This window comes from Quercus suber, unplaced genomic scaffold, assembly GCF_002906115.3.
Source record: "Quercus suber isolate HL8 unplaced genomic scaffold, Cork oak 2.0 scaffold_18, whole genome shotgun sequence".
Lineage (NCBI taxonomy): Eukaryota > Viridiplantae > Streptophyta > Magnoliopsida > Fagales > Fagaceae > Quercus > Quercus suber.
Genome location: NW_027069483.1, coordinates 2,022,548 through 2,094,636, shown reverse-complemented (window position 1 = coordinate 2,094,636; position 72,089 = coordinate 2,022,548). Strand labels below are relative to the sequence as shown.

General features: G+C 35.1%; 3 protein-coding genes and 1 pseudogene across 3 annotated transcripts; 3 read left to right on the top strand and 1 right to left on the bottom strand.

Annotated features, from left to right (window-relative positions):
• The first annotated feature begins 3,564 nt into the window (after positions 1-3,564).
• On the top strand, positions 3,565-14,863 carry LOC112020845 (oxysterol-binding protein-related protein 1D). The gene is made up of 8 exons (XM_065760964.1): positions 3,565-4,542; positions 5,878-6,234; positions 8,419-8,506; positions 9,321-9,787; positions 11,555-11,710; positions 11,909-12,217; positions 13,674-14,018; positions 14,452-14,863. The coding sequence occupies exons 1-8, from the start codon at positions 3,988-3,990 to the stop codon at positions 14,623-14,625; spliced, it is 2,451 nt and encodes an 816-aa protein (XP_065617036.1). The 5' UTR covers positions 3,565-3,987; the 3' UTR covers positions 14,626-14,863.
• Positions 14,864-24,057: 9,194 nt separating this feature from the next.
• LOC136062181 (eukaryotic peptide chain release factor subunit 1-3-like) lies at positions 24,058-34,250 on the bottom strand (annotated as a pseudogene).
• A 323-nt stretch (positions 34,251-34,573) lies between these two features.
• On the top strand, positions 34,574-44,812 carry LOC112020892 (D-cysteine desulfhydrase 2, mitochondrial). Its single transcript, XM_024053465.2, has 7 exons — positions 34,574-34,708; positions 35,587-35,913; positions 36,563-36,605; positions 36,737-37,081; positions 37,524-37,653; positions 41,157-41,333; positions 44,265-44,812. The coding sequence occupies exons 1-7, from the start codon at positions 34,613-34,615 to the stop codon at positions 44,506-44,508; spliced, it is 1,362 nt and encodes a 453-aa protein (XP_023909233.2). The 5' UTR covers positions 34,574-34,612; the 3' UTR covers positions 44,509-44,812.
• Positions 44,813-66,832: 22,020 nt separating this feature from the next.
• Positions 66,833-70,038, top strand: LOC112020885 (protein terminal ear1). The gene is made up of 5 exons (XM_024053452.2): positions 66,833-67,808; positions 67,889-68,621; positions 68,773-68,892; positions 69,022-69,163; positions 69,281-70,038. The coding sequence occupies exons 1-5, from the start codon at positions 67,058-67,060 to the stop codon at positions 69,701-69,703; spliced, it is 2,169 nt and encodes a 722-aa protein (XP_023909220.2). The 5' UTR covers positions 66,833-67,057; the 3' UTR covers positions 69,704-70,038.
• Positions 70,039-72,089: the final 2,051 nt, after the last annotated feature.

Below are 72,089 nucleotides of genomic sequence, written 5' to 3'. Positions count from 1 at the left end.
TTAGAAACTTTGTCTTCACAAATTGCAAAGATGGGTCACCTGTGTGACAATGCCTACTGCCTTTGCCTAACTGCCTCCATCTTTAGATCTTCCCTTCAAGACTCATCACAAACAATCTCCCCATGCCTTCAATCATGTATTTCTCTAAAAATTTATGAAAATATAAAGAGCATGTGAATATTTAGGTGTAGATAGTTGAGAAAAAAAAAAAAAAAGATATTAAAAAGAGATGAATGTCTAATGCTTAAGAAAGAGAAGAAAACTCACCAGTCACCAAGTAGTCACCAAGTTTCAAAACTAAAACTGATGAAGAAAGAAAAAATTGGTCAAATTTTTTTTTTTCAAACTGTGAGTACAAAGGACTGGAGTTTTAGGGGCTGGTAGGCAGGCAACAGTACCAGTGCAAATGAAAGTGTATCAAAGAAGACAAAACAAAAGAATAAGAAGTAAAGAAAGGGATTCCGTGGGTCAGTGGGTGGATTTTTTGAGATGAAGAGAAAGTGAAGTTTTGTTTTTAGTGTTTGAACTTGAGTAGACTAGCTTGTTTTATTTGGAGTATATAAGGTGATAAAGCCTAAAACTAAAACTGGGATTGGAAGAATATTTGAGCTGAACTTGGGAGAATAGTTGAGAATTGGGCATGGGAGCCGGCTATCCAATATTTGGAGGGCTCAATTTTTTTTTTTCCTATCTACTCTAATGAAATTTTTTTTTTGCAAGGGTCGGGGCCCCCTAAGCCACTATGTGGCTTTGTCCCTGCGAACTGACCTTTGGTGCCCAGTTCAACCAATTACACCGGCCAGTCTGGTCTAGTTCAGTTTCCAAAACCATGATTTCTATGCATAAATAACCTAAATTTAAATGTGTACTTTTTGTACTAAATGCTTCATACGTCCGCTCCCCAAACTGAGTTAATTGGTTTACACCTCAGCAGCGAGGGTGACAGGACAGCAAGCCGAGTCATGAAGTCAACTAATCAACGGTGAGATGGAACCGATCAATAACCAAATCCAATTAATCAGAGTCCCAAATGGCCGAACCTCCACTGTCAATGATGAAGTTACAGCACACACTAGACATCCCCACACACCTGGTACCCCTTCCAGAACCTTCACCGCCAATTGATCTCCATTTCCCATCTAAAACAAAAATATCCACGCAAATCTTTTTGTTCGCTAAAAAATCCAATTCCACTTTCAAGTTTCATCACCATCTACGTTCAAATCCCGGACGAAATGGCTAAATAACCATAAAATCCTAACAATATAATTAGTTGTCAACGTTTTCAAACTATTTTTTTTTTTAGCACCTCGAGTCTCTGAAAATCGAGTTATGCGCTCATACCTCGAGTCTTTGATGCTCGATTTTTATAGTTTGACCTGGCCTAGTTCCACGTGGCATCCCACGTGGAACTCGAGTCTCAGAGACTCGAGGTCTAAGATAATATTTAAAACCACACCCACCCAGAAATAAATCACAGCATGAAGAAAAAAAAAACCCGCAGAAGAAGAAACAAGCCGAAAGCCAGAAGAAAAAAAAAAAAAAAAAAAAAACCCAGAAACAGGCGCGACCCAGGGGTCGCACGGCCTGCGCGGCCCTGGGTCGCGCGACCTGCGCGGCCCTGGGTCGCGCGACTGCGCGGCCCTGGGTCGCGCGACCTGCGCGGCCCTGGGTCGCGCGACCTGCGCGGCCCTGGGTCGCGCGACCTGCGCGGCCTGGGTCGCGCGACCTGCGCGCCCTGGGTCGCGCGACCTGCGCGGCCCTGGGTCGCGCGACCTGCGCGGCCCTGGGTCGCGCGACCTGCGCGGCCCTGGGTCGCGCGACCTGCGCGGCCCTGGGTCGCGCGACCTGCGCGGCCCTGGGTCGCGCAGGCCGTGCGACCCCTGGGTCGCGCGACCTGCGCGACTCGGGCCGCGCAGCCCTGGGTCGCGCGCGACCCTGGCCGCACTGCGGCGCCGGTCGCGCCGGCCTGGGACTTGCCGGCCTGGAGCTTTTTTTTTGGGTTTCTCTTTTTTTTTTTTTTTCCTTCTGATGAACACATATATATGGTATTTGAGCATCTTTTTCTAGACTCTTTCTCTCCCTCTGTGATCTGATTTGTTTTTTTTTTTTTTTGGTATTTTGGTTTGTAGACGAGAGAGTTGCATACTTAAAATATTTTCAAATTTTTTTGATTTGGACCTCGAGTCTCAGAGACTCGAGTTCCACGTGGGATGCCACGTGGAACTAGGCCAGGTCAAACTATAAAAATCGAGCATCAAAGACTCGAGGTATGAGCGCATAACTCGATTTTCTGAGACTCGAGGTGCTAAAAAAAAAAATAATTTGAAAACGTTGACAACTAATTATATTGTTAGGATTTTATGGTTATTTAGCCATTTCGTCCTCAAATCCCCAAAACTCCCTCAAGTCAAACGCCCACAAGCAATGGTATCAAAGTATCGACATGAAATGGCAAAAGTGTCATTTCAAAATATCCCAAACACTAAACCCCCTGGGAATGGCCCAAAGAAAAAGAGATTTCCCCTCACCCAACGAACACATTTGCACCCGCAACCAATCACTCCCCAATTGCCCACGTTAGCTGTCTCCTTCTCTCCCCCCACTAAATATCCTATACCTATCTATTACCTTTATTACTAATTTACTATACTTAATACCTTTTTTTTTTTTTTTTTGGTAACAAGTACTTAATACCTTTTTCTATTCCTATTTTCCAATCCATCCCTTCCCAATCCCCAGTATTTTAGTATTAAAAAAACACTAATAAACTCTCTAAAAAAAAAAACTAAAAAAAGAAAAATGCTATTTTCCAATCCCTCCCTTCGCAAACCCCAATATTTTAGTACTAAAAATTCACAAGTAAACTCTCTTTAAAAAAAAAAAAACTAAAATAAAAAATGCTGAAGCTAAAAACTATTTTATAATATTTGTTTACAAATAATTGACGTGATTAATATATGAAAAAAAAAATAATATCAATAATGAGCTCAAATGAGAATTAATAAAAGTTTGCAATATTTCATTAATTGGATAATAAAGTTTACTGCTTTAATGATAATTTTGGATAATCTCAACTTGACAGATAAGTGGATGCGAGGTTTGTAAAAATATATACCATTGAAACTAACTTTTTCTTAACAAATTTCTCATCGATAATTCGGTTGATTGAAAGTAAATGAAGAAAATTACTCACATTCCACCATATTTTTTTTGAGAGAGTTTTTAATTTATGATATTTGTTTTTAATAATAACTCTTTATCATTAGATTAAGACACTAATCAATTTTTGATGTAGACTAAAATTAAGTTTTAAAATTTTTATTCAATAATAAAATTTTTTACTAATTGAACTACTGTAAGTGACTACACTAACTTGACTTAGCAAGAGAGCTTCATAACTTAACTCACCAATTTTTCAACTAAAAAACAAAACCTGAGCACCAAACCCATGCATTGTTTTGTTAACAGTTGAAACTTGAAAGTTGAAACACAACTACTAGTCCTTTTTTTTTTAATCTATAAATTAATGCAACAAAATAATTAAATGCACCAAGGCAGAGGCCACGCTTCACTCTGTGCCCAGTACTAAATTTACTGAACCACTGCCTTAAATGGGATCTGTGTGCTGTGCTGTGCTCCCCTCACCTCTCTCACTCTCACTTCAAATCTCCTTTATAACTACCCATAATCTCTCTCCTCCACTTTTCCTCTCTCACTTCTCAACTCCCGTTTCGTCCTTTTCAGACACACACACTCTCTCTCTCTCTCTCTCTTTATGTCATTTCCGATACGTTTCGTTTTTCTCTCTCTCTCTCTCTCTGTTTCTAGCTCCGATCGGGTCCCACATTACCCGACCCTCCTCAAATCGGAGCATTCCGTTTCGCTTTGCACTCATCATCACTGTCTATGATCACTGATCGATGATATATATGCAGTGGAATTTGCGGTAGCGTTTTTCTTTGTTTTTTGAGCGATTGAGTTGAGATGAATCCGCTGTGCTGCATTGCTCCGGTTTCGATCGAGAAGGACCGAGCCACGCCTTTGGCGGCGAAATCGGGCGGTCAGTATCAGTTAGGGCTTGATTCGTCGGTGAAGGCCGTGAAACCGTGCCCCTCGGCGCAGGTCTCGTCGGCCGGTACCGAATCGGACAGAGTATCGGCTTCGGCTGCTTCCGCCGCGGCGGCATCGGCGAACCACGACGGCGAAGACGCGATCGCGGATTCGGTGGTGTATAGCGCCGGCGGCAGCAGCAATGGTGGCTGCTGCGGCGGCAGTGTGGCTGGGATTGTGTACAAGTGGGTGAACTATGGGAAAGGATGGAGAGGGAGGTGGTTCGTGCTCGAAGACGGCGTGCTTTCGTACTACAAGATTCACGGTCCGGACAAGATCTTGACGAGTCCGGCGAGAGAGAAAGGAGTCAGAGTGATCGGCGAGGACTCGATCAGGTATATGAGGAAAGCCAATTGGAGTAGCAATAGCAGCAACCGCTTCGGTAGCTCCGTTAAGCAATGCAAGCCTTTCGGCGAAGTGCATTTGAAGGTTTGCTTTTTATTTTTTATTTTTAATAAAATTATTTAAATATGATGATACGGTTTGTTTTTTTGGAGCAAACGTAAAGTATGTGTCTAACTGGTCCGTACTTTTTTTTTTTTGGTATTTTTGTATTTTTGGTTTTGTGTATATTTGGCCGTTTGTTTTGATGGGTGCGGAGCTTGGTATCTTGTTACTGTTTTAGTTTGACCAGCTTGTTCGTATGCATAATTTAGAGGGTTTGGAAATGAATAAACTTGAAAGTTCGTTCAATTGTTAACCTTAATGCAATTTTATTCAGCATAGGTATTGCAGCAGAAGCCCAAAATTTGCAGTGATCAAATTGTTTGTAAAGAAATTGGCAGAGAAAGTTAACCCGCTACATGCACACACAAAAGCAGCTTATTTCTAGAAACTGTTAAAGCAAGTGGAAAGCTGGAAAAAAAAAATTAATATAAATTTGGGAAAAACCCTCGAGTGGAGAAAGAGCATTCTTTTGATTACAATGAAGCGTATTAACTGCAGTGAAGATAGCCTACTATAGTGAGTAGTGACTACAATGCATGCACATTGATGCACAAGTGACTAGCTTTCCTTTCTCTGTATTCAAATTATTACTCTTAAGGGTGCATTCTAGTGGTGGGAGACTTCGGACGAGTTATAGACTCAGACATCCTAGGTTCAAATCCCCACTATGAGTTCCTGTGGATTACGTAATACCTGGTTCTGGTGGGTAATACCTGGTTCTGGTGGGTGGGGTCGTGTATCTGTGGTTTACTCCCTAGGGTTGGGTACAAAGGGCCCTGCCTTGGTGAGGGTCCGTGTCATCATAAAAAATTGTTTGTTTTTGAAATTGAAATGCATTTCCAAACATGTGCAATTCTGATTAAGAAACCCTACGTAGGGAAAATGTTTTGGTGGTATATTCAACCCCTTTAAGAGCTTATACATGCATCCTAGCTATTGCAAACAGTAAATCTAGTTTATATGGATGTCTGAAATGTGGTATGGGGAAAGAAGCTATGCCGAAGGAAAAGATATCTCAGTAGTGCACTTTCTACTTCCTTGATCAAATAAATGTGATCTATGAAAGTTTGGTTTGATTATGGTGTCTTGCCTAAGGCCCTCCTATAGACAAGCTCTGCGTATAGACCCAATCTGTATTTTAGAATTAAAGTTGGATGTTTTCACCCATATGCTCATGATACAGATACGTTTTCATACTTCCTCACCTTTTTGTTTTGGGTGTGAATATGTACATTTAAGTGTATGCTTGTGATCTCTATCTCCTGTAGTTTCCTTTGTTTTAGTGGTTGCTGAAATTTCCAGATGTATGCCTTACAGGTTTCTTCGATTCGTGCAAGCAAATCAGACGATAAAAGGCTCTCCATATTTACAGGGACAAAAACTCTCCACTTACGCTGTGTATCTAGGGAGGACAGATCTGCCTGGATTGAGTCACTGCTGGCTGCTAAAGAGCTATTCCCTAGAGTGTTGAGTAGCAATGATTTTGCACCTGCTGAAGATGTAGTTGTTTCGACAGAGAAGCTTCGATTACGGTTATTACAGGAAGGCATTGGTGAGGCAGCCATCAAAGACTGCGAATCAGTCATGCTCTTAGAAGTCTCTGAGTTGCAAAACAAGTTGAAGACTCTTCATTACAAACATGCTATGTTGTTGGAAACATTGAGACAATTGGAGGTATTTGTCTTGCTTCCATTCTCCTTCTTGGTGCATTATACCCTGCTAAAACAATCTTTAAAATCATACTGTGGTTGCTTGAGAATTGAGCTGGGTGGCTCCTGTTTATTTTTTGAACTTTGTCATGGTAATCTATCTTATTTTTGGCTTAAGACGATATATGTCTTAATTTTTATTGGTGACTTGTTTGGCAATCACACTAAAGCAGGTTTTGGTGTTTGATGTAAATATAAGGTAATTGATGCAGCAACTTCAAAACCCCAAGAATCTTATCCACAAGCTTTTTAGCTCTCTTTGTTTTTATTACATTGGGGCTTTTAATGATTTAAAATTCAACTACTAATAATTTAATCAGAGCTAGTATTGGCATTTGCAAGTTTCTTATATTGTGACTACCAAATATTTGCAGCTGTCTATGAGTAAATCATATCACATGGTATATAATAAAAGTTGTCCTATAGCTGTGTTGCTCCAAGTGGGTGGCCTCTCCTTATGCCATGGTGCATTATAAATACATTAAAATTATTAATATTGTTTGCTGTAAGTGAAACTCTAATCCCAAATTTTTGGAAATCTCAAAATAGTACTTTGATTAAAATTATATTACCAAAAGTTTTTAGAAATTTAAAAGAATATTTATAATTTTTTTTTATATCATTTTAATAATCTACCATGATTTTTTGTTTCAATAATAAAAGTTGGGTCTTATGGTTCAGCATAAGTACTATGCATCATACAATGTGCTTTTGCCATTATGAAGTACTGTAAGTACATAAAAAATTATTAACATAGTTTTCTCTTCACAAAACTCTATCACCAAGGTGTTAAGAAATTTTAAATACTGTTCTGATTAAAATTCAATTACCAAAAGTTTAAAAAAAATTCAAAATGGGTTTCATTATCTATTTAAATTATTTTAATAATCTGTTGTAATTTTAATAATCTATTGTAATTTTAGCTACAAAATTAGTTATAGCATAAGACTATAGTTTTACTCAATAAAATAAACATTATTACATATTTTGAAAATTTAATTGTTGAATTGCATGTTCTTTACATTCTTAATATACATGATAAATTTTGCGTCAATCGGATGTTATTTACTATATATCTATAAGCTTATATTTTATGCATAATTTTAAATGACAAAAACTTGCAATTTAAACAATTTATCGATGAAATAGCTATTGATCTTTAATTTTTTAAAATTGTTTGCAAGTATGGGGGATATAAGAAGATGTAATCTAACAATGGATTTGTCAAAATTCAAATCCAATAAAAATATGTTAAGTAAGGTTGTAGCTTAAGTCTACAACCAATTTTGTAGCTAAATTTTGTCTATTTTTACTTTAATAAAAACTTGATCCTGTACTCTGTTTTCCCCCACATAACTTAAAATAATTTTTTGTTCCTTTTTTATTACTATTTTTCTTTTATTTTATTGTTTCGATTTAAATTATATCATTGAAATGTTTTCTTTGATATTAATTATGATTTTTTTTTTTTTGATAAGTGATGTTAATTATGAAAATTTTGATAGATGCATAGATTGTAAAATTTTGATGTTAATTATGAAAATTTTACAATCTATGCATCCTACATGCATAATTCTAGTACTATATACTTATCCCCTAAAAAAAAAAAATAGTACCATATGATAGAAGTTGTATCCTACACATTGTGATTGCACCAAGTGGCTCAAAGTAAGTCTTGAATATCATATTGCTTCAGCCATGTGATTCACCAATTATTAAGATAATTTACTCTATCTGAAATTCTTATCAAAGTTTAAATAAATTTAAAATACTACTCCAATGAAAAATCTATAACTAAAAGTTTCAAGAATTTAAAATTAGTTTTTTTTTTAATAAAAAAAATCATAATAATTATTTATTTTAAATCATACTATAATGTTTTTGTTCTATAAAATCTTAGTTTGTCACTTGGTTTATAATATTTTATTTTCATTTTACTATCTCTTTTATTGTCAATTTCAGTGGTCTTAGTAAAAATTTTTCTCTAATCACGAAATCCCTGCTCTGCCCCTGACCGCACAGTTACTTTCTTCAGTGGATATTTTCTGTTTCAACTTTTCATGTTATGTTAATTATACTATTGTATGAATAGATTCTGACAAAAATTCCTAGTTCAAGGAATAATTTCTCTTCAAAATTTGTTTTGCAGACTGAGAAAATAGAGCTGGAAACCACTGTAGTGGATGAAACAAAAGAACGTGAATCATATTGTGGACAAGGGAACAGAAGATTTAGTGGTTAGTTATGCTTTCTATGGTCATAGCATTTTGATAAATTCATATTTCTTAAACCTGGTCTGACCTAATATGAAAAAAAGTTCGTTAAGCAGTCTATCTCTCATAGAATATGAATGCATTGACATTCCGGGTATTACATGCAGAACAAGTCAAGTTACTGATCATTTACATTAATCTGCATCTGAAGTGCTTCAAGTAAACTACATGATGCTGTTATTTTTATTATTGCTAACTGGCACATGCATCCACTGGGTCTTGAACCCAAGACCCATTATTGTGGAAAGAGGAAATGCCATTTGAGATAGAGCTTATTGGTTTAACTACATGATGCTCTTAGATCTTAGAAATCTTTCTTAATAGTCACTTAACATAAATCATTGAACTGGAGCACGATATGTTCAAATTGTCCAATGAAACATCAGAGAGCTCGGTTTACATAAACTGCTGTCCTAGCTTTTAAACATGCCTGGTACATTTTTTCTATACTCTAGGCTCTTTTTTCTTTGACAAGTATATACTCTGGCCACTCTTCTCTTCTATACCCCATATCTCTCCATCCAAATATAGGGTTAAAAGTGTTACCTTATGTATTTCATTTTCTTAAGGTTGGGATTCATTGGTATGTTCTTAGGCCATCAAACCAGTCTTTTATGTTTCCTTTTCTACAAGAAGGGAACTCAGTGAGATTATTCAAAAATTTTCATTCCCATAGTTTCACATATGCACGTATGTATATACAGTTTTACAATCTACTCCTTCTCTTCTTTTGGTAAGTAATATACAATCTACTCATTTTCTGATCTTCATGTTACAGATTTCTATTCTGTCATGTCAGAGGGCAGCGCATCAGACTCTTGTGCAGATAATGAGAGTCAAGATGGAGCAGACGTTGAGACAGATGAAGATGATGGAACATATTTTGATACAAATGATTTTTTGTCTTCAGATTTCTTACGAAGTGCTTCACATCGTAGTAGGGATTCTCTGGGAAATGGAATATATGATAGAGATTCTTTCTTGTCTGATCATTTGCGTGGATTTGAGAAGGAGATAAGGGCTGTTGAATATCCATATGTCAAAAGAAGGGATAATTTGCCAGAACCAAAGGAGAAAGAGAAGCCCGTTGGCTTGTGGTCGATTATCAAGGATAATATTGGAAAGGACCTCTCTGGAGTTTGTCTTCCGGTTTATTTTAATGAACCACTGTCTTCTTTGCAAAAGTGCTTTGAAGATCTGGAGTATTCATACTTGGTTGATCGAGCACTGGAATGGGGAAAGCAGGTCAGGTCTTCAGCTGTGCTTTCTTTTGTCGCAAAGCAGATTTAAAGCATGATGTCCTAGTTACATTTATATTCCAGGTAGTTGAGATGCTGGCCTTAGTTTATTTATTTCTTACTTAGGAATCTTGAGTAGAGTTTGCCCACTGTAAAAATTTCCAGATGCACTTTTTTGTTTCGGGGAGGGAGGGGGGGCGTTGGGAAGGTTGAGATTAGTGTTTTAAGCTAAGCCTTGGCTCATAGGTCACAATCTCTTTTTACCCGTAGTTGCTGCTGTGGGGATCCAAGGACTTGAACCCCTTCACTTCCTACTGGGGAGAGGTACAGCCTTTCCTACTAGCCAGAAGGTCTGTTCTCCATGTTTAAATTAGGAAAAGGAATTAGTACAAAGTTTTTAATTTAGCCTAAACTGCACTTCCTGATTGGGCTGATTAGGCTCAAACATTATTTCTATTTCTATATGGGCTTTGGTGCTACTTATGGTTCATCTAGTTGGAGAGTTCTGGTTCAAGATGATATGGTAGGTATAGATGCCTACATCTTTTGTTATAAAATTGATGTGACTAGCTTAATGTAATTTATAAGATATGATATAGACAAACATTACAATAAATTTCAACATTATAAGAGAAGATATAGTAAAGGAGGGCAGCACATAGTGCAAAGGCTGCTGACAGCTCATAGTAAGACACGGCAGAGAGTTTTCTCTGAAGGCAATACATTCTCCCCTCACCAACCTAAGCCTTTTGGGGTTTTCCAAGTTTGTGAATTGTTTCAAGAAAGTTGGATTTAATGAAGAATGTAATGTCAAAATTAAAAATAGAAAATGAAATCTAAAAAGACAAGAGTTGAGATTTACTGTTTTTTTTTTTTATTTTTTATTTTTATACTATTTATTTGTTTGTGTTGATTGCTGTTTTCAACCCTTTGGTATGAAAGGAAACAGGAAGGAAGCGTGTGTGGAGGGTGTGTTTTCCACCTTGGCCCACAACTTCTTACCTGTCTAACATGAAGAGAAAAATAGGAATGAGAATGGGGTGACAAAAAATTACTATTTTCCCAAAATTCATGGGTTTACCTTATACCGATTTATCTGGAAGAGTACCCTTACATTGACCTTATCACATCACATGACAACTTTTTTATATCATGGTTTTATTAAATATGAAAATAAAACCATATTTTAACTCTATTAGTATTATTTATGAATATATCATTGTAGTGCTCTATAAGTGAAATTCAAGTGTTAATTTCAAGCAATGGAACAAACATTACATCTGTTATAATAAGGTTATAACACTATATTGGTACAAATTACAACATCTTTCCCTTCTTCTCAACCTTATGTTCCATGTTCCAGTTTTTCCACCCCTTCTAGCCAATGAGCTCTAGCTCAACTAGCACCTCCTCCCCTTATAAGTTCTAGGGAGAGGGTAAGGTCATGGGTTCAAGACCCATTAGGCATGCATGTAACTTCCCAATAAAAAATAATTCCTTCCCTTCTACCAAACACACATGATGGGAAATTGATATCTTTTCTCATTTGTTATCATTCATACTCTTTAATCCTCGTAGAGCATTAATTGTGAGCTGAAGCTGCTGGGAAACTTTCTTTTTCATGTTTCCATTCTTATCATAAATTATCTTCTTCTAGATTTGTTCATGAGTGGTTTCTCAATAATTTATAATGGTTCTTGTGTTCCTTATTTCATAACTGGTTTGATATAATTGTGAGACTCATGACTTAAGTTATGAATTTTTTGTGTTGCAGGGAAATGACTTGATGAGAATCTTAAACATTGCAGCTTTTGCTGTATCTGGTTATTCATCTACACAAGGTCGGCAGTGCAAGCCCTTCAATCCTCTCCTAGGGGAGACATATGAGGCAGATTATCCAGATAAAGGAGTCCGTTTTTTCTCTGAAAAAGTAATGTTTCTCTCTTCTTTCTAACTTGTTTTTCTTTAAAGTTTTTGACCATTAATAGTCTTAATTACCTATGAACCATGGAGAACATTGGAAAGATTAGTTTGAAATCATGTCTGCCTTGCCTCATTTTCAGTGTTACAGTGGATGCACATGTTTTGTAAAACACTAATTGTTGTCTAACAAGCAGCTTCCACTCAGGTGAGTCACCACCCAATGATTGTTGCTTGTCACTGTGAAGGAAGGGGCTGGAAATTCTGGGCTGATTCCAATCTTAAAGGGAAGTTTTGGGGACGTTCTATTCAGCTGGATCCTGTAGGTGTCCTTACTCTGCAGTTTGAGGATGGAGAGACATTTCAGTGGAGCAAGGTTACCACTTCTATATACAATATCATCCTAGGTAAAATCTATTGTGACCATTATGGCACCATGCGCATCAAGGGCAGTGGCAATTACTCATGCAAGCTCAAGTTCAAGGAGCAGTCTATCATAGACCGAAATCCACATCAGGTAAAAGACATAATATCAGGCACCCTTTACTCTTTCCATTTTATAGACACGTTATAAGAGATCTGTTTTTCAAGCATGTTGGAACAATTACACAATTCAAAGCTTAAAAACTACCTTAGAGCATTCGCAGCAGTGCATCTAAAATTTTAGCTATTTAGCTACACAAAAAGTTACTTTATCTATTTTACCAACATACATGCTATAACAGTGGATCTATTTTAGCTTTTAACACAATAAAATAATATAAACACTATAATAAAATAATATTTCATTCAACCACCAACACACAACAACAACCACTATCAAACTCATAAAAATCACTGCACAACCACAACTCTGCCATGCCCATCAAAACCATTGAAGAAGAAAAAAAAAGAAAGCAGAAAAATCACAGCCGGAAACACAAACCCAGCCCGAAACACAAATCCGAAACACAAGCACAGCCCGAAACACAAGCACAACCTGAAACACAAGCACAGCCCGAAACACAAAACCGAAACGCCAAAAATAGAGGAGAGGCCGAAATGGGTCAGGTCGGCGGCCGAACGTGGGTCGACAGCGATGGGTCTGTGGCGGCTGGGCTCGTGCAGATCGGCGATGGGTCTCTGAGAAAGAAGGGTCTGTGGAGGAATGGTGAGAGTGACTGAGATACCGGAGTGAGTTGAGAGAGATACCGGAGCTGAGAGAGTGAGATTGAGAGAGATGAAGTTCAGAGATGTGAGAGAGAGAGAGAGAGAGAGAGAGAGAGGCACAGTGAGAGTGAATGAGAGAGCAAGTGGAATTTTTTTAATAAAAAGACGGAATAAAATAATGTATTTATTTTTAGCTCTCATGAACAGGGCACATCTATAAATAGATGTGCACGGTAGCAATGGAGCTAAAATTTTTAGATTTAGCTCCACTGCTGCAGAGGTGTTTTTTGTGTTTGTGGAGCAAAATTTTAGCAATATAGCTTTATTGCTACACTGCTGCGAATGCTCTTACAAGCAGTACTGGTAAACAACATTTGTTCCCATTGTTTCTTCACAGTACTTTGTTTTTGATCCTTTCAGAGTTTTTATCTTTGTAATGGGTGTTCTACTTCTGTGTATCACATAAAAGGGAAATGGAGGAGATTGGTGATTTTACCCTAATTGCTTTAATCCATAAAGTATCATTATAGGCAAGTCATATGAAAACTTTTATATCACTGAAGGCCAAGGGAGAAAAATTGTACATGCTTGCACCTTCATAACATGACAGGAAATTTAGTGCTACCCTTCCACACAACACCCCCTGCACTCTTCTTGCTGGAAGGAAAAAGGCTAAGTTGTCATTCAGAAAACTGTCCTGTATGCATGAACTGTGCTTACCAAATTTCATAGTCATAAAAAGGGAAAAGTATAATTGACTTTTCATTTACTTTTCTCTGCTAATTACTGGTGAGCATCAATCAATTTCTTTTATAAAATTTCAGGTCCATGGATTTGTGCAAGACAACAGTACTGGAGAGAAGGTAGCTATGTTGGTCGGGAAGTGGGACGAGGCAATGTATTATGTGCTGGGAGACCCAACTACAAAGCCTAAGGGGTATGATCCAATGACAGAAGCTGTGCTGCTGTGGGAAAGGGATAAATATGTTACCAAGACAAGATACAATCTCTCTCCTTTTGCAATAACCTTAAATGAACTGACACCTGGCTTATCAGAGAAATTGCCTCCAACTGACTCAAGGCTGAGGCCAGATCAAAGACATCTAGAGAATGGAGAATATGAATTGGGAAATGCGGAGAAATTAAGACTCGAGCAGTTGCAGAGACAGGTATTCACCTTTACATCCTCTGCTGTATGTGTCGGGGGGTATGTGTATTTACTAGTTGTGGATTTCTTCCCGTCCCTCAATACTTACAGATATTTTCAAAATTCTTTAGCCAATCATAATTTTTATAATAATTGGCTACTAGAGTGAACTTGTAATATTTTGATGTTCTTTGATCATTAGTTATGATAATGTGTTCTGCAGTAGCCTAAATAACGTAAGAAAAATAAGCATTTGAACCTAAAGTGTGGACTTTGGGTGTCCACTGTTTGACTGCATTTTGGTAGAAAATGACCATATTCTGCAGTTCTGATTATCAGGGAATGAACTTCTGAGGTTCATGCTGATGAGTGGAATTCATTAAACATTAAGTCCTTCCATTTCTTTCATCATGAAACAAGCACCTTGAGCAGGTCCTTTTTATTTTGTGATACAGGCAAGGAAGTTGCAGGAGAGAGGGTGGCAGCCAAGATGGTTTCAGAAGGATGAGGATGGTTGTTATCAGTATATGGGTGGATACTGGGAAGCAAGAGAAAAAAAGAACTGGAATGGAATTTCTGACATATTTGGCCAGAGTAGTGATTTGCCATCTTGCTCGGCAGAAGCATGAGGTGTCCTGTGGCCCAGGTCGCTCTAAATTATTTTGTTCTCTTGATTTCCTTCCATTTCCATATCTTTCCCCCATTTCCCTGTACTGAACGTGAGTTTAGATTTAGGTCTGTTAAGTTATAAGCTCCTATAAGTTGTTGTCATGTTGATTTCTAAGGTTTTTGTAATCTACTATACTCATCTGGTGCATAGTTTTAACAATTGCGTGCTGGGCAGTATTTATCATGGTGCATTCTTCCCTTGTAGTGACTACCTTTTACATTCTTTCTGCCTGTGTTTGAGAGTAATGCGCACACAACCTCGCTTCTAATCCACCCAAAAAGGTGAAAGAGACACCTCTAAGATGTTCTTTAGTCGAGAGATTAACTTACAAAAGCCAGTGGAATATTTTAACCTCTATGTTCTTTAGTCGAAAGATTAACTTCCAAAAGCCAGTGGAGTATTTTAGTGGTTCCTCACAATTTTGATGTACTTGACTGTGAGTGATAGACAAGCTTTAACATGGAACAATCACTTTTCTTCTTATTATTTTTTTCTACGTCACTCAGTTGACCACATCTGAGTTGTGACACAAAAGTTGTGTTTATAGACTCAGCATATTTTAATGGTTGGTGTGGCAGTCATTTTGATGTTGAAACCTTCTTTGCTTGCTGCATTGTGCAAGGAAACTGCTGGATCCATTATATGGCAATAGAACAAGAATATGATTTTTTTTTTGTTGATAATTGCATTAGAATGAGACTTATTTGTAACTTAAAGCAGTCGCATCAATCTCAATATTCTTATTAAATATGCTTATTAGCTTAAATTGATAATTTTTTTTCTTCTATTTTTAGCTATTTAATATTCGCAAGTACATGCATACATGATACATCAGGCTCTTTGTCTTTCTCCAATTTAAAAAAAAATTTAATTATTTTTTTTTCCTGGGCATGTTTGGATGGTGAGAGTAAAAGAAAATCATAGAATGCTTTTCTCAACAAGGTCCCAGATCATCAACCAGGGGCAAAAATGAGCCAAGCCAAGCCCAGAGCAGAGAACCAGGACTAAAGCTAGTTACGAAGATACCCAATTGAGTCTTCCCTTGAGAAACCCAAACCATGGCTTGAAAGAGAAGATGAGAGCACTGACCCTCTTGTACAGAGCAGCAAAAGCAAGCTTCTGTAACTCTCCTGAACTGGTTTGAGAGCTCTGGTGGGGAGATTGAAAGAGACGTTGGGCACTGGCATCAGCCTTAACAAAACCTCATTTTAGCAAAAAAATCGCTAAACTCAACCAAAGCCCCCCCTGCGTTAGCCTCAACAATTTTTCCATTTTTCTTTTTTAATCTATGCACAACACCTCAATAAATTTATTTACTCTTCATCAACAAAGCTTTGTTTGTTTTTTTTTTTTGGGTAAAATGAAGGAAATATGAGAGTAAGATTATACTTGAATTACTTATTTTCTAGTGATCATCAACTACGTCATATTATTTCCAATACTGAATACATATATCTCCCTTTGTTCTATCTCTCAGTGCTTCTTCATTTCTATCCGCTCTTATAATGGGAATATAGGTACAATGAGAATATAGTGGAAAGGGGAGAGACTGCAGGAGACAAGGCATTAACTTGGGTGACTAAATTTGTACTTTTAATAAATAGGGTGGGGATTGCTAACAAGGTGAACAATGAACAAGGGCAAGAGATATTGCCTACCCTAGGGAATTAGGGTGGGTGGCTGACATGTTGCCCATGTGAAAATAAATAAAGGTGGTATATATTTAACATTTTATTTTTATATGTTTTTTAGGACTCTTGTACAAAGTGTGGAATAAGGGGTTGACAATTGATTGACATGATGAACAACATTGGAGATATTAAGTCTCCAATGGCTACGATTGAGAGTTTAAAAAAGTAATTTTTAGTTTCAACCATTGAATAAAAAAATGAGCAAGTAAAAAAGTGAAAATGGTAAAAAGTTTTTGTGAGTAGAGAGGGGGTAATTCATAATTGCGCCAGGTGCAATACCACACTCGATCTTGATATCAACTAATAGTAAGACATCTAACTACTCTTGAGTCTTGATACAATGTGGCATTATGGAGTAGTTCACTGTCATGGAGGAGTGAGTCGTGCATTAGTCTAGATGGGAGTTTCACCAATCTTGCTACGTATAAAAGATTTTCACAAGAAATGAAATTATTAAAGGTATACTTAGCCTATGTTAGAACATCTCTAAAAAACTCTCTAAACCCAAAATCCTCTTTAATTTGGAGAGTAAACCCACAAAATGTTGCTCTAATAGACTCTCTAAGTTATTGTTCATTAGCAAAAAATTGTTTGCTAATGAACAATAACTCTCTTGGTTAGATGACCTATTGTTCATTAACAAAAGAATTAACTGGAATAAAAAATTCAACCAACTAATTAAAATATTCAATTTTTACTCAACATTCACAATGACTAACAACTCAACCCAAAGCCTCTCTCTCTCTCTCTCTCTCTCTCTCAAGAGGAGACACAATCTAAAAACAAACAAAAGCGCAAAACATAAACTTAAAACTATTTTAAAAAAATCAAAAAAAGAAGAAGACAAAAGCTTATCCAACCCATGTAGTCAACATTTCCATTTAGCTATGGGGAGGGGACGAAAGCGGGGTGGAGCAAATGACATGGCTTTGCACGATGCATGAACCCTGATCTCCGCTGGCCTGGGTCTTCTGAGCGACTCTTTCTTCAGATTTTGAAACGCCGATCTCTGTCTCTTGGTGATGCTCGCTATGATGTGATAGAAATAAATGTGTAGTCTTTTTTTTTTTAGTGATCTTTTAATTATTATTTTTTCATTATTCTTTCTTTCTCAAAAAAAAAAAAAAGAAAAAAAAAGAAAGGATGAAAAAAATGATAGAATCTATTAGAAAGTGTATTTAAAAAAATAGTTAATTAAAAGGTAAAAGCTTTTGTTTATTTTCCAATTTACAAAAATATAAAGAGTTTGCTAGAGATGCTCTTAGATAACCATTACTACCCATAGTGAAATCGAATTTAATATCAAACCCCATCCGAATTTGTGAGATATACCTGAAGCAAGTCCGATCCACTGGCAGCTAGACTCAACCATGCCCAACTAAGAAAGGAAAAGTGAGATTGGTTCAAAAGTGATTCTAACATGATGTTGGGTTGGAATTTTTATTGACATGATAAATTTGGATTAGGCCAACTCTAGTTTTAAATGCATGTTATATGATTTGGCGAGTCCAGAACACCAGCAGCGAGTAATTGGTAATGCTATAGTTCATAAGAGTGTTACTTAAAGTAACTGGTAATAATTATTGCAGCAGTGCAGCTGAAATCAAATACTGGGTTGGGAATGGATATACTGTAGTTTCTAAAATGCTAAATCTAAGTCCTACACAAAATTCAATTACATTTCGAACTTCAAATATGCTCGAGTAAACAGATAATTTGAGACACAAATGACAAGCCACCTATTGATCTAAATTAAAAAACTAGGATCATTTTCAATAAATATTTGACAAAATTGGTTATTTGTGCTGCTGGCTATTCCAGCAAGATTTTTGAAGTATTGTACTAACTTGCTGTAATATTTTTCTTTGAAATATAATTTGCTAATTCCTCGGGGTGAAAAAAAAAAAAAAACTGGCAAAATAATATAATCGCCATTCAAAAAATATAATGGATAACATTGTATAGGAAAGCGATAAATGTTTCCAGTCATTTCCATGCTTTCCTCCCACGAAACTCTTTGCCTGCACGCTGTTGTTTTTTCTTCTTCTCTAGTTGAGTCCTTGCTACCTTGGCTTTCTTTGCCGCCATAGGCATATTCTTCTTGCGTTCCTTTTGCCTATTGCTCAGACCACCAGTCTGTCCAATGACAAAACATGGTGTAAGCAAAATTCAAATAAAGTATCTATATGATGGCATCATAGCCTAATACTTATCATAGATTGAACGCGATAAGTCATAAAAAGAAAAAGGACAAGATGTTCAACGCTGTGCTCGATTCTTAATTATCTTGTAGGTTAAAGTTGTAACATTATTGAATAGGAAGAAAGAAACAAAGATAGCATTGGAGAGAGAGAGAGAGAGAGAGAGAGAGAGGAGAATCTGAAGCTATGGAGCTGGTCAAATAACACCTTATGGAAGAAGAGAGGAAAGCATAGGTTTTCAAGAGATCAAGAAAAGGAAAATTAAGCCACTTATTTTGCAATTATACCCTCCTTTTCTGCTATTAGTTTGTGGATAGATTGTAAAATTGGACCTGTGAGGGAGAGGATCTTTCCCTCTCTGATTCTCACTTTTTTCTTTCCATCTAGAGCAATAGTAACAAATTAAACCTAAAATCTTTTAACAAGTTAAACCTAATAGTCTTAAAAGTAACAAATTAAACTTCCGTATATTTAAGTGAAATGACGTTGTGTTTGAAGTTTAATTTGATATTTGGGTAAATTGCAAATTACATCCCTAAAGTTTGGGGATGATTAGATTTTACCCCCTGACGTTTGGGGGTGTCTGAATTTTACGAGAAACTATTGGGCCCATTGAGAGGATTGCTAACATGGTTCTCCATAACCTCCTAACTAATAAAATGCTGTTGTTTATGCAAATGTGACATCACCTAATAATTTTTATTTGTTATTCTTTGTGCTGATTAGGAAGCTTATTTATACATTTACATAAATGACATCATCTAATTAGTTGGAAAGACCACATCAGCAGTCCTTCCAACCAAATTTTGAAATGTCAGGGTGTAAAATCTAAACACCCCAAACTTTAGTGGTTAAAATTCAAAATTTAAAACTTCAGGGTGTAAAATTCTAACACTCATAAACTTTAGGGGTGCAATTTGCAATTTACCTTTGATATTTTTGAAACTATAAAATTTACACAGTAGGTTCCAAAGCTTATACTATTCTATGTGGCTCACTGACCCTTGCTGTGCGGATTGCAAAGATGGTGGTTTCTTAAAGGATTTGTACTCTTTAAGAAACGACCGACTTTGCAAATTGCATGTCCACACACACATAGGAAATAAAGGAGTTGATAGGAAGCTAAGGGTTAGTGAGTCAGTTAGCGTAAAGGATAGGGCAATGTTCATTTGTAGTCGCTGCCATTTGTATTATTGTCACTGTCATTGCATTTTTTACCTTTACAGTTATAGTATTTTCTTTCCCCTCATGTTTTTGTTTTCCATAAAAAGGTCCAAGTTTATACATTGATTCATATTAGGTCATAGGTTTAAAATTTTGTCAATTAAAGCCACAAATTTATGAAACTATTTCAATTTGAAGCCTTTATCCATCCCCGTTATTTATTTATGTTATTAGCGCAGGCATAAAAAAGGGAAACTGTTGATAAAATTTTGTATTTCACCTAAATAACTAACTTCGATTTTTTGGCATAGAAAATTCATTTTCACTTATTCTAAGCAAAACTTCCCCTTTCTTTACCATCTATGTTCAATAGCTGCCAACTTGATTTATGAATAAGTTCCATATGAAATACAAAATTTCATCAATGGTTTCTTGTTTCTTCTTTTTTGCTTTGTTCTTATCAAGAATAACAGAAATATATAAAATAGATGGATCGAGGCTTCAAATTGAAATGAGTTCATAAATTTGAAACGTAATATGAAATGCTGTATAAACTATAGGCCTTTTTATGTAGTCTCTCTCTCTTCTTGATATTTGCTGGATGACCAAAAAGTGGTAGCGAATTTCTTTTTCTATTTTGGGGATGTAAAATTATTTATCATACTCAATTCATTTAATATCAATATCCATTGATTATTTTCAGTAATTGCATCTAATCTGTTCATTATTTATCATACTCAATGTGTTAGTTGATTTCATACGATGTGTCAAATTAATATAAATGGTTCTGTTTAGGAAGAAAACATGAATCAGTTGCTTGTGCCCCTATTTTGATAAGAAACCTGATGAATGAAAGAGGATTTCCACAAGTAAATGCAACAATGAAAGAAAAAGAAGCATGGAAGTCTGATAGCTATTTGACCTACTTTGTGGTTACATGGTTAAGGTAGGGGTGGCAAAATTGGACACGACCTGCGAACCTGACACGACACAACACGACACGAAATTATTAGGTTATGAGTTGAAGCTTAACGAGTTCGTGTCATATTCGGGTTAACACGACTGACCCGTTTAGTAAACAGGTTGTGTTAGAGTTGAACACATAGAACCGGTTTGACCCATTTGGCCTGTTTAATTAATTGACATTTTACTAATATACCCTTCAAACTCTAGGTATATAAATTTATTAGTTGTTGTGATTTATTTTCTTTGACATTGATAGGCCAAGATTGTATTGACCAATTTGGTAAAATTAATCAATTAATTAGCCAAGACAATTAATTAATTCAATTAACATGCAATACGCTTGGTAACACAAACAAATCACCAACTAAGTTAAATGCAGCGGAAAATAAAGTTGACACGGTGATTTGTTTACAAATAGGGAAAACCTCCAAGGCAAAAACCCTACCGGGTGAATTTAAAGTCACCATTTCCAAGAATCCACTATTATCACAACAAGTAGTTACAAGTAAAAGAATCTCAGTACCTTATACCAACTTACAGTTGAACTCTTACCCCAATACACAATTGGACTTGTTCTATAGTAACAATCTCTCATTTTCAATGCACGGCTCCCAGTATATGACTAACCAATTGATGCATGAATTCTAATACGTGACTAACACATCAACTTGAGAAGGATGTTGGCTGCAAAGTTCTTTAGTTCATCAACACGATGAAGATCATAAAACTCCTTGGTTACAAAACTCTATGGCGTACAAACGCAGTAGCTTCTTCAAGAGAAAAATTAACTAGGGTAAATTATCTCCGGTCACAATATGCTTGAATGAAACCTTTGCAACAATGTTGCATCCACTAAGATGGCCCTCAAAAATAATCTTTATATATGTTTAGGGTTGTGAGAAAAGAAAGCCTATACACATATACATGGATATGCGTGAAATCAGATTTGAAAAACTGATTTTTGTATCTATCGAGTATCTATTGAGTAGCTGTTGAGTATCGAGCTAAATTTGCCTTTTAAACCTTGATAGATACAATATGTCAAGCTAGCTATCAAGCTTTAAAATACAACATTTCTTCATTTGTTTCTTGAACAGATTTGCATGACTTTAACTCTTGACTTGAACAACATGTTTCTTGAAGATTTAAACCATCCTAAATCTACTCAATTACAAGTAAAGTGCATTTTGTCAAAGGATAAACTCATTCCAACTGACATATGTGATTCACATATATCTTAACAGACATATTGTGATTTTTATTTGTGATATTAGGATATGCTTTAATTTTGAATGAATATTTGTGATACAGTTACTCGTTAGTTCTGAATTTTATATTAAAAATATTTATTTGTTTGTTTTTTCATAATTTTTTTTTTTTCATTTTGATAAAATCTAATAAATAGGTCGACTGACCCGTTTAATAAATGGGTCGTGTTAGGGTTGATGAATCTTGTCCCGTTTAATAAACATGTCAGACTAGTGTTGACCTATATAGTAGAATATCATGAGTTGACACGACATGAACCCGACATGCGAACACGAATGACCACCCTTAGGTTAAGGTTCGTATGCTGACTGATTTTAGTTGATCTATTAATTTGGTCAGGCACATCTGATGTGGGCAATTGATAAATAGAAGATTATCGATGTTTGACAGTGAATAGGCTATCTGTTATTCCTAAAAGATTTTAGGCAAATCTGTTTGCTACATACAAGAATATCACAAATAACCTGTGGAAGATACGGTATTGGATTATTGATATGTGAAGAGATTATCTTCATTCCTTACAAGTGTAGCTATTTTCAAATTGTAATGCCATTGGGGAACACCCTAATCTTGCATCTACATTCATGTACATTCAACCATATAACATTTCCAATCCCGTCAATTGTTGCTTGATAAAACGTGTACGTTCTCTATCTTCCATTATTCTTTCAACCCTGTGCTTTGAACTTGAATTTTATGCATTAGTTTCTCCCACTAACCTTGTGTCTATCATACAAACATGGGTGTCGAGAGGAGTATTCGTTTGGAAGGCTTGACTGAGGAACAGATCTTGAAGGCACTTGAAGAACTAGTAAAAGTGGTTGGCATCTCTTAAAGCCTGATAGGTCTGCTATTGGATTGTTTGAAATGGAATAAATTAATACAATTGGAAAATCTTCCCATAGACCTTTTTCGTTCAATCAAATAATCAATCCAATGTGTCTTTCCCTAAAGATTTGTATTTGAGTACTATGTGTCTCTGTGTTGTAGCTTGATCAGTTCATGTATTAGCACCTTCCATTTACTCTAACCAATATACCTCTTGGTCAATGTTTGGCTGCAAACAGTGATTTAGTTTCAGAATTTGACCTCTGCTTCGAGTATTGTTTTTACCTGTTTGGTGGTAAAAGGTGATTAACTGGAGAACTGGTAAATCATAAGTCAATAAATCCTTGATGTAGCTCCACCTATGTGTTTTTTTTTTGGGGGTTTCCTCAAAATGTTGTCTTATATCTATTGTCAATAAAAAACAATGGTTATAAAATTTCCCAGGAAAAAAAAAAATTGAAGGGTACAATCTAGGGTGTACCTGTTTGTTGTATAAATGATACATACACATATATGTGTGTGTGTGTGGCAACCAGATTTAGCACTTCGGAAATCAAATGGTACAAGGGAGCCCAGATCATATTATTTGTAAGACCAAATACTACTTTTGATGTTATACCCTTTACTTACAGTTGAATACTTGTAGTAATATGATTGGGTAGACTGGTTAGTATTGTTGGTAACTCAACAAACTAATCTAGGAGAGTCTGGGTTTAAACCAATAACAACTGTTGCAGAAACTTCCTGGGAGTGAAAACATAGTGTTAGGGTTGGCTTAAAGGATGTGATTAATCAATACATTTGATCATTTTGTTGGCACAATTGCCCATTAAAAATCTCATACACTCCAATTTAATATATCTACTGAATTGGATAGCATTCCCATCTAAAAAACAAGTTAGCGTCTTTTGGTATAGCTTATTTTTGTTGATTTATCTTGCTGAACTGTAACTACGAGAGGAAAAAGTGCTAAACCAAACTGACACAAAACTCACTTGAAAAAGCAACCTACTTCATTGCACACTTGCAATTAATTTTTTATTAGCATACTCATGTAATTATTTGATAGTGGTTACAAGGAACTGGCTTCAGTCCCTGCTTTTTTTTTTTTTTTTTTTTCCATGACACACATGCTTAGAAGCACCAAAGCAGCAGCAGTGCCTCCACAAATCAGAAAGAAACAATACCCAAAACGTAATATCAGTAACATTTTATTATAGTATTGAAACTAGGATGAAACCACCAAGGATATCCATCAGACATTAACACAAATGACCAGAATTATAATGAATGTATTAAACAGAATTAAAAACATAAACTAAAGTCATAATAATGGAATAAACTTTGCACGTTACCAAATTCCCAAAGCAATGGAAGCACCTGATATGGCACATTATTCTTCATGTGACTCTTACCCTGCTGCTCCAATCCCGGAAACATATCTCCAGTAATTTTTCTTTTTTGGAACAATCTAACATCTAAATGAAATCACTTAATTAAGCTCCTTTGGTGTTTCCTCGATCTACTGCACTGGTGCAGTCCTTTTTGCCCCATTCTCCTGGGTCAGCATTGGGAAACTGTTGATTGATTCCAATTCAGAATCATCACAAACTTCACCATCATCTTCAGAATCATCATAAACTTCACCATCATCAGAAAACTCATCAAATGATCTTATATCGAGCTGATAGCGGAGTATTCCCCCAATCCCACCAAAACCTCTGCAGAACTGGGATCCTTCTTGACATTTGTTGGTGACAATTTCAAGTGTGCAACCAAACTTCTTGTATTCAGTAGCAAACCACTCCAGAAGAGGCATCTTTTCCTGCACCTCTAATTCAGCAGAGCCAACAGGAGCACGGAAATTACGTTGATCAGCCTCTTGCTCCTTATTCAAGTGCTTTATGATAATCTCAACAGTAGTGCTATTCTTCAACACATACCTATTAATATCCAGATTTTCCCATACAATAAGTATCTTAACAGCACCCATCTCCAAAGCTTTCAGTGTATCATCCACACCAACAACATATTTCCCAGTGTCCAGTTGACGAAGATGATGAGGATGATAGAGAGTAATTAATATATTATTTTAATGTATAGTAAATATTATTTTAATATATATAATTGAAGTATAGAACATCTGATAAATGACATGTTATAAAATGATGTGGTAAAATGATAAAGTAGGTTTTTGGTGTGTTAAAATGACATTTTTTATGAGAGAGCTGATGAGAATGCTCTTATGGAAGAAGAGAGGAAAGCATAGGTTTTCAAAAGATCAAGAAAAGGAAAATTAAACCAATTATTTTGCAATTATACCCTCCTTTTCTGCTATTAGTTTGTGGATAGATTGTAAAATTGGACCTGTGAGGGAGAGGATCTTTCCCTCTCTGATTCTCACTTTTTTCTTTCCATCTAGAGCAATAGTAACAAATTAAACCTAAAATCTTTTAACGAATTAAACCTAATAGTCTTAAAAGTAACAAATTAAACTTCCGTATATTTAAGTGAAATGACGTTGTGTTTAAAGTTTAATTTGATATTTGGGTAAATTGCAAATTACATCTTTAAAGTTTGGAGATGATTAGATTTTACCCCCTGACATTTGGGGGTGTCTGAATTTTACGAGAAACTATTAGGTCTATTGAGAGGATTGTTGACATGGTCCTCCCTAACCTCCTAACTAATAAAATGCTTTTGTTTATGCAAATGTGACATCACCTAATAATTTTTATTTGTTATTCCTTGTGCTGATTAGGAAGCTCATTTATACATTTACATAAATGACATCATCTAATTAGTTGGAAGGACCACATCAGCAGTCCTTCCAACCAAATTTTGAAACGCCAGGGTGTAAAATCTAAACACCCCAAACTTTAGGGGTTAAAATCCAAAGTTCGAAACTTCAGGGTGTAAAATCCAAACACCCCTAAACTTTAGAGGTGTAATTTGCAATTTACCTTTGATATTTTTGAAACTATAAAATTTACACAGTAGGTTCCAAAGCTTATACTATTCTATGTGGCTCACTGACCCTTGCTGTGCGGATTGCAAAGATGGTGGTTTCTTAAAGGATTTGTACTCTTTAAGAAAGGACCAACTTTGCAAATTGCATGTCCACAAACACATAGGAAATAAAGGAGTTGATAGGAAGCCAAGGGTTAGTGAGTCAGTTAGCATAAAGGATAGGGCAATGTTCATTTGTAGTTACTGCCATTAGGATTATTGTCACTGTCATTGCATTTTCTACCTTTACAGTTATAGTCTTTTCTTTCCCCTTATGTTTTTGTTTTCCATAAAAAGGTCCAAGTTTATACATTGATTCATATTAGGTCATACGTTTAAAATTTTGCCAATTAAAGCCACAAATTTATGAAACTATTTCAATTTGAAGCCTTTATCCATCCCCGTTATTTATTTATGTTATTGAGGGTAACGCGGGCATAAAAAAGGGAAACTATTGATAAAATTTTGTATTTCACCTAAATAACTAACTTCGATTTTTTGGCATAGAAAATTCATTTTCACTTATTCTAAGCAAAACTCCCCCTTTCTTTACCATCTATGTTCAATAACTGCCAACTTGATTTATGAATAAGTTCCATATGAAACACAAAATTTCATCAATGGTTTCTTGCTGCTTCTTTTTTGCTTTGTTATTGTCAAGAATAACGAAAATAAATAAAATAGATGGATCGAGGCTTCAAATTGAAATGAGTTCATAAATTTGAAACATAATATGAAATGCTGTATAAACTATAGGCCTTTTTATGTAGTCTCTCTCTCTCTTCTTGATATTTGCTGGATGACCAAAAAGTGGTAGCGAATATCTTTTTCTATTCTGGGGATGTAAAATTATTTATCATACTCAATTCATTTAAAATCAATATCCATTGATTATTTTCAGTAATTGCATCTAATCTATTAATTATTTATCATACTCAATGTGTTAGTTGATTTCATACGATGTGTCAAATTAATATAAATGGTTCTGTTTAGGAAGAAAACATGAATCGGTTGCTTGTGCCCCTATTTTGATAAGAAACCTGATTAATGAAAGAGGATCCACAAGTAAATGCAACAATGAAAGAAAAAGAAGCATGGAAGTCTAATAGCTATTTGACCTACTTTGTGGTTACATGGTTAAGGTAGGGGTGGCAAATTGAACACAATCCATGAACCCGACACAACACAACACGACATGAAATTACCAAGTTATGGGTTGAGGCTTAACGAGTTCGTGTTATATTTGGGTTGATACGACTGACCCGTTTAGTAAACGAGTTGGGTTAGTGTTGAACACATAGAACCCGGTTGACCTATTTGACCTGTTTAATTAATTGGCATTTTACTAATATACCCTTCAAACTCTATGTATATAAACTTATTAGTTGTTGTGATTTATTTTCTTTGACATTGATAGGTTAAGAATGTATTGACCCATTTGGTAAAATTAATCAATTAATTAGCCAAGGTAATTAATTAATTCAATTAACATGTAATACGCGTGATAATACAAACAAATCACCAACTAAGTTAAACGCAGTAGAAAATAAATTTGACACGGTGATTTGTTTACAAATGAGGAAAACCTCTAAGGTAAAAACCCCGCAGGGTAAATTTAAGGTCACCATTCCCTAGAATTCACTATTATCACAGCAAGCAGTTACAAGTAAAGCAATTCCAGTACCTTATACCAATCTACAGTTGAACTTTTACCCCAATACACAATTGGACTTGTTCTGTAGTGACAATTTCTCATTTTCAATGCACGGCTTCCAATATGTGACTAACCAATCGATGCACGGATCCTAATACGTGACTAACACACCAACTTGTGAAGGATGTTGGCTGCAAAGTTTTTCAGTTCATCAACATGATGAATATTACAAAGCTCCTTGGTTACAAAACTCTACAACGTACAAACGCAGTAGCTTCTTCAAGAGAAAAATGAATTAGGGCAAATTATCTCTGGTCATAATATGCTTGAATGAAACCTTTGCATCAATGTTGCATCCATTGAGACGACCCTCAAAATAATCCTTATATATGTTTAGAGTTGTGAGAAAAGAAAACCTAAACACATATACATGGATATGCGTGAAATTAGATCTAAAAAATTAATTTTTGTAAATCTCGATAGATAGGGTATCTATCGAGCATCGAGCTAAATTTGTCTTTTAAATCTTGATAGATATAATTTGTCAAGCTAGCTATTGAGCTTTAAAATACAGTACTTCTTCACTTGTTTCTTAAACAGATTTGCATGACTTTAACTCTTGACTTGAACAACATGTTTCTTAAAGACTTAAACTTTCCTGGATCTTCCAAATTACAAGTAAAGTGCATTTTATCAAAGAATAAGCCCATTCCAACTGACATATGTTCTTAACATGATTTACATATGTCCTAACATACATATTGTGATTTTTATTTGTGATATTAAAATATGTTTTAGTTTTGAATGAATATTTGTGATACAGTTACTCGTTAGTTCTGAATTTTATATTAAAAATATTTATTTGTTTGTTTTTTCATAATTTTTTTTTTGATAAAATCTAATAAACAGGTTGACATGACTAACCCGTTTAATAAATGGGTTATGTTAGGGTTGAGGAATCTTGTCCCGTTTAATAAATATGTCGGGCTAGTGTTGACTTCTATAGTGGAATACTCATGAGTTGACACGACACGAATCCGACACACGAACACGAATGACCACCCTTAGGTTAAGGTTCATATGTTGACTGATTTTAGTTGATCTATTCATTTGGTCAGGCACATCTGATGTGGGCAATTGATAAATAAAAGATTATCGATGTTTGACAGCGATTAGGCTATCTGTTATTCCTAAAAGATTTTAGGCAAAACTGTTTGCTACATACAAGAATATACACAAATAACCTGTGGAAGACATGGTATTGGATTATTGATATGTGAAGAGAGTATCTTCATTCCTTACAAGTGTAGCTATTTTCAAATTGTGATGCCATTGGGGGACACCCTAATCTTGCATCTACATTTATGGACATTCAACCATATAGCATTTCCAATCCCGTCAATTGTTGCTTGATAAAACGTGTGTGTTCTCTAATCTTCCATTATTCTTTCAACCCTGTGCTTTGAACTTGAATTTTATGCATTAGTTTCTTCCACTAATCTTGTGTTTATCATACAAACATGGGTGTCGAGAGGAGTATTCGTTTGGAAGGCTTGACTGAGGAACAGATCTTGAAGGCACTTGAAGAACTAGTAAAAGTGGTGGGCATCTCTTAAAGCCTGATAGGTCTGCTATTGGATTGTTTGAAATGGAATAAATTAATACAATGGGAAAATCTTCCCACAGACCTTTTTCGTTCAATCAAATAATCAATCCAATGTGTTATGTGTCTTTCCCTAAAGATTTGTATTTGAGTACTATGTGTCTTTGTGTTGTAGCTTGATCAGTTCATGTATTAGCACCTTCCATTTACTCTAACCAATATACCTCTTGGTCAATGTTTGGCCGCAAACAGTGATTTAGTTTCAGAATTTGACCTCTGCTTCGGGTATTGTTTTTACCTGTTTGGTGGTAAAAGGTGATTAACTAGAAAACTGGTAAATTATAAGTCAATAAATCCTTGATTTAGCTCCACCAATATGTTTATTTTTTGGGGGTCTCCTCTAAATGTTGTCTTATATCTATTTTCAATAAAAAACAATGGTTATTAAATTTCCCAGGGAAAAAAAATTGAAGGGTACAATCTAGGGTGTACCTGTTTGTTGTATAAATGATACACACACACACACACACACACACACATATATATGTGTGGCAACCAGATTAGCACTTACGAAATCAAATGGTACAAGGGAGCCCAGATCATATTATTTGTAGGAACAAATACTACTTTTGATGTTAAACCCTTTACTTACAGTCGAATACTTGTAGTAATATGATTGGGTAGACTGGTTAGTATTGTTGGTAACTCAACAAACTAATCTAGGAGAGTCTGGGTTTATACCAATAACAACTGTTGCAGAAACTTCCTGGGAGTGAAAACATAGTGTTAGGGTTGGCTTAAAGGATGTGATTAATCAATACATTTGATCATTTTGTTGGCACAATTGCCCATTTAAAAATCTCATACATTCCAATTTAATATATCTACTGAATTGGATAGCATTCCCATCTAAAAAAAAAGGTAAGCGTCTTTTGGTATAGCTTATTTTTGTTGATTTATTTTGCTAAACTGTAACTAAAAAGAGAGGAAAAAAGGCTAAACCAAACTGACACAAAACTCACTTGAAAAAGCAACCTACTTCATTGCACACTTGCAATTAATTTTTTATTAGCATACTCATGCAATTATTTGATAGTGGTTACAAGGAACTGGCTTCAGTCCCTGCTTTTTTTTTTTTTTTTTTTCCATGACACACATGCTTAGAAGCACCAAAGCAGCAGCAGTCCATCCACAAATCAGAAAGAAACAATACCCAAAACGTAATATCAGTAACATTTTATTATAGTATCGAAACTAGGATGAAACCACCAAGGATATCCATCAAAAATTAACACAAATGACCAGAATTATAATGAATGTATTAAACAGAATTAAAAACATAAACTAAAGTCATAATAATGGAATAAACTTTGCACGTTACCAAATTCCCAAAGCAATGGAAGCACCTGATATGGCACATTATTCTTCATGTGACTCTTACCCTGCTGCTCCAATCCCGGAAACATATCTCCAGTAATTTTTCTTTTTTGGAACAATCTAACATCTAAATGAAATCACTTAATCAAGCTCCTTCGGTGTTTCCTCAATCTACTGCACTGGTGCAGTCCTTTTTGCCCCATTCTCCTGGGTCAGCATTGGGAAACTGTTGATTGATTCCAATTCAGAATCATCACAAACTTCACCATCATCTTCAGAATCATCATAAACTTCACCATCATCAGAAAACTCATCAAATGATCTTATATCGAGCTGATAGCGGAGTATTCCCCCAATCCCACCAAAACCTCTGCAGAACTGGGATCCTTCTTGACATTTGTTGGTGACAATTTCAAGTGTGCAACCAAACTTCTTGTATTCAGTAGCAAACCACTCCAGAAGAGGCATCTTTTCCTGCACCTCTAATTCAGCAGAGCCAACAGGAGCACGGAAATTACGTTGATCAGCCTCTTGCTCCTTATTCAAGTGCTTTATGATAATCTCAACAGTAGTGCTATTCTTCAACACATACCTATTAATATCCAGATTTTCCCATACAATAAGTATCTTAACAGCACCCATCTCCAAAGCTTTCAGTGTATCATCCACACCAACAACATATTTCCCAGTGTCCAGGCTAATCTCCTCAAAGTATTTGCCTATCAAGCGCTTCTCCTGAATAAATTTCACATTGGACAGGATTTCCGAGGACAGATCAATGGCCTGATTGAAACCAATCTCCTCTCCATAGGAGACATCTACCACTTTTAATATCTTGGCTTGAAGACGGGGATCAAACATGGCTGACTGACTGAGCTCAGTTTTTAAGTCAGCCGACCCAGCTAGTATTAATCCTGAAACATTGGGCTGGCTAGTGGAAGCATTGATGAAAAATTGAGTGGCAAGCTCTGCTGCCTTCCTCACATAGTTGTGGCGTTTCTCCGTCCGAAGACGGGCAAACCTTCAGGCTGATTGCCCTCCTCTTCCATGTTTCTTAGGAAGGTCAACACTAACTTTATGAAGAATCTCTCTGGTATTACCACTCAAAGTCCCAATAAGGGTCCCTTTACCATCCATGACAATAAAACCAAACTTTTCATCAGATTCTAAAAGCTCATTCAGCACTTCAGTATGAAACTTGTCGTCACAAAGGTAAAGAAATGCATTGATTGGCCTGAACGGCTCAAAATCGATTGTTACCTTCTTTTCCTTTCCAGCCTCAGTTACAATTGTACCCGTGTAGAGCACAAGCCCATTGGGAGGAACTTTGTTGTAAAGTTTAAGTCTTTGCTGTGCAGATTTAATTGCCCCAAGCACAGATTGTTTATTTACCCTACTTTTAATGTTTGAGGCAGTACTAAACTCATCCCCCAACAACTTGGTAACCCGGGATATTTGATCACGCGGAGGCACGATTAGAGAAATCATACTTGTACCATTGCCTCTAGCAGCTTCGAGATCTTTGATCAATTTCTTGAACTTCCACATCTCAATGTTCTTATCAGCTTCTTGTCCATCTGCCATTATGATAGTAGACATAGAAAAAGCTGCAAAAACAGGACAAAAAAAAAAAAAATCAATTCACATTTCTGAACAAAAAGAGAGGAGCATATAGGCTAAGATTCCAAACTCGATGATGAACAAGAAAAGTAAAAGATAAATAACAAAATAAAGGTCACATATGCATGGACAGAAGATATTGTAACTCATGGCAGCAGTGTATTAATTGGAGAATCAAAAAAGCATCATCAGAACCGATGATAAGTTATGTCTAGAAACTCCAAAACACTAGTTCAACATGAACCAAGTATCAACGAGGAGACACTATCCAGAATTCCTATTCCAAGTGAAGCTCAAATCTTCCCTACAAGAACCCGTCAACATGCACTAAAAGAACCATGTCTATCTTCACTCTTCAGCCATGTTAGAGGCCAAAATGAGACAATATCACCTAATACGTATTATTATGATACATGGAGAGTCAACAATATAGCAGTAGCACTCTTATCATGAGACTAATACAACAGGTATTACTAAATACTAGAACTACTTCAAGCTTCGCAAAAAATTCTGGTGTAATCAGTGGCGGCTCTAGGATTATTTTCTAGGGGGTTCAATAAGAAACATAAATTATACAAAATTTTAAACAAAAGATAAATTAAATATATCGACATCACATAAAAAACAAAAAAAAAAATCTTAATACATAAAGTTTTACAATTGTCTTCTACAATATTTCATATTTTGAAATTGTTGCATGATATTTTCATTATCAATCCTATTAGCTATATTTGTTTCAATGTACATAGTTAAACAATCATTCATCCACTAATTTTTCATTTGATTGATTTATTTAAAATTTGTTAAGATCTAAATGAAATTTTTCTAAGGTTAAGATTAGCAAATTCTAGTTTTGTTTTTGGGCTAATTAAAATTTTTTCCTAAATTTTAGATCAACTTGGTTTGTTATTGAGATTTTTCTTTGTGTTTAAAAAGGTCAAGATATTGTTAAGAATTAAGATAATCATATTTAAGTTTATTTCGATTAGGCTTAAGGTGAGGGTATTCAAAATTTTATTTTAAGTGTCAAAATAGGAAAAATAAGATAAAAAATATTATAATAATTTTTTTTGGTCCAATTCAGGGGTTTCATTTGAACCCCTGGGCTCCAAGTAGAGCCGCCCCTGGGTGTAATTGATAGTGTGTCTACTTGACAGTACTATATATGCTTACATATAAACAAATTACCACCACATGAATTCTGAAACAAATCTTGCTAACCTGCACTTGAGAATGAAAACATTTCTTCAATGCCAAACTAGTATAACATTAAACTTATTTGTCAATTATCCTTTCGAAACACTAAAATATCATCTCAAAAATTCGTACTAGCAAAAATGCTTTAATAAAATAGTTGGGCATTTCCTAAATATAATTTAGATATGTTATTGCTCCAATAGATTACACAAATTGAGAATATGGAGTAACCTTAAAACTTAAAACAATGACTTGTGTCTATTATACATCTATGGCAAAGTGACTAAGCAATTAAACCACGTTGGTTGCCCGCCCAAACCAAATAGCTAAATAAATAAAGGTAACAAGTTTAGTAAAAGTCCACAATAGCCACAGAACAATAAAAGCAAATTCTTTAAAAAAAAAAAAAAAAAAAAAAACTAATTAGAACAAATTAAAGCAGAACAAGCAATCTTAAAAATCCATGTTCAAAATCCCAACGTATGTATTTCCTTAAGTATAACACGCTCAAGAATAAAACAACAATTTTAAATTAACAATTTTGCAAACCATAATAATAATAATAATAATAATAATAATAATAATATAAAAAACGATCAATTTGGTCTCTAAAGCCAATTTAGTCCAAAACACTAGGGAAGTAAAATCAACAATAATATAAAACCCTAAGAGAAAAAATAGCAACTTAGTCTTACACAATTTATAATCAGAAATATCAAACAAAAAATCAGCGACGAATAACATAATCGAATCATTAGAAATTAGGAAAAACCAAAGAGAAAAACAAACAATTCTACAAACAAAGTACCAAACGTAAAAAAACAAACGTAAAAAAAAAACCAAAGACAATAATATAAAACCCTAAACAAAGCCTAATATTAATATCATCAACCATATATTGAAAGAAAGATAAAAAGTGAACGGACCTGAAGGAGGTTTTACTTAGGACTCCGAGGTTGATTAAAAAACCCAAAAAAAAAAAAAATCGTGGTTTGATTTTTCTAGGATGAGCAGTAAATAAATTTTGCTGTATGACAAACTGAATTTATAGTGCCAACCAACCTCTAAGTAACTTGTGTTTCACGTTTTTTGTTTTCTTGTGTCTCACGTATACGATAACTAGATTTCCTTTTACGACCCGTGTGTTTCCATCGTGCTTTGTGGGCTTTGCTTTTTGGTGGGCTCAAAGTTACACAATTTGCATAGATAAAAGTAGAGTTGGGCTTTGTGGAAAGAGGGCCTCAAGGCCATCGAAATTTGTGGGTCCACAGTTATACTATAGAGTTTAGACTGACTAACTAGAGTTGTGAGTTAAACCCATTTATATGTCTACTAGAACTAGACTTCTGTAACCCCTGTTACCTGATATGATACGAAGCTCCAGGGTTTTATCTAGCAGAGACGCCATTACGGCCATGAAAAATGGGTTTCACTCAGCCCAGCTTTTAAAAACAACTCCTCAGGTTCTCTCTCTCTCCCCCTGTGTGCTTTTATAATTGTCTTTCCTCAAATAATATTTCTTGTATTGCAAGTCCAAGTCCATGCTCTGCTTGACTGCTAGGATGATTACGTTAAAAAATATTTTTTAAAATTACGAGTTCATGAGCATTTTGAGGTTTATTATACATCAGATACTGCAGAATTTTGCTGAAAATATCTGTATGTATATATTGTGGAATATGTTGAGGTTGATGGCCAGACTAAAATTTAGTCACTATATGATTAATGTATCCACTACAAATACTTGTTGGGGTGTATCTAATATATGTGGCGACATGACTAATTTGTTTTTTTTTGCTTTTTACAAGATAAAAATTCTATTTTAGCATAATCTAAATTTATATAAGTGTGAGACTTTCTACTGGAGACTTGATCTTTGGCCTTTGCCTCTCACACCCATAAGCATTTATAGTTGTAGGGTGAACACCACACCAAGGGTGCACTGTAGTGACCCGACTAATTTGTTGAGGATTTATAGCCGAAGCCAAAAAATTTGAGACCAAGGCTTTGTTGTTGGAATAAGTTCTAAACTGGCTGATTGCAAAATAGGAAAATTATGAAATCAAGGATGCTTTGGTCCGGAGTCCAGACACCATTGAACATGGTTCAGAGCAAGAGCCCTTTAAGATTGCTTGGCTTTCTTTTGTTTTGTTTTTGGTACTAATAGTTCTTCCATTTCTGGTCTGACATTGTTTTTTTTTTTTTTGGCTCACAATGTTTTCTTAGATGCATTGCTTTAGTCAAGCTGTAAATACTGCAATTTTTTATAATTGATTTAGATGTATGTGGGTTTCACAGAATTTATTCTTTTCGTTGATCAATTTTGTCCCCTTATTGCCAGGGTGTTCCCAAAGTGAAACTGAGCAGTGAAGAATTCGCATCTAAATTACTTGATAGAAGATGGGCATTGCCCAGCCCTGATACAAAAATTCACCAAATAATGCTTTCTCAAGCACGAGTAAGAGATAGAGGTGGACCATTTGGTAATAGATCGGTGTTAAACAATACTCAACCATCCTTTGGTGATGACATGGTCGCAAAGAATGATCAAAACCCATCCTTCTATATTGTGAGGGATGATTTGTTGCATCCATTTGTAAATGGAAATAAAGCTAGAAAATTGGATGGACTGCTTCCTATAATGGAAGATCATTCAGTGACTGACGTGGTATGATCATATACTTTATATTCTTTTGAATATAAGATTGCAATTGTGTGTCAAAAATACCTTTAAAAAAAAAAAAAAAAAAAAACTGGAATACAGGCCCGCCCTTGGTTTCCATATTTTAGTGATTTTCCTTTTTGGCTTCTAAAAGTGTAATACTCTTTTATTAATACCTAAACATAATGAGAAAACTTAACTTGTGGGGTTGTGATATGACCCATTGTTATTTCTTGTACTTACACGCATAATTAGGATAACCAGATGATAATCTGTTGGATATTAGCATCAGTGCTCTACGCTGATAGAGAGCCAGCCAAAACAATGTGTGATATGTTTTAGTAAGTTATGTGGAGCATATGGTTTTAGGCATTTGATCATTTTGAGCTTTTGCAATTCCTTCTTGATAAGTAAACTTTTGCATTTCCTTGGATGGATATGCCATTGCATCTAGAGCAGATAATTGTCTGAGTCTATTGGTTCTTGCCATAGAAATCTTCCTGAGTGGTGAACCATAGGAGGAACCTTTCCCTTTTTTTTTTTTCCTTGCCATGAATATGAACAACGTCATATTTAATACCAAATAATATCTTCCTTACCTTTAGGAACTGTCAACTCTCTAGACCAAATAACATTCAAATGGGACATTTTCTAGGTTACTTGTGGAGGTTGTCAAAGTGCACATGCAGCAGCTGTTGGTAGGAATTTCTTGCTGCAGTTACATTTGTGTACACACACACACACACACACACACAAAGTTTTTCACTTCATTTGGTAGAACAAGCTATAAAAGGGGTTGTTTCTCATGAGCAATTTGCATATCTTGCAGCTGTCTCGTGTGCAGAGAGAGGACTTAAGTCACATTTGCTTCTACGAGGGGAGCAGCCTGAAATTCTGACAGGCTATAACCTGATTTCAACAATGTATGGGAATGTCACATATGTTCCTAGATCTCTATATGCCAATAGGGAAAAAATGCTGCAGACCCATGCTAATCATTTGGTGTCAAGCAATAGTGGTCATGTTGCATGGTTCAATGATATTTTTGAATCTTCCTTTACAACTCAGACTTCTAGTTCTTTTGTGCAAATGGATGCTAATAGAAGTGCTGAAAACTCTCCAAGAAAGGTTGCAATTCTCAATGAAGGTGCAGGGGATGCTGCAGCATTACTAGGTAAATGTTGTGGATTTTCATATAAAGGAAGCATTGTATTTGTGTTTGCATGTGTGCATATTTCCATGTCCTTTTGAGGATAACTTTTTCTTTCTCATTGTCTTGGTAGTGTAATGGCTTGATGTGGGTGGGTTTAGTAAGAGCACTATTGTGCAGGCCCCTATGATTACACTAATGATTTATTTATTTATTTTTATATGCCACATTGCATATTCATATATGCATTTTCTTCTTACTGCGTTCCTGTTTGAAGATTTGGTATTACTTTCAGTTTATTATTTGCCTTGACACCTTTTGCTCAATATTATCGTACTTGATGGTATTGACTTTGATTGAAGGCCAAGGCTGACAGTTGATGATTTAATGGATGAATATCCTTTTTAAAATGCTAACTTGGATTACATTAAACTATGCTTTTACTAAAAATGATTTCTTCTGATAGGTGTCATTCGCCTTGTGTGGTACTTATCCCAAAATCATTTACTTGGAAAAGAGAGGGCCATGAGATTTGTTGTAGATGCTGGTACAGGGACAACTGCAGTTGGTTTAGGACTTGGAGCCCTATGTTTCGGGTGTGTTCCATATGTATTTTATTTTCTTTTGGTTTAAATTACTAAATATTTGAATGATTGCTTTACTTTCTAATGTGGAACACAATATGAAATAGGAAAAAAAAGAGAAAAAAAAAAAGAACAATAGAACAAATCCTAGGCTTCACCACCTAGAATCTACCTGCAAACCCTAGGCATCACCACCAAATAGAGAGAACAAGGGAGGAGACATATTCTCTGCTTGTCATAATTATTTTTATTCAAATTCAAATTCAACTATCCCTTCACGATTACAAGAGCACTATTTTAATAGGGTTTAGGGAGTACACTGATATGGAAATGCCTAATCAAACCCCTTAAAACCCTAAACATTAAAAACTAAATTCAAATTCAAAAATAATTTCAAATTTAGAAACAAAATCTTAAAGGAATTTGATTTTAATGCTCCTTGCATAATACTCCTCTGGTTGGAGAAAACTTGACCTCAAGTTTTAAAGTGGAGAATGATCAAAACTCTTGCACGTAGTTTTTGCGTCAATATAGGAACCACCGTTGGGAGCACAGAGGATAGTGAAGTTTTACATTCCATCACATCATTAAATTCTTCTAGGATGACAAAATCAATGTGTGGAATGAAATCACCGCAATCTTGTCTTGAACCATAGGAAGCACCACGGTATCCACTTTCTCTACTTTGTCAAGTTGTTTGTCATCATGCACCATGGAAGGCTGATCAAAAGCAGATACATCAACTTCCACTATCAAATCATGTGCACCCTCTAATGTTACACTTTCTTGTGGAACCTTCTCTTCATCAAGGATATCCTTTCCAACAATGGGCAATGTATCTGACACTTCAATGTTTGATGAGCCTCCTCAAATAGGCTCCCAAAATACAACCCTCATAAATGCATAATAGAGTCAACTTAGTAGAGTCAACTAATACCAAAAGGAAATAATACAAATGCAAATCCAAAATAACGGCTAACACAAAATGAAGGAAATAGAATCAGAAATAAATGCTAAAAATCCATGCTCTAGTGTCTGTATGTAAATATTGTCACGCCCCAAACCCAACCAAGAGGGCTAATCACGCGACAATGGCTGCACACTGACAAGGGTTTTCACCTTACATGCGAAGGCCTTCAAAGAGCAATAATAAACCTTGACAACTGTCATATTAGATCAAATCCAATTAAGTACAAAAGTCCAAAATAATAATAATCTCCCGACATCTTTAAAAATAGACTAAATCTCATAAGACTATGAGTCTAAACAAAAGATAATTTTAAACATAAAAGTCCAAATCTTATTCCTACAATTCCTAAACTTCACTCATGCACACATCCCAACGAAAGCCCATAAACATGCTACTCTTTAGGATCATAATCTGAAAGGGAAAGGAAAGGGGGGGGAGGGGGTTGAGTTGACAATTCAATAAATAACCAAATCCTAACTGGCTAAAGCAAGGATATAGATAAACAAATTAATACATTGTAGGTAAGATCAAATCTTTCATATATATGTCAAAAGTTATAATATACTATGGGTTCCAAAAACATTAAAAGTTTCATGCACTCAAATAGTTCAAATACTCGAACCAATTCATATTCTTAACAATCTTTTATGACTATGGTCATGCTATATCCCCATGACTAGGTATCAAATTTAGATGATACTAGTTTTGTACCAATGTATATCTCCCATTAGTTGGGTCCAGAAACACGATAGGCTCGTGATGCCCTAGATGAAACTAGTATCATTACCAATGAATAACCCCCATTGATTGGGTATCAAAGATTCAGAGCATAGTCAGATTATCCAAATCATATATATTAAATCATAATTCAAACAAATTATCAAATACATATAAAAGTCATATATAGTAAATCAAATACATTTATGATGTTTCTTTATTCTTTACTTTAAATATTGTAACAATTGTACATACAATAGTATAAACAAATATATAACCAATTAGGATAAAGGTTACTTACCTTGACCAGTACACTACAATATGCACTTCTCCCTATCATTTCCTCTAAAATCCTTAGAATTTTAGATACCACCTAAAACAATTCACATGTACTATTCACTCAACAATTGGGTAATTAAAGAAAATCTTAAATAACAATCAGGTTAATTAAAGAAAATCTTGCAATGGTACCTGGCCAAAAGAGAAGCTTTTAAATATCCAATGATTTTTCCACTATCATCTCTACTATGGTTTATTGTAAGACTATATTCCACTTTCTACAAAACATAAAATTTGTCAAGTCCTATGTAATAACTCTGCTTATATTTATTTCATGTCTCCTTAATTGTATTGTAAAAATCACCTCTATCAATTCAGACACCCAAATATCCATATATTTTTAAATACATTTTCTTTGCTTTTCTGTTACAGTTAGATCCTAGATTTAAAGCCTATAGAAGAAAAAGGTCAACGCCAAAATCCTTGCACTATATGATGTAGGACCCATGCTAGAAAAGACAAAATAGCATCACTTGTATAGGGCCAAGGATTTCTAGCATGAGTCCTATATTGTATAGTACAAAGGATTTTGGCTTTGACCTTTTTCTTCTATAGGCTTTAAATCTAGGAACTAATTGTGTCAGAAAAGTAAAGAAAAAGTATTTATAAAAATATGGATATTTGGGTGTGTAAATTGATGGAGGTGATTTTTACAATACAATTGAGGAGGCATGAAATAAATATAAGCAGAGTTGTTACATAGTATAATGTGAAATATAGCCTTACAATATTTAGAAGCTTTACTTTTGTCTGGTTACCGTCACAAGATTTAGATAATCCGTAATTAACTGATTGTTGGGTAAATAGTACATGTGAATTGTTTTAGGTGGTATCTAACTAAGGATTTTAGAGGAAATAATAGGGAGAATGTGATGTGCTAGTTGAAGTAAGTAACATTTATCATAATTGATTATATATTTGCTTATTCAACTGTATTTGCAATTGTTACAATTTTATACTACTATAAAGAAACATCATAAATGTATTTGAATTTTACTATATATGACTTTTATATGTATTTGAATAAGATATATACTTGTTTGAATTATGATTTTATATATATAATTTGGACAATCTAACTATGCTTTGAATCTCTAATACCCTACCAATGGGGGTTTATTCATTGGTACTAATACTAGTTTCATCTGGGGCATCACGAGCCTATTATGCTTTTGGACCCAGCTAATGATTTTTATTATTTCCTTTTGGTATTAGTTGACTCTACTAAGTTGCATTATATGAGAGTATTTTGGGAGCCTATTTTAGGAGGCTCATAAGACATTTTTTAGTTGTGCATTTTGAATAATAAAAATATTTCAGAGATTTTGTCTAATCTGTAGTGTTTGGTGGTGAAAACTAAGGTTTTGTACTTCTTTCTCTTTAATTTAGTGTTCCATATACTTGTTCTACACCACTTTCTCATGGGAATAAGTTTTTATTGAAGTACACTATGGCTGTCATTGTAACTGATTTTATTGCTTCCTGTCAGGCTCCCTTGGGAGGTAACTGCTATAATGCTGGCTGATACTGTTGATGGGTACAAACAAAAGGAGAGACACCTGGTTTCTGATTTCAAGAGGTGTTTTGGTTTTCATCTTATTGACCACGGCTTAAATGAAGTAGATCATGGAATAGTGAAGTGGGTAGAACGTTGCCATCCAAGAAAGTAATCTGTTATTTCCTTCTCTGGTTTTATTGTTAACATCATTTTCAATTGAACATTCGTATATTCTTCATGCTCTCTGTTTTTTATATGAACTAGTCCTTGTGCAAAGGAGGCTAGCAACTAAACTAATTTAAATGGGAGTTTTTTTTTCTTAAGAATTTTGATTTTATATTGTCAAAAATAATTAAGACATGGCAGGATGAAATTTGTTCCTTTTCCATGTGACTCCACTGAAACTTGACACCGGTCATAACAAAAGGTTTTTACTTTCTTCTTTTCATTTTTTTCATTTTTTTTCTTTTCCAAATCAAAAAATAGGAAGAGCCTTACAATCCAAGAGTAAGGAGTATGTTTCCACTTTGTTGAAAAGAGAGAAGACTAATGTAACATGCTGAAGTCAGTTTTTTAGATTTCAGTCATATTTGTAAGGGTGAGTCATAGCTATTAATGGCTGTATCAGGAATAGGTGTTGCCATTGGCTAGTACCTACCTTCAATACGCCATACTTTTTTAATCTTGCTATATGCTTCTCTTATTGGTACTGAAGCAGAACTAAGACTGAATGTAACTGGAAGGGGATATAGGTTTGCTAAGAAAAGCTGTTAGATTTATGAGGAATCTACAAATCAAAGTATAAATTCATAACAAATAAGAGAGAAATTTGGTATCTGAAGAAAACAATAGTGAATATGTAGCCATTACAAATACTTATTTCAATGAGGGTTGATCATTCAACAATGCACAGGATGGGATCTTGCAATGATTTTGTTTTTGGCATGCCATTTAATGTAATACTATTCTCTAGTATACTGTTGCAATATTTATTCCAAATGGCAAATACTTACCCATTAACTGTGACCCACTTTTGAACTATCGATATGTCTTTATTTGGGTAGTGTTCTTAGTTTCAGCAGAAATGGAAACAACAAAATATGAGCTTGTTGAAATAGGGCAATGAGGATGTTCAAGAACTAAGGGCCCGTTTGGGTTGAGGGGGAAGGAGGGAGAGTAGAGTAGAGTTGGTTGAAAATAGGCTAATTTTGGGCAAATCTACTTTACTTTACTCTACTCCTTCTCCCTTCCTCTCAATCCAAACAGACCATGACTGAAAAAATTTGAGCTTGAGGAATATGCCTTTTTATCTGATGATGGAAACATTTTCAATTAGGAACATCTGATATCTATATCAATAAGTTGCATTAATTTATCTCCAATCTTTTCTTCTTCTGTTTTTCCCTGCATTTGTTTGGCTTACTANCTATCGTGTTTCTGGACCCAACTAATGGGGGATATACATTGGTACGAAACTAGTATCATCTAAATTTGATACCTAGTCATGGGGATATAGCATGACCATAGTCATAAAAGATTGTTAAAAATATGAATTGGTTTGAGTATTTGAACTATTTGAGTGCATGAAACTTTTAATGTTTTTGGAACCCATAGTATATTATAACTTTTGACATATATATATATATATATGAAAGATTTGATCTTACCTACAATGTATTAATTTGTTTATCTATATCCTTGTTTTAGCCAGTTAGGATTTGGTTATTTATTGAGTTGTCAACTCACCCCCTCTTTCCTCCTCGACAATGATGGATCATTCTCCTTTGATTTACACCTTCAGGCACCACCTAGAATTTTTTAACTCAACAGGTTTGAGTCCTTCTCACCCAGAAGAGTTGATGCAGAACCAGAGCATGGACTTTTAGCTTTAATTTCCTTTTTTGTTAGCCTGCTTTCAGATTTGCATTTTTATTATTTCCTTTTGGTATTAGTTGACTCCATTATGCATTTATGAGAGTATTTTGGGAGCCTATTTTAGGAGGCTCATAAGACATTTTTTAGTTGTGCATTTTGAATAATAAAAATATTTCAGAGATTTTGTCTAATCTGTAGTGTTTGGTGGTGAAAACTAAGGTTTTGTACTTCTTTCTCTTTAATTTAGTGTTCCATATACTTGTTCTACACCACTTTCTCATGGGAATAAGTTTTTATTGAAGTACACTATGGCTGTCATTGTAACTGATTTTATTGCTTCCTGTCAGGCTCCCTTGGGAGGTAACTGCTATAATGCTGGCTGATACTGTTGATGGGTACAAACAAAAGGAGAGACACCTGGTTTCTGATTTCAAGAGGTGTTTTGGTTTTCATCTTATTGACCACGGCTTAAATGAAGTAGATCATGGAATAGTGAAGTGGGTAGAACGTTGCCATCCAAGAAAGTAATCTGTTATTTCCTTCTCTGGTTTTATTGTTAACATCATTTTCAATTGAACATTGTATATTCTTCATGCTCTCTGTTTTTTATATGAACTAGTCCTTGTGCAAAGGAGGCTAGCAACTAAACTAATTTAAATGGGATTTTTTTTCTTAAGAATTTTGATTTTATATTGTCAAAAAATAATTAAGACATGGCAGGATGAAATTTGTTCCTTTTCCATGTGACTCCACTGAAACTTGACACCGGTCATAACAAAAGGTTTTTACTTTCTTTCTTCTTTTTCATTTTTTTTCTTTTCCAAATCAAAAAATAGGAAGAGCCTTACAATCCAAGAGTAAGGAGTATGTTTCCACTTTGTTGAAAAGAGAGAAGACTAATGTAACATGCTGAAGTCAGTTTTTTAGATTTCAGTCATATTTGTAAGGGTGAGTCATAGCTATTAATGGCTGTATCAGGAATAGGTGTTGCCATTGGCTAGTCTACCTTGCATACGCTAGCTAACTAAGACTGAATGTAACTGGAAGGGATATAGGTTTGCTAAGAAAAGCTGTTAGATTTATGAGGAATCTACAAATCAAAGTATAAATTCATAACAAATAAGAGAGAAATTTGGTATCTGAAGAAAACAATAGTGAATATGTAGCCATTATCAACTCAACTCAACTCTCTCTCTCTCTCTCTCTCTCTCTCTCTCTCTCTAGGTTCGGCAATGTGTTGGACGGGGAAGTAGAAGCATGCCAACAAATTGCACAGCAAACTGGTATTCTGGTGGATCCCATGTATACTTTAGCTGCATGGGAAATGGCAGCACTTCTTAGTGAAAAGAAGACAAAAGAGGCTGTAAAAGTGGTTATGCTCCATACCGGGGGCACGCTGGGCATGTTTGGATTAGCACAGAGGTACAGACCTTACTTCCGTACACTCAAGGATGGATTGTCGGTTTAAAAGAAGATAGCAAACAATTAATTTTATACACTACAACCCTTGGCATTATTTTCTACATTTAAACTCTCCATTGCTCTCTGATAAGTGTGATAAAAAAAAATGTTATTATTTCGTAGTGTAATTCAACTTTTGTTTGACTGTGTGTGTGTGTGTGTGTGTGTGTGTGTGTGTGTGAGTGTATCACATTAGTTTGCTGCCCATTCTTGACATTTCTGTTTATTTGCTTTGTATAATGTAATATCAGTGCATTCCTCTAGGCTTTTGCCATGAAAGTGGTTTGCAAGTAATTACCTTCATCTGTAAAGATTAGTCTTGACTCAAATGGTTAATGGCCATCTTGGAGGAAAAGAAAAATGTACAGTTTGCTTGACAGTCCCAAAATGTAACCTGAGCAAAAATAATTATAGGACTCGTAACAAAGAGATTAATAAACAAAAAAATAGTATTGATGACAGCCAAGATTGATGCTGGAATTTTCATGTGTGTGAGCCAACTGAGCTTGATGGTGCCCGTAATTGTATGAGTCATCGAATAATAGATTAGGTTCGACCTAAAAAATAAAATCAATTGGTATTTTGGTGTTATGATAAATAGTGTATCATGAAGTGGTAATAACAAGCTCAAATCCAGACGAAAAAATAAAGTCAATTGGTATTTTGGTGTTACGATGAAGAGTGTATCACAAAGCAGTCTTTACAAGTTCAAANATTAGTCTTGACTCAAATGGTTAATGGCCATCTTGGAGGAAAAGAAAAATGTACAGTTTGCTTGACAGTCCCAAAATGTAACCTGAGCAAAAATAATTATAGGACTCGTAACAAAGAGATTAATAAACAAAAAAATAGTATTGATGACAGCCAAGATTGATGCTGGAATTTTCATGTGTGTGAGCCAACTGAGCTTGATGGTGCCCGTAATTGTATGAGTCATCGAATAATAGATTAGGTTCGACCTAAAAAATAAAATCAATTGGTATTTTGGTGTTATGATAAATAGTGTATCATGAAGTGGTAATAACAAGCTCAAATCCAGACGAAAAAATAAAGTCAATTGGTATTTTGGTGTTACGATGAAGAGTGTATCACAAAGCAGTCTTTACAAGTTCAAATTCTATAAGCCCACTGATTCATCTGTGGACTGACATGTGCATTGTGTAAGGTAACTATTGGTGGTTCAAATTGTACATGCGAACACTGATTTTACACAATTCTTCAGCTCTAATAAAATAAAATAAGGAAAAAAAAAAATCAGCTGTATATAACAACTAACAGGCTTGGACCAAATTGAGAAAAACTAACTGCTGGCTGGGATGTGATTGTTGCTCAGTTTTGGGCTGTGCATATTCTAAAATCAACCCAGACCTGAAAATGTAACCTGGCCCACAATCAGACTTTACAGCTAAAATGCGTAAATACCTTTAATTTAAAACTATATAATAAAATACTTATATTTTTAAAATGTTTAGTAAAATGTCTCTTATTTGAAACTCAATTTTAATAAAATCGAATTTTATGTAAGACTCAATATTTTCAAAATCAAGTTTTAATGTGTATCTTTAAGTAAAGCTCAATATTAGTAATATCGAGTTTTACTTAAATTTTTAAAAAGTTTTAGTGGTAAAATATGTATAGAACTTGATATTGCTAATGTTGAGTTCCACTTGTCACTCAATTTTGTTAAAATCGAATTAAAAAAATAAAGACAATTTATTAAATACTTTGAAAACAGTGGTATTTTACTAAGTAGTTTTAAAATTTAGTGTATTTACCCATTTTAGCCCGGAACTCTTTGCACAAAAGTATCCCTATGCATCTATGTCACACATCGCATGGCAGAAACTGAGAAAAATCATGGTTGCAGTAGCTATCTCCAATGATCAATTTTTGGTCTAAAGAATCTGACTCCGTCTAGGTGTGGCTGCGATAGTAATGCTACAGCCTTCAAGCACAACTATTTTTGTGTTAATCAATTGTATGTATAATCTCTCTCTCTCTCTTAGTCAGTAATCAGAAAGGTTTAGAAATAAGAAGTAATATAAAATTCACATGGGGTTGCTTCTAAGCATAGTTAATATATATTTAACATTCTTGATGACAGTGTTAAGTTTGATTTAAAAAAAGGGTGGGGTTAGCACAAGATATAATTGAAGGTACCTAGAATCTCATTCCCACCCAGATACGAAAATGCCTATTGTCTAGGAAATCTCTGCTTCTCTCAACACATGTTGCAATTGTGAAACGATTCGCCACGGTGACAAGACAGGACGACATGGGTCCGCAATGCGCTCACGCTTTTCGAGATAAAGATTAGTTCCTTGTTAAGCCAAAATATATATTGGGGTCACACCCTTACCAGTATCTTGGTTTTGGTTTGGTTATTGGCTAAGGGAAAAAGCACTCCGGGTAACAAGGGAAAAAAGCATTGAGAATGGATGGTCCACTTGTTTCGACCGAACTAGCAAGCTAACCAAATGTTTTTCTTACTAGAAAAATACGAATTATGACATTATAATTTGAAAAATAAAATATAAAAAAAGGCAACCCACAACACTATTTACCTCGTCGGCCTTATCTCATAAAAATACTGTGGGCACGTTTAATGCGACAAGGGCGAAATGTTAGAATAAGGGCTAATTTTGTTAAATAGTATAATTTGAAGAAAAATTTAGGAGACTAACTTATTTAATTATGTAGCATTTTTTTAGAATTTGAATTTGTCAAATTCGAGTTCCAAGTAAAACTCGAGTTTACCAAAATTGAATTCTAAGTAATATGACAATTTGATCAAACATAATACTTAGAACTTAAACTTGAGTTTAAAAAAAGTGTTATAGAACCAAATAAGTTTGGTTGGATGCTTTTTTCCTAAATTTTTCCTAAAATTATTCTCTTTGGCAAAAAAGGCCGTTCAAATAAGCTCAAAATTCTATTTGGGAGTAGATTAAATAGAGAAATTCAAGCCCAAAATTCCAATATTCCATAAATAGAGACTAGTGATGTATCGCAAGAACAAAATTAAAGTGCAAACCAACTATGAGATGGAAAATATGCATAATACACAAAGTCTAAAACTGTTTTCACATATAGCATGAGGAGGAATCTGGGAGAGGTGGTAAGGGAGAGAGAGAAGACTCATTTGTGCTACCATTTTCACCTTTAAACTTCAAAATGTTGTAAATTTTAAGTGATTGAGATGGTTTTTGCTCTGAAATTGTGGTTTTAGAGGCAAACCATGAATTGGTTGTGTTTGATCTGATTGAAAGTTTTAAATCAAGCTTGGGACGTCCTTAGGGAGTGGTTTTTAGCTAATGGCTGAAGCTTTTGACTACCAACATGCTAAAATGATGTTTTGGTTGAGTTTGCTTTTGTTTGGATAAGATTGGCTTACTTTTAGCATCAATAAGGGAAAGCTTCAACCAAAGCTCATTGATTGCTCTTCCCTAGCTAATTCAAAGCATTAGGAAGCTGCTTTTAGTGGCAGCTAGCCAAGGAGGCTAACAAGGCTTTAGAGGCTAAAATGGGCTAGTCAGTAAACTTTAGCCGCATACAACAAGGGTTGTATATTTTCGATTGGGTGAAAATTTTGGGCACCAATACCCTTTTCATGAGATCTAGGTGTTGCAAGTGTCCCTAACCCACTTTGCAACATGCATGGCATGGGTTCATGCAAAATGTCTTAAAAAATATACTCATACCCTCCAAACCGCACTCCCTCAAATTCTTCTTATATTACACGGGATTGGGTCATGCTCAAAAAAATAAAATAAATTACAATACATGAATTGGGCTTGTAGAAAATGTATCTCAAAAATGGATATAAATAAATAGTGATACAATTAGGGTTGTGAATGAATCATGTTGTTCATAAATAGTTGGGTTTGGCTTGATAAATAATTTGTTCATGTTTGTTTGTTGTAGGGGCCTTTTCATTGTGCGTTAGGCTGGATTGCCTTCCGCGGTAGTAGGCCCAAGTATTCTGAGTAAGGGAGTTGAGATCGGTCAAACTGCAACTTAATTTGGTCCGACTTGTGCGCAAATGTTGAGTCCAAGTCCAAGAAAAGACGCAGCAAAGTGGGCTTATCCTCTGTTTCTGCCGCAGAAGGCTTTTCTCCAGTTTCTACCGCAAGATTGACGTTTCTACCGCAGAAAGAACTTTTCTCCAGTTTCTGCAGCAGGATTGACTTTTCTGTTGTGCAGCAAAACTTTCTGCCATGTAGTAAAACCGTCTGCCATACAGTAAAACTTTCTGCTATGTAGTGAAATTGTCTGCTGTGCAATAAAATTTTCTATTGTGCAGTAAAGCTTCTTGCTGTAAAGCCTTCTGCTGTGCAATAGAGCTGTTTGTTGTGCTTTAAAGCTATCTGTTGTGCTTTACAGCCTTCTGTTATGTGAATGACTACTCTTCATTTTTACTGCAGAAATACTTTCCCACTTCCTGCACATAAACAAATCTAAAACCCAAAGAAAATACTCATCAAAAAAATGTTAGTTTAAATGGGTTAGTACATTCTCAAATATGTACTCATGTTCATAAATAAAGATATATGTATATATATACTTATGGCAAGATAATGATTAGTTTGTGTCAACAGCAAAACACATAATAACAAATAAAGAAGAAAGCTTCGGCAGGAAAGGTTTAGCTTGTATAATAATTAACACGGTAAATATAATAAAAATGTACTACAGCAGAATAACTAGTACAGCAAGTAAAGACACCACAAGACAACTGATGCGACAGACGTGATAAAAACGTGCTACAGCAGGATGACTAAACACGGTAGATATAAGTTATAATGAGATAAATCAAATATATTTGCAATCAAAATTAAATATTGAATCTGCCCATAGAATAATTAAACCAAGAAAGAACCCAAACTCCAACTTAAACAACCTTGTCATAGGCTCCTACCATAAAAGTTGTGCATTTTGGAGAATAAACCTAAATGGCTACTAACTATTACTTTTGGAAACTTCAAAGAGTAGGTTTGCTAAGAGGGAGGGAAAAGATGGTCTATTGATGTATGCCCCTATTTCTGCCACGTTTTCTCTCTCCTTTTTCTTTATGTGTTCTTTTTTTTATTCTTAGTTTCTAACTACTATCTTGTCGTGGATTGTTTTTCTCACTTGGGTCTTTTCCCTTTTTCTGGGTTCCTCTCTTTGGGTATTTACTACTCTCTTATCATGGGTTTCCTTCCCTAGGTGCTTTTCCCCCTCCCCCTAAGTGTTTTTCTTCTTCCCCTGTTTTTCACTCTTTCTCCTGATTCTACCTCGGTCTCCCCGTTTTTCTGCCGTGGTTACCTTCCTTTTATAGCAAATTGATTCAATGAGATTTCTCCCGTTTACCCCTAAGGCTTTAACAATTGTTTTTTGGTTTGTTGTGGGCATCCTTTCAAGATTACCCACTCACCCATTGGTTACCCCTGCCATTGCTCAGTACATGTTTGCTGCATGACAAAATTCTCTTTTGTTTGTTCTTGCCGTATACCTCTACCTCTAGGTTCAAAAACCAGGAATGGTCTACCTCACTACCTAGCTCTATGGCATGCATCAGATGGTCCCAGCCATTTATAACTTCTATTTGGTAAAATATCATCCCAGTAGGATATATTCCTAAAAGAAGTCATGGTAGGAAACCAAACATAGACCCCATTTTCCCTCCCGCCACCAAACCCCGCCCTCTAAATCCCTTTGACTGTGGGCCCACCTCCCTTGTATTGGCTGGGTACAGGTTGGTAGGGCTTCGGCCTTTCTGTTTTTGTTTTCTTTCGTTCCCACGCCGTTCCTGCCGTAGCAGATTAGTTCTGTTTCGTCATGTTGCATGTCTCTGTCTTATTTCTTCACACGTTTTCTGCTGTGTTTGTCATTTCCTTTAGCTTGGCTTTTCTTTCCTTCATGCATTTCGTGTTGTTGACACTTCCTGCTGCTCCTTGTTTCATTTCATCGTTCTTTTTCATATCAGTTTCCAGGCCTGTCTTTTTTATACAAAAGGATTTAGGTCTTTGTGAACCAAATAATGTTGACTGGATCAAAAGGGTATTGGGCCCAATTTATCTTTATCTGCCGAAGCCATTCTGCCAGAGAACTGTATTCTGCGGTAGATCTGTATTCTGCTGAAGAAGTGTATTCTGCGGCAGATCTATATTCTGCGACAGTAAAGCCTTCTGCCGAAGAATAGGGACTTGTGTCTTCATCTGCCGAAGCCATTCTGTCAGATAACTATATTCTACGGTAAAGCTATATTCTGTGGTAGATTTGTATTCTGCAGCAGATTTGTGTTTAGCTGTAGATTTGCTTTCACTTGCACTTCTTTCTTTGCTCTTTGGTCTTCTTGGTGGGTCTTTGGGCCTTGTTTCTTATTGGACTTTCTTTCTTATGGGCCTTTGGGTATAGATTTGCAAAAATGGGCATCAACATTTGTTTATAAACTAGCTAAGTTCAAGTCTTAATTTTAGGCTTGTTTAATCAATGAGTGAAACCTAAACAAAATTTTTCATGAATAGGCTCCTGAACAATGGAGCTTAATAAAAGACAAGTTGAGTCTAGGCTCATTTTTGGACTTGGTAAGAAGCTAGAAATGGGCTTGACAAATAAACTCATTTCTTACTAAACCTTTAATTAATTAGGAGTTGGAACCACTCGTACAAACCAAATGGGCTCAATAATAAGTTTGATACGGGCTTAATAGTGTATTTTTATTGGATTTCGAGTTCAAGAACTTGATATTGAGCTTGACCTTGGCTTGGCTAATGAATCAAGTTGAACCAAGTTGAGCTCAAGTTTGTGGACCTTTTTGAAGAGTTCACGCTTGAACATTGTTTGTAGGCTTCGTTCGAACATTGTTTATAAAATGTAAAAGTTAATAAGGTCTAAATTTTAAAAGTGGTAACTATAAGGTGCAATAATCCTAACTATTATTGCATTGGATCTCAATAGTCCTAACATTTCCTTTGTTTAAATGTTTATTGATTTTAAAAAAGAAAAAAAAAATATTGGTGTCTCGATGAACCTTGAAATTCAACCCATGTGGCAAAGAAAATATGTGATAATCGTCCAATGTGACCCAAAAACGTAATAGCATATGAAGAAGAATAAATGGGTTTGTACTTGTTTGAGCCCAATATTCCATACCCAATAATTACTTATTATTTTATTGTCCAATATAGAATTTCTGCTTGACGAAAAACCCAAAAAAGAGTCCTCAACACCTAGTTTACTTAAAATTTTGGGTAAAAAAAAAAAAAACCAATTCTCTTGGCTGATAAGCCTGATATGATTATGAATGCTAGAATACTCGTAACATTTTGAAGTTGAACTGCTTGCATTTCATTTTCCTGATGAGTTAATAGGGGAATATATATATATATATATTTTTGATTTGATTTTAATAGGGGAATACATGATTGCTCAATGCCACACTGTTACGAATTTACAAAAAGGCTAGTCTGGAATTAAGTAGTCACCAACATATGCCATATGGAATGTCTCCGTGTGCTTGGAACCCAATATAGTAACCTCCTTAATATAGGGTTGGTGGAGAGCAGGGAAACAATCCCTTTCACTTACTTTTTGAGGTCACAAAACAAAAGCGAATCCATTTACATACAGAGAGAGAGAGAGAGAGAGAGAGAGGTGGCCCATGAATCATGTGAAGAAAATGGGGAACACAACAGCAGAACCTATCATGCATTTATGCTACTAGGTATAAAATATAAAGTTTGTGAAATGTGACAACTATAAAATTATCAAATTGATTTTGATAGTAGTGGAATATGATGTTTTACCCATCAATCAAGCCCACATTACAGTAATAATATTGGCTTTATATCCTTATCAAAAAAAAAAAAAAATTGGCTTTATATCTAACTCGCTTAAGTGCAAAGAATTTCAATTCATGGGCATTCACATGTTTTAGCAGGCAAAACAGAACCGGTTTATTCAACAAATAAATAAATTATAAACTACAGGATTTCCTATCCTACTTAAACCAATTTAGAGTTTACTTTTTTATATTCTAGACTTCTACTACTTAGATTAAAGACTTAAACCACTCTATTCCACTCTATACCAATTAAGACATAATTTCTACAATATGGTCAAGGGTATTATTTCAAGAAAATTGTATTTAATAGGATGTAGAGATTGAAAATAATAATAAAAAAATTGCAAGAAACATTAATTTGGATTAGATGAAATTTACTAGGTCATTGCTAAGTCTTTTTCTTTTTGAGTAAATGGCAATACTAAAACGTAGAAGAGGAGTTAGTGGAAAGTAGAGAGACCAAAATCAAAAAGGGCATACTCAATTGTCAATACGGAAGTATCAAAAGGTTTGAATGTGGTACCCAAGGAAAACACTTTGATAAAAATATTGACAATGGAAGACGTGGAAGAGGGACAATAGCATGCAAAGTATCGAAGACATAAACTAAATATATACTTTGATTAAGGGGGTTCAGTCATTGGAAGTCTCGTGTTGGACCTTAGACTGGAAACTCCGGCGCACGTGTATTGGTCTTGACTCATAACCCTTTCTACAGTCTTTTTTTTTTTTTTTTTTGAACTCTTTGCACAAAAGTATCCCTATGCATCTATGTCACACATCGCATGGCAGAAACTGAGAAAAATCATGGTTGCAGTAGCTATCTCCAATGATCAATTTTTGGTCTAAAGAATCTGACTCCGTCTAGGTGTGGCTGCGATAGTAATGCTACAGCCTTCAAGCACAACTATTTTTGTGTTAATCAATTGTATGTATAATCTCTCTCTCTCTCTTAGTCAGTAATCAGAAAGGTTTAGAAATAAGAAGTAATATAAAATTCACATGGGGTTGCTTCTAAGCATAGTTAATATATATTTAACATTCTTGATGACAGTGTTAAGTTTGATTTAAAAAAAGGGTGGGGTTAGCACAAGATATAATTGAAGGTACCTAGAATCTCATTCCCACCCAGATACGAAAATGCCTATTGTCTAGGAAATCTCTGCTTCTCTCAACACATGTTGCAATTGTGAAACGATTCGCCACGGTGACAAGACAGGACGACATGGGTCCGCAATGCGCTCACGCTTTTCGAGATAAAGATTAGTTCCTTGTTAAGCCAAAATATATATTGGGGTCACACCCTTACCAGTATCTTGGTTTTGGTTTGGTTATTGGCTAAGGGAAAAAGCACTCCGGGTAACAAGGGAAAAAAGCATTGAGAATGGATGGTCCACTTGTTTCGACCGAACTAGCAAGCTAACCAAATGTTTTTCTTACTAGAAAAATACGAATTATGACATTATAATTTGAAAAATAAAATATAAAAAAAGGCAACCCACAACACTATTTACCTCGTCGGCCTTATCTCATAAAAATACTGTGGGCACGTTTAATGCGACAAGGGCGAAATGTTAGAATAAGGGCTAATTTTGTTAAATAGTATAATTTGAAGAAAAATTTAGGAGACTAACTTATTTAATTATGTAGCATTTTTTTAGAATTTGAATTTGTCAAATTCGAGTTCCAAGTAAAACTCGAGTTTACCAAAATTGAATTCTAAGTAATATGACAATTTGATCAAACATAATACTTAGAACTTAAACTTGAGTTTAAAAAAAGTGTTATAGAACCAAATAAGTTTGGTTGGATGCTTTTTTCCTAAATTTTTCCTAAAATTATTCTCTTTGGCAAAAAAGGCCGTTCAAATAAGCTCAAAATTCTATTTGGGAGTAGATTAAATAGAGAAATTCAAGCCCAAAATTCCAATATTCCATAAATAGAGACTAGTGATGTATCGCAAGAACAAAATTAAAGTGCAAACCAACTATGAGATGGAAAATATGCATAATACACAAAGTCTAAAACTGTTTTCACATATAGCATGAGGAGGAATCTGGGAGAGGTGGTAAGGGAGAGAGAGAAGACTCATTTGTGCTACCATTTTCACCTTTAAACTTCAAAATGTTGTAAATTTTAAGTGATTGAGATGGTTTTTGCTCTGAAATTGTGGTTTTAGAGGCAAACCATGAATTGGTTGTGTTTGATCTGATTGAAAGTTTTAAATCAAGCTTGGGACGTCCTTAGGGAGTGGTTTTTAGCTAATGGCTGAAGCTTTTGACTACCAACATGCTAAAATGATGTTTTGGTTGAGTTTGCTTTTGTTTGGATAAGATTGGCTTACTTTTAGCATCAATAAGGGAAAGCTTCAACCAAAGCTCATTGATTGCTCTTCCCTAGCTAATTCAAAGCATTAGGAAGCTGCTTTTAGTGGCAGCTAGCCAAGGAGGCTAACAAGGCTTTAGAGGCTAAAATGGGCTAGTCAGTAAACTTTAGCCGCATACAACAAGGGTTGTATATTTTCGATTGGGTGAAAATTTTGGGCACCAATACCCTTTTCATGAGATCTAGGTGTTGCAAGTGTCCCTAACCCACTTTGCAACATGCATGGCATGGGTTCATGCAAAATGTCTTAAAAAATATACTCATACCCTCCAAACCGCACTCCCTCAAATTCTTCTTATATTACACGGGATTGGGTCATGCTCAAAAAAATAAAATAAATTACAATACATGAATTGGGCTTGTAGAAAATGTATCTCAAAAATGGATATAAATAAATAGTGATACAATTAGGGTTGTGAATGAATCATGTTGTTCATAAATAGTTGGGTTTGGCTTGATAAATAATTTGTTCATGTTTGTTTGTTGTAGGGGCCTTTTCATTGTGCGTTAGGCTGGATTGCCTTCCGCGGTAGTAGGCCCAAGTATTCTGAGTAAGGGAGTTGAGATCGGTCAAACTGCAACTTAATTTGGTCCGACTTGTGCGCAAATGTTGAGTCCAAGTCCAAGAAAAGACGCAGCAAAGTGGGCTTATCCTCTGTTTCTGCCGCAGAAGGCTTTTCTCCAGTTTCTACCGCAAGATTGACGTTTCTACCGCAGAAAGAACTTTTCTCCAGTTTCTGCAGCAGGATTGACTTTTCTGTTGTGCAGCAAAACTTTCTGCCATGTAGTAAAACCGTCTGCCATACAGTAAAACTTTCTGCTATGTAGTGAAATTGTCTGCTGTGCAATAAAATTTTCTATTGTGCAGTAAAGCTTCTTGCTGTAAAGCCTTCTGCTGTGCAATAGAGCTGTTTGTTGTGCTTTAAAGCTATCTGTTGTGCTTTACAGCCTTCTGTTATGTGAATGACTACTCTTCATTTTTACTGCAGAAATACTTTCCCACTTCCTGCACATAAACAAATCTAAAACCCAAAGAAAATACTCATCAAAAAAATGTTAGTTTAAATGGGTTAGTACATTCTCAAATATGTACTCATGTTCATAAATAAAGATATATGTATATATATACTTATGGCAAGATAATGATTAGTTTGTGTCAACAGCAAAACACATAATAACAAATAAAGAAGAAAGCTTCGGCAGGAAAGGTTTAGCTTGTATAATAATTAACACGGTAAATATAATAAAAATGTACTACAGCAGAATAACTAGTACAGCAAGTAAAGACACCACAAGACAACTGATGCGACAGACGTGATAAAAACGTGCTACAGCAGGATGACTAAACACGGTAGATATAAGTTATAATGAGATAAATCAAATATATTTGCAATCAAAATTAAATATTGAATCTGCCCATAGAATAATTAAACCAAGAAAGAACCCAAACTCCAACTTAAACAACCTTGTCATAGGCTCCTACCATAAAAGTTGTGCATTTTGGAGAATAAACCTAAATGGCTACTAACTATTACTTTTGGAAACTTCAAAGAGTAGGTTTGCTAAGAGGGAGGGAAAAGATGGTCTATTGATGTATGCCCCTATTTCTGCCACGTTTTCTCTCTCCTTTTTCTTTATGTGTTCTTTTTTTTATTCTTAGTTTCTAACTACTATCTTGTCGTGGATTGTTTTTCTCACTTGGGTCTTTTCCCTTTTTCTGGGTTCCTCTCTTTGGGTATTTACTACTCTCTTATCATGGGTTTCCTTCCCTAGGTGCTTTTCCCCCTCCCCCTAAGTGTTTTTCTTCTTCCCCTGTTTTTCACTCTTTCTCCTGATTCTACCTCGGTCTCCCCGTTTTTCTGCCGTGGTTACCTTCCTTTTATAGCAAATTGATTCAATGAGATTTCTCCCGTTTACCCCTAAGGCTTTAACAATTGTTTTTTGGTTTGTTGTGGGCATCCTTTCAAGATTACCCACTCACCCATTGGTTACCCCTGCCATTGCTCAGTACATGTTTGCTGCATGACAAAATTCTCTTTTGTTTGTTCTTGCCGTATACCTCTACCTCTAGGTTCAAAAACCAGGAATGGTCTACCTCACTACCTAGCTCTATGGCATGCATCAGATGGTCCCAGCCATTTATAACTTCTATTTGGTAAAATATCATCCCAGTAGGATATATTCCTAAAAGAAGTCATGGTAGGAAACCAAACATAGACCCCATTTTCCCTCCCGCCACCAAACCCCGCCCTCTAAATCCCTTTGACTGTGGGCCCACCTCCCTTGTATTGGCTGGGTACAGGTTGGTAGGGCTTCGGCCTTTCTGTTTTTGTTTTCTTTCGTTCCCACGCCGTTCCTGCCGTAGCAGATTAGTTCTGTTTCGTCATGTTGCATGTCTCTGTCTTATTTCTTCACACGTTTTCTGCTGTGTTTGTCATTTCCTTTAGCTTGGCTTTTCTTTCCTTCATGCATTTCGTGTTGTTGACACTTCCTGCTGCTCCTTGTTTCATTTCATCGTTCTTTTTCATATCAGTTTCCAGGCCTGTCTTTTTTATACAAAAGGATTTAGGTCTTTGTGAACCAAATAATGTTGACTGGATCAAAAGGGTATTGGGCCCAATTTATCTTTATCTGCCGAAGCCATTCTGCCAGAGAACTGTATTCTGCGGTAGATCTGTATTCTGCTGAAGAAGTGTATTCTGCGGCAGATCTATATTCTGCGACAGTAAAGCCTTCTGCCGAAGAATAGGGACTTGTGTCTTCATCTGCCGAAGCCATTCTGTCAGATAACTATATTCTACGGTAAAGCTATATTCTGTGGTAGATTTGTATTCTGCAGCAGATTTGTGTTTAGCTGTAGATTTGCTTTCACTTGCACTTCTTTCTTTGCTCTTTGGTCTTCTTGGTGGGTCTTTGGGCCTTGTTTCTTATTGGACTTTCTTTCTTATGGGCCTTTGGGTATAGATTTGCAAAAATGGGCATCAACATTTGTTTATAAACTAGCTAAGTTCAAGTCTTAATTTTAGGCTTGTTTAATCAATGAGTGAAACCTAAACAAAATTTTTCATGAATAGGCTCCTGAACAATGGAGCTTAATAAAAGACAAGTTGAGTCTAGGCTCATTTTTGGACTTGGTAAGAAGCTAGAAATGGGCTTGACAAATAAACTCATTTCTTACTAAACCTTTAATTAATTAGGAGTTGGAACCACTCGTACAAACCAAATGGGCTCAATAATAAGTTTGATACGGGCTTAATAGTGTATTTTTATTGGATTTCGAGTTCAAGAACTTGATATTGAGCTTGACCTTGGCTTGGCTAATGAATCAAGTTGAACCAAGTTGAGCTCAAGTTTGTGGACCTTTTTGAAGAGTTCACGCTTGAACATTGTTTGTAGGCTTCGTTCGAACATTGTTTATAAAATGTAAAAGTTAATAAGGTCTAAATTTTAAAAGTGGTAACTATAAGGTGCAATAATCCTAACTATTATTGCATTGGATCTCAATAGTCCTAACATTTCCTTTGTTTAAATGTTTATTGATTTTAAAAAAGAAAAAAAAAATATTGGTGTCTCGATGAACCTTGAAATTCAACCCATGTGGCAAAGAAAATATGTGATAATCGTCCAATGTGACCCAAAAACGTAATAGCATATGAAGAAGAATAAATGGGTTTGTACTTGTTTGAGCCCAATATTCCATACCCAATAATTACTTATTATTTTATTGTCCAATATAGAATTTCTGCTTGACGAAAAACCCAAAAAAGAGTCCTCAACACCTAGTTTACTTAAAATTTTGGGTAAAAAAAAAAAAAACCAATTCTCTTGGCTGATAAGCCTGATATGATTATGAATGCTAGAATACTCGTAACATTTTGAAGTTGAACTGCTTGCATTTCATTTTCCTGATGAGTTAATAGGGGAATATATATATATATATATTTTTGATTTGATTTTAATAGGGGAATACATGATTGCTCAATGCCACACTGTTACGAATTTACAAAAAGGCTAGTCTGGAATTAAGTAGTCACCAACATATGCCATATGGAATGTCTCCGTGTGCTTGGAACCCAATATAGTAACCTCCTTAATATAGGGTTGGTGGAGAGCAGGGAAACAATCCCTTTCACTTACTTTTTGAGGTCACAAAACAAAAGCGAATCCATTTACATACAGAGAGAGAGAGAGAGAGAGAGAGAGGTGGCCCATGAATCATGTGAAGAAAATGGGGAACACAACAGCAGAACCTATCATGCATTTATGCTACTAGGTATAAAATATAAAGTTTGTGAAATGTGACAACTATAAAATTATCAAATTGATTTTGATAGTAGTGGAATATGATGTTTTACCCATCAATCAAGCCCACATTACAGTAATAATATTGGCTTTATATCCTTATCAAAAAAAAAAAAAAATTGGCTTTATATCTAACTCGCTTAAGTGCAAAGAATTTCAATTCATGGGCATTCACATGTTTTAGCAGGCAAAACAGAACCGGTTTATTCAACAAATAAATAAATTATAAACTACAGGATTTCCTATCCTACTTAAACCAATTTAGAGTTTACTTTTTTATATTCTAGACTTCTAGTACTTAGATTAAAGACTTAAACCACTCTATTCCACTCTATACCAATTAAGACATAATTTCTACAATATGGTCAAGGGTATTATTTCAAGAAAATTGTATTTAATAGGATGTAGAGATTGAAAATAATAATAAAAAAATTGCAAGAAACATTAATTTGGATTAGATGAAATTTACTAGGTCATTGCTAAGTCTTTTTCTTTTTGAGTAAATGGCAATACTAAAACGTAGAAGAGGAGTTAGTGGAAAGTAGAGAGACCAAAATCAAAAAGGGCATACTCAATTGTCAATACGGAAGTATCAAAAGGTTTGAATGTGGTACCCAAGGAAAACACTTTGATAAAAATATTGACAATGGAAGACGTGGAAGAGGGACAATAGCATGCAAAGTATCGAAGACATAAACTAAATATATACTTTGATTAAGGGGGTTCAGTCATTGGAAGTCTCGTGTTGGACCTTAGACTGGAAACTCCGGCGCACGTGTATTGGTCTTGACTCATAACCCTTTCTACAGTCTTTTTTTTTTTTTTTTTGACGGGTGATCAACTAATTATATGTATTATTATTTAGATAGCTTTATTGCTAATCATGACGTTCACTTTTATTTTTCTCCCTTCATAAGCCTAAACTCACCCCTTAATTCAACCAAAAAAAAAAAAAAATCATTTTGATTCTTACCTTTTAAGTTCAATGTCAATTCAGTCTACATATAACACTCCGTTTGTTTTGAAGAAAAATATTTTTTTATGTAAAACATTTTACGTTGTTGGTGTTGGAGGTTTGATGATTGTATTGTTGGAATCAATAGTCGAAATGGTGGCTTTGGCGACCACTGTTGGACCGGTGTCTTTGGTGACCGAATTGCTAAAATTGATTGTTGGAACAACAGCTTCAGTTATTAGACCTCTAGCACTGGTTGTTAGAATGGTGTCTCCGATGATTTGATTGTCGACACAAGTTAGTAGAATGATAACTCTAGTGATCAAACCCCTGATACCCAGGGGCGAAGCCATGCATGTACATGGATGGGGGGCCATGGCCCTCCCAAAATTTTGAAAAATTTCTTAATATATATATATATATATATTTATTTATTTATTTTAATGTTTTCAAAATTTAGCTTACAAAAAGAGTTGGACTCTCCAAATATTTGAATTAGTCTAATGATGCTCTTAAAAATAAAATTTAAATTGGTCTAATAGTTTTAGAGACAACTTTATTTTTTACAATTTTATTTTTTATTGTAAAATGTGCTCTTATATTTATTAAATATTTGATAAAGTTTTGCATTAAACATGTTTGGATTTATCCTTTTCAACCCATCATGTGGCGATTAATAAGTCATTGACTCATTAAAAAAAATATTGTCACTAAAACTACACATAAAATGTCTCTTTAGTTGCCACATCATGTGTTAGAGCAAGATAACTTCAAATATGTTTGGAGCATAACTTATTCGTCTATGTTTTGTACCATTGATGATTTTGAAAATTTTATTAGTTCAATTGAAATATTTTTTACTTAGAAATGCAACTTTTTAAGAATTTTACTATGAAAATAGTAAAAATGAATTTTATTTTATGAAAGTTCACATCCAACATAATTTTGATTGAAAATACTAAACTCTTCTTTTTGTTGGGGGTGTATATATATAACTTATCAAATAAAAAAGCGTGTGTATATAATTAAAAAAGCGTGTGTGTGTGTGCGCGCGCACACGCGAGGGGGGGGGGGAGAGTTGTATTGATAAATATATTAATGCCGCAGCTTAGCCCTCCACAAAAAAAATTCATGGTTCCTCCCTTCTCAGTACCAGTTGCTGGAGCAATAGTTCAGGCCAACAAACCAGTGACCTAGCCACCAAATGGGGTGAGGGGAGGCCACTGTGTGTTTTTGTAAATTTTTTACCAAAATTTTAAAGGTAAAAAGTTTTACAATTTTTTGTAAAATATTTCACGGTCAACAGAAAATATTTTATAAGTTTGACTAAGTTTTACATGCAAACAAACATCTGAAAATGAGAAAAAAATTTCCAAAAAAATATTTTATTTCAAAACAAATGAAGGGTTAGTTCATGTTATTTTAAACTTGATTTTTGTTAGTAAGTTAACTAAAAAATTAACATGAACCAAATTGACTACTACCAAAATGTAAATATCAAATTGTCAATAACCCAAAATGTAGAGAATAAAATAATCTTCTCACATAAAAAAGGGAAAAAAAAAAAAATCCTAAACTCACTCCAAAATTTCCAATAGGACATTCACTTGTAAGTACAATTTGTTGCTCTCTCTATCTAAGACTATATTTCCTACTCTGTATATTTGTCAATTTTCATCTCTTTAGAGTTCTTAGAGCATTCATATCTAACTCACCAATTTAATATTTTAGCAAAAATTTATCTTAACTCAATCAATACAAGCATGTATCAGCCTCACTTAATTAACTAAAGTTTTTTAAAGAAGATAGTCTCATCTCTACATGTAGTGACTAGTGCACCTCTATTCTCGCTACATTAAATTCAATGTTGATAAAGTATTGAGGTTAATGTATGTGTATGAAAATATTATACAAACTAACTAGCAAAAGTAGAGTTTTTTGGATTAGTTTAGCTAAATATTTGAAGAGACTAATGTGAATTCTCTTATACCCAATTCTAGTGAAGTTTTTCAAAATCATATTAATTTATTATGAAATGAATAAATTGAATAATGTTAGGTCATTAATAATTTAATAATATATATCAAAGGGAAAAGAAAATTTATGAACTTGATAAATTAGCCAAAAATGGAGAAGAAAAAAAAGGAGAAATCTTTCATCTCAAGGAAAAGATCTCCAAATACCCCCTCACCCCTTTTCCCTGGCTTAATTAGTGTTGCTATGAATGTCAAGAGAAGTGTTTGAATAGGAAATATCCATGTAGAGCATAGGAAAGATCTCTAAACACTTCCATTTTCTCTTCCACAAACTGTGACTGACCATAAAGTATAAACAGATAAAAAAGACTGTTGATTGTAGTTGACTGCAAACTTTACGAAGACTGGACGCAAAATCATCTAATTAAGCACCATATGAGTTTAAAAATCATGCCAGTTTTTCCTTTACTTAAAAAAAAAAAAAAAAAAAATCATAAATCCTCTTTTCTTTTTCCTTTTTTTTTTTGGGTAAATCAGCTCGTCGGTTTTTGCTTTTTCGTAATTTTACCCATTGCTTACAATAAAGGTTTTGTTAATTGTTTTTTTGAGGAGATGTTTGTTGAAATTAACTACAGGAGTACATAAAACCCCACTGTTGTTTTCCAGTAAAACATGGAAATCTATTAAATTTGAGTAAAACAGTTAATTCATGGTACTATTATTTTATGTATTTAAATAAACTTCCAAGATAACAAACAATAGAGGGTGTTTGGTAGAGGTATTTAAATAACAGTCTTAATTGTTTAAACAACACAACATGTATTTTCACAATATTTTTTCATTCAAACGTATTTTCACAACACCTAAATAACGTTACTAAAACAACATTACCAAACGTGCCCTAAATTGCTTATATGATAATTTCCATCCATACGATATTCACATAAAACATTACTGAGGTTAATTTTGGGAGTTTAAGTGTTATATAATTAATATAATTTACACATAAAATAATACAATATAACATGGGATTTAGTGTTATAGACTTAAAACTTCAAGAATTTTGTGTTTTATAGGAAAATTGCATAAATATTTTATTTATTTTTCTCATTTAACAAAAATGGTTGTATAGGAAGAAAGAGAGAATAGACGATTTAACCTTTAAAAAAATTATTTTGAATCTTATAGTTTAGGTAGGTTTCAAATTAAACCATATAGATTAATAAGTTACAAACTAAATATTTAACTTTTAAGTCATTTTCAATTCAAAAACTATCTTCTCTTTCTCTATGTAAGTAATAGCAAGGGTGGATATTTGAATTAAAATGGATTCAAAGAGTCCACTTATAGACATAACAAAAATTTAAGAATTTTTTTAATAGAGAATTTTAATTTATGGCGTCCGCTCCTGATAATGCTCTTTATCATTAGACCAAGATACCAATTGGTTTTTAGTGTAAGCAGAAATTGAACTCTAAATTTTTTATTCAATCATCAGAGATTTAACAGTAATTCACAAATTTAAGAATATTTCACAACACTTGCCAAAATCCAAATTGCTAGCCACCTAACACATGGCCTATTGAAAAAAAAATTAATTTGCAGATTGTGGTAAATTCATGTGTTAGGTGGTAAAAAGAAAAATTAATTCCCTCCCCACTCCCTCCCCCCCCCAAAAAAAAAAAAACTTACGTAAACAAAGGAATTATACATACGCGCAATCAAAGGGAATAAAAATTTACCAAAAAAAGAACTCTAAAAAAATTTCAATTCACAAAACTCAGACTTTTCGTTACGTATATTGTCGCTTTGCTAAACTTGATAGTTGATAAACAACTTTCACAAATTAGTATGAGCAAGAAAAATCCATATCTGCCAAACAAAACAAGAAGATTTACAACGTTCAAAAATTGGGGTCCAGTTGAGAAGTCGAGAATGGAGAGGAAGAGAAATAGGAAGAGTCGGACAAAAAAACTAATTAATGAGATGAGGAGTGCACACATAAAAGCCATTGTGAGTAGTCAAAATACCAACATCAAAAAAAGGTACATCTTGCACCAGCCACCCAGGGCAATTGTTGCCATCCGGTTATAGCAAAAACCCTGGGTGCAACTGTACGTTCTCTTCTACAATTTGACTTATTTTAGGACCTTATATACACCTGATACCTTGGTTATTTGTTGTGCCATAACTTGTATTAGTGTCCATTTGCGATTAAATTACATCATTTAGTAATCATCACCACCGGTATTTAGTAAAAAGTAAATATTAAAAAAAATATAAAATTAAAAAAAAAGTAATTCAATCATGATTTTTCGTATATCTAAGCAGTGGTAAAATGTGTGAGTAAGTGTCTGTTTGTGATGCATTTATAAGCCATTTTTTGTTTTAGAATAAAGTCTAAGCATGTTATTAAGGGAGGTTGTTGGTACATCTAGTGATATATCTTCAATCCAGATTGATAAAGGAGGGAAGAGTTGCTTGCCTAGTAAGTAGGGGTGGCAAAATTTGACACGACCTGCGAACTTGATACGACTAATTCGTTTACAAACATGTCATGAGTTGGGGCTAAATGAGTTCGGATTATATTCGGGTCGACACCGTTGACCCATTTAATAAATGGGTTGTGTTCGTGTTCAATATGTGAACTCATCTATAACCCATTTGACCTGTATAAATTATAAAGGTATTAAATTTTTTTTTATTATTGCTTAATTTGTTGTTGTAATTATATATTTTTTACTATATTTATGGTTGTAATTATATTTTAATTTTAGATATATGAAAATTGACAATAAGCTATTCAGGTCAAGTATGACCTATTAGTTAAATGGGTTATTAAACAAGTTATTTGTATTAATCTTTACATGACTTTTAATTAAATGATATGAACATGTCATGTCAGGTCGACTTGACTAATAAACAAGTCAGATTAAAGTTAAAATTTTTGACACGTTTATTAAATAGATTGAATTAGAATCAATCCATATAACTGAGTATTTATGACTCGATACGACATGAATTCGACCCACGAATACAAATTGTCAACTCTTATAATAAGTGAGCGAACAACCTTTTTACAATGCCTACGGACGTGAAAAAACTTTAAAGCTGTGAAATGTGAGGCAAGGTACAAAATATCATTTATGAGATGACCAATTTGAGAGAGGTCTGACACCAATCTTCAAGGTCTGAACAAGGACTTCTCAATTTCCCTCCAAAATAATTCTATCAATCCCAATCTACAAAACAAGTTCAAGTGCTCTCCTTGCTGCCAAGTCTTCGACCTCAGTGACGAGAAATGTAAAGGTATCAGTTGTGACAGTGAAGCCATTACCAAACCTACTAAATTTCTTATAATAACCTCGAGTTCTGCACAATTATTCTTTTCAAAAATAGTTCAGTCAAAATTTATTTTGTACCATGAGATATCAGGAGTAGACCAAGATCCTCCTTGTTGAGCTGTTGATGAGGATCATGTCGTATGGGGTGCTGTACATTCAAGTTGTCTTTCCTCGCTTTTTCCAGTATTTGGCTGAGTGTATAAATTTTTGGCAAAAATGTAAAACTGATTTTTTAATTTTTACTTTTATTTTTATTTTTATTTTTATTTTTATTTTTTTATATTTCAGTTCTTTAACTTTTAGTTTTGTTAATTCAGTTTTTTAACTTTTAATTTTTGTCAATGTAGAGCTCCGTTACATTTTTGTTAGTGGTTGCCGTTAAACCCATTAAAACAATGCCGTTTTGCATTTTATTTTTTATTTTTTATTTGGAATTAAAAAAATAAAAATAAAAATTCATTCACCTTCCCAAACAAAGAAGACCCAAATTCCGAACCCATCACCGATTTAGAATCTTACAGCTATTGCTGCTACCACTCCTCCATACATTTCGTTCTCCTCCTTGCCTCAACAACAACAATAACGTCATCGAAATCTTCCAGCAATGCGGCCTCATCAAATCCCTAACCAGCCCTGACCTCCACGACATTGCCGCCACCGTTTCCTCCTCCTCCTCCTCCTCAGCTCTCAAAGTTTACTGCGGTTTCGACCCCACCGCTCAATCTCTCCACCTTGGCAACCTCCTCGGCCTCATCGTCCTCTCCTGGGTCCACCGCTTCGGCCACCAGCTCGTGGCCCTCATCGTTGGCAACCCCTCCAACAAGTCCCTCGAGCGTCCCGACCTCGACCTCAACTCTCTTTGACGCAACACCCTCGGCATTCAGTCCACCATCGCCAGAATCCTCTCCGAGAACTCCGTCATCCTCAACAGCTACGATTGGTTTTTTTTAGACTTTTCTTACTTTCTTTTAATTTTGAATTAAAAAATAAAAAATAAAATGCAAATAACGGCAGCCACTAACAGAAATGTAATGGAGCCATAAATTGACAAAAATTGATAATTAGAGGACTGAATTGATAAAACTAAAAATTAGAAGACTGAAATGAAAAAATATGAAAATTAGAAGGTCAGTTTTACATTTTTGCCGAAGTTTTTTTTACCTTACCTTATATTAGTCCAACTCTAAGTCAGCTTATTATTTATTTTTCCTGTTATTTGTTAGCCTCACATAGTCACATATTTATTTTATTTAATTTTTATTTATTATTTAAAATTTTTAGTAAAAATATAACTAAGCTGTTGCTGACCAATCTTATTCTAGACTTTTTTCTACAATTCACTCTCATCGCCACGTGTACGGCCCACATCGTTAACCACTTAACCCATCTAACTTGGACGAACCCCACACCCCTTCCTCTCCCCAATCAAACCGTACCAAAAAGATAATAACAAGTTTCAAGGACAACAAGGGGGCATTCCCGTCATTTTACCCAAACATTAATAATAAGAAGGCAAATGACATTTTTAGCAACCTGGGCTTGAAAAGAAAGTAGGGGAAAAAAAGGAAACAGCCAAACCATTTGCGCCTTTCTACTGGACTTTGATAGAGATAGAAACACTGAGAGAGAGAGAAAAAAAAAAAAAGTTTCATACTTGGGAAGTGAAAAATAGCTGGGAATTTAACCACTAATCACTACCAGACCGGGAAAACCCAGTTATTATATTTTAGTTTCTCATAGTTTTTTTTTTTTGTGGTTTTCCGACCATGGGAGAAACCGGTATTGGCCGGTTTCCGGGAAACCTAGACCCTAGGGCTCAAGAGTTTAGACCCGGAAACCCAAATCAATACCAGTACCAGCACCACCAAGCCCAACTCTGCCTCTTTCCACAACCACCACAACCGCTATACTACCCTTACACGACGCCGTTTTCAGCGACTGAACTACAAGTGGTGCCGTTTTGCGAAGCGGGTGTAGGATACGTCCATGCGCCGCAGCAGCAGCACCACCCCCCCGCGTACGTTAGCAGCCACGTGGTACAGGTGGCGCCAGTTCTGCCACCGTCGGCGGCGGCGACGCGGACGCTGGTGCTGAGTTCGGTCCCGAGTGAAGTGAGCGAGGGGTTGGTGAGGCGGGAACTGGAAGCGTTTGGAGAAGTGAGAGCGATAGAGATGGAGCGAATCCAAGAGGGAATCGTGACCGTTCATTTCTACGATCTGAGACATGCAGACAAGGCCTTGAGAGAGATTCGGGACCAGCACATGCAACACCAAGCCAGGCTCAGAAACCACTACTGTACTAGTGCCACTGCCGGTTCGTTTTCGGGCACCAATTCTGTGACCCACGTGGACAATTTCGGTGCCCGTGGACTCATCGCGGGTCGACCCGTCTGGGCCCACTTCGTCATTCCCTTCGCTCACGCCGTCCCCGACGGTCACAACCAGGGCACTATTGTCATTTTCAATTTGGACTCCCAAGTCTCCAAAACCAGTCTTAAAGAAATCTTCGACGCTTTTGGTATGATTAGTATCTTGCTCTTTTGTTTGTTTCTTTGTCTTGAGATCTAAAAGTTGTTACAATTTTTTTGTCTTTTATAGGTCCGGTAAAGGAATTGAGAGAAACGCCATCGAAGAAACACCAAAGGTTCGTGGAGTTCTACGATGTTAGAGATGCGGCCAAGGCGCTTAAAGAGATGAATGGGAAAGAAATAAGCGGAAAAGCTGTTGTTATCGAATTTAGTCGCCCCGGTGGTCATAGTAGGAAGTTTTTCAATACGTTCGCTTCGGCTAGCCCAGCATCAATCTCAGCCAACGTTCCAGTGATCAACTCCACCAACATTAATTATCACATAAAATCTCCAAAATACCCTTCACTGCCACCACGTCCGCCTCCGCCTCTGCCTCCTCCACCGCCTCCGCCTCGTAAATTCTCGGGGCGGTTCAGTCCCAATGTGCGCCCTCGTCCACAGCTCTCTCAAACGCCTTTTTCTTCCAAGAAATCGAATTTCACCAAGGGAAGCCCTAAGGGTAGTGCAAATTGTGAAGGTTCACTCGAGGCTAAAATGACGACAAGTTTGAATCTTGGGAATGGAATTGAAGAGAAGGAAATGAATGGGCCCACGAAGAGGAACGGTGCAAAGAAGAGCCAAAGCAGCAATACGGCTATAATAGTCACAACTGCGAAGCAGGGAAGGAGTAGTAGTAGTAGTAGGCCATGGAAAGGTAGACAAGCAAAGAAGTTCGATACTCGTTTTCTAATAAACGAAGATTCCAGTAATGGCAGAGATTCCAGGACCACTGTCATGATAAAAAACATACCCAATAAGTACAGGTTCGTCTTCCGCTTTTTTCTCTCTAAATTCTTCTTCCCCCACCTTTTTAATATACCAAAAATACTTTCTTTCTGTATTTTTTGATCAAATTTTTGGAGTAATTATTTTGGGGAACATGTATATAAATTCTATATTTTTAACTTCTTGTAGTCAGAAGCTGCTATTGAATATGTTGGACAACCACTGTATTCACTGCAACGAGCAGATTGGCGACGGCGATGACCAGCCTTTGTCATCCTATGATTTCGTATATCTTCCCATTGATTTCAAGTGATTTTCTGACTATTATGCCTTTAATGCGTATATTTTACCCTTTGATTTCCATATTAGTTTAATTTTTAATGAAGATTTTGTTTCTATAGTAGTATAATTTGTTTGAAATTTTTTTATGAAAAATAGCAACAAGTGCAATGTGGGATATGGGTTCGTGAACATGACTTCTCCACAAGCTACATGGAGGCTCTACAAGGCATTTCATCTTCAACACTGGGAAGTCTTCAACTCAAGGAAAATTTGTGAAGTAACTTATGCTAGAGTTCAGGTATTTTTTTTTCTTTTCTTGAACTTTGGTCTTATTTTATATCTAAAAAAAATTGTAGTACTTTGTCCTAATTAAACTTTATAATTGTACGTATGTGAAAAAACAAACAAACAAAAGGGGTTGGAAGCATTGAAAGAGCACTTCAAGAACTCGAAGTTCCCGTGCGAAATGGACCACTATTTGCCAGTGGTGTTTTCGCCACCTCGAGAGGGTAAGCAACTGACGGAGCCTTTCCCCATTGTTGGCCACAATAAGCATCCCATCTCCACTGGTCTCCATAGCTCAAAAGCTTCTGTTGATGATGATGATGATGATGGTGAGATGGACGGTCAAGATGGGCTAGAAGACGAAGACGAAGACGAAGAAGAAGTAGGTGGTGGTGGCAGTGATGACTTTGACGTTGACCAACACGATGTACTCTTGGATTACAGTAACAGCTGCAGCAGCAGTAACAGCTACCCAAACGGCGGCGTTAATGGTGATGAAGATGATGATGATATTGATGTTGACGAGGATCGAGGTAGAGAGGAAAGAAAATAAAATTTTCATAGAAATCGATATCATATCTCTCTCTCATAATATTAGCTGCAGGAAAAACTGGCTGCACCGAACCAATAGGTAATCGTTGAGCACCGAGCTCTCCTCTCCCCTATTATATATAGGCCACACCCATCTCTTTTGCCTAAGCCTTTGTGTCATTCTCAGCTAATCAGGTTCGCTGACATAACCAGACCTGACCACCATCACTTCCATTTACTCTCTCTCTTTCTTGATGGTGTTCTATTAATGTTTCTCTTGGTACTTTTTGCAAAATAGGCAATGTTTTAGTGTATATTTTCTTCTTCTTTTTTGGTAACAAAGTTTAGTGTTTATAATTCGTTATTAAAAAAAAAAAAAGAAAAAAAGAAAAAAAAATTCGTAGCAAGTGTAAGATTATATATTTTTCAAGATTGTTTATCATGATCTTGTTTTAAGTTTTCTTCAATGTTTTGATTAAAAAATGCACATACATTGAAAACGTTGAAGATTATTTTATTTAGGTTAAAATGTAAAATTATCTTTTCAAAATTCATTTCAGTTCTTTAATTTTTTTTTTTCATTTCAATTACTTAGGGCCTGTTCAGATTATTGTCTTTCTATCAATTTTTGGTTAAAAAAATCTGTAAAATATTTTTTAATTATTGATTGAATTTTGTTAATATTAAAAATTTGAAAAAAAATTAAAAGATTAACCAAGTTGATGGAAGGTCCTTAAATATAAACTTAAAAGTGAGAAGATGCGAATGAATTTTTTTAGTGAAATTAGAGAACGAGTATTGCATTTTAGACTACTTTTATATTTTAGATTTTTTATTCACGTTGGACGAGTTTGAATTTGATGTTTGTTGGTGAGTTTAGACGTTGATGTATAGTCTATTTTCTGTGTACGAGGGAGATGGAGAGTCCAATGGGTAAAGAGGAGCCACCCTCTACGGCCGATTCATGATTGGGCAGGTGGCTGTCAAAAAGCCGTATTTGTACGTCACTATTTTCTACTACTATCAAAAGTGTCAGTAACACCTTGCCAGTCATGTTTTAGCTCTCGAGGCTCGCCCTTTTTTACTTCCCTAGTGCACTTACCACTTTCTTTTGCCTTTTGGTCTAATTAACCCGCACTATCTATGCAAAATATGACCTTTATACGTTTTATATTAACTATATATGCATTACCATTTTCTTTATTTTCCAGGTTTCTCGAAAATTCTGTACTCCTGCGTGATCAATTATTAGTATGTACCAGAATCTGTGTAAGATTGTACGCCATTAATTACATAAAGAATTCATCATCCTAGCAAACAATTGAAACTATCAACAAAACATACATATTGGTACTTGCAGATATATGCACATCTGCTGTATTTTGTGGAAGGCCGTAGGCCCTGTTTTATGATGAAAAAAAAAAAAAAATGTAGGCATGGTGTACGGGTAGGTTGATATCTTTTGGTTCAACTAGTGATTATTTATAAAATATTACTTTATTTTATCTGGTAATCTAGGTTCAACCAGTGATCATGGTTTTAAAAATAATCGGAAAAGGGTCCGGTTCTCAATTTTTACTGAATTAAATGATGGTCTGGTTTTTGATTGAATCGGTCGGTTTAGTCTAGTTTTTAAAACCATGGTAAGGGATGGTTGATTGAACATAATATTATTTAGTGCTATCAAAATATAGTGGTATGTTCATTTTTCTCATATTCATTGTGAATTTAATCATGAATTTAATTAGTGAAATTCACTATAAATGTAAAAAAATGAGCTATTATATTATCTTACTCTAAAAATACTTAATAATTACTCTGATTAAACATATATGTAGCATATTAAAGGTTGAAAGGTTGATGATGAAAATCATGAAAATTAATTTCTAAAAAAAAAATTCAAATCTAGTTTTAATTAATCTTATCTTGTGTATCATTTTGATAGTTAGGCCTTTAAGAAGAGTTTAATTGGCATTGATTTTAGGTTAGTAAATTAACTACGTTTGGTGTCACTGAAATGAATCAACGGTGAATTACACTATTGCTACTGGTGTGCTTAAGGCGTTAATAAATAGAACACAAGGAACACATTGATTTGATGTGGAAATTAAACTCCTTTGCGTTGACAAGACAGGTGAACAAACCAAAGTTCAAAGTAGAGGGAGCTCTTCTTCTAGTTATTGGATTCTATGGAAAATAATGAACCGTAATGAAGTGAGTGGATTGCCCTCTGGCTCTCGACTGTGTTGTGCATGGAGTTTAATCTTTCTCCTTTTATAGGCTAAGTAGAGTGGCTCATTTATTGCTACACCATTCTCTGCATGGTTGACACTTCAGTGGCTGAGTTGGTCATCATGTTATGCCAAAACCTCTTAACTTTCTTGGTTGCTTTAATGGTACATTTTTTA

Excerpts from the sequence above, each read along its gene's own strand:
- LOC112020845 (XM_065760964.1), top strand. The coding sequence starts at position 3,988 with ATGAATCCGCTGTGCTGCATTGCTCCGGTTTCGATCGAGAAGGACCGA. Across the intron at positions 9,788-11,554 it reads CACTGGAATGGGGAAAGCAG|GGAAATGACTTGATGAGAAT; the intron begins GTCAGGTCTTCA and ends TTTGTGTTGCAG. Across the intron at positions 14,019-14,451 it reads TCGAGCAGTTGCAGAGACAG|GCAAGGAAGTTGCAGGAGAG; the intron begins GTATTCACCTTT and ends TTTGTGATACAG.
- LOC112020892 (XM_024053465.2), top strand. The coding sequence starts at position 34,613 with ATGATACGAAGCTCCAGGGTTTTATCTAGCAGAGACGCCATTACGGCC. Across the intron at positions 36,606-36,736 it reads TGCACATGCAGCAGCTGTTG|CTGTCTCGTGTGCAGAGAGA; the intron begins GTAGGAATTTCT and ends CATATCTTGCAG. Across the intron at positions 37,082-37,523 it reads GGATGCTGCAGCATTACTAG|GTGTCATTCGCCTTGTGTGG; the intron begins GTAAATGTTGTG and ends TTCTTCTGATAG.
- LOC112020885 (XM_024053452.2), top strand. The coding sequence starts at position 67,058 with ATGGGAGAAACCGGTATTGGCCGGTTTCCGGGAAACCTAGACCCTAGG. Across the intron at positions 67,809-67,888 it reads AGAAATCTTCGACGCTTTTG|GTCCGGTAAAGGAATTGAGA; the intron begins GTATGATTAGTA and ends TGTCTTTTATAG. Across the intron at positions 69,164-69,280 it reads TAACTTATGCTAGAGTTCAG|GGGTTGGAAGCATTGAAAGA; the intron begins GTATTTTTTTTT and ends AACAAACAAAAG.